The 72089-nt window shown below is 49.8% G+C and overlaps 1 protein-coding gene across 1 annotated transcript; it reads right to left on the reverse strand.

Annotated features, from left to right (window-relative positions):
* Positions 1–22335: 22335 nt before the first annotated feature.
* On the reverse strand, positions 22336–41882 carry ZSWIM4 (zinc finger SWIM-type containing 4). Its single transcript, XM_069767286.1, has 14 exons — positions 41448–41882; positions 38045–38246; positions 31653–32000; positions 29482–29630; positions 29262–29412; positions 28999–29175; positions 28372–28695; positions 28125–28262; positions 27791–28051; positions 27557–27692; positions 27312–27466; positions 26708–26871; positions 25346–25427; positions 22336–25248 (listed from the first exon to the last, which is right to left on the reverse strand). Exons 1-14 carry the CDS (start codon positions 41553–41555, stop codon positions 24371–24373), a joined length of 3273 nt encoding a protein of 1090 aa, XP_069623387.1. The 5' UTR covers positions 41556–41882; the 3' UTR covers positions 22336–24370.
* Positions 41883–72089: the final 30207 nt, after the last annotated feature.

Below are 72089 nucleotides of genomic sequence, written 5' to 3' on the forward strand. Positions count from 1 at the left end.
CAATTGAGGTGAAGCAGAACATCCTGAGGCTGAAAAAAAAGAAAAAATCCATCAGAGAGATAGCAGACATGCTTGGAGTAGCAAAATCAACAGTTGGGTACATTCTGAGAAAAAAGGAATTGACTGGTGAGCTTGGGAACTCAAAAAGGCCTGGGCGTCCACGGATGACAACAGTGGTGGATGATCGCCGCATACTTAGTTTGGTGAAGAAGAACCCGTTCACAACATCTGAAGTCCAGAACACTCTCAGTCAAGTAGGTGTATCTGTCTCTAAGTCAACAGTAAAGAGAAGACTCCATGACAGTAAATACAAAGGGTTCACATCTAGATGCAAACCATTCATCAATAACAAAAATAGACAGGCCAGAGTTAAATTTGCAGAAAAACACCTCAAGAAGCCAGCTCAGTTCTGGAAAAGTATTCTATGGACAGATGAGACAAAGATCAACCTGTACCAGAATGATGGGAAGAAAAAAGTTTGGAGAAGAAAGGGAACGGCACATGATCCAAGGCACACCACATCCTCTGTAAAACATGGTGGAGGCAACGTGATGGCATGGGCATGCATGGCTTTCAATGGCACTGGGTCACTTGTGTTTATTGATGACATAAGAGCAGACAAGAGTAGCCGGATGAATTCTGAAGTGTACCGGGATATACTTTCAGCCCAGATTCAGCCAAATGCTGCAAAGTTGATTGGACGGCGCTTCATAGTACAGATGGACAATGACCCCAAGCATACAGCCAAAGCTACCCAGGAGTTCATGAGTGCCAAAAAGTGGAACATTCTGCAATGGCCAAGTCAATCTCCAGATCTAAACCCAATTGAGCATGCATTTCACTTGCTCAAATCCAGACTTAAAGGGACTCTGTCACCTGAATTTGGCGGGACTGGTTTTGGGTCATATGGGCGGAGTTTTCGGGTGTTTGATTCACCCTTTCCTTACCCGCTGGCTGCATGCTGGCTGCAATATTGGATTGAAGTTCATTCTCTGTCCTCCATAGTACACGCCTGCGCAAAGCAATCTTGCCTTGTACAGGCGTGTACTATGGAGGACAGAGAATGAACTTCAATCCAATATTGCAGCCAGCATGCAGCCAGCGGGTAAGGAAAGGGTGAATCAAACACCCGAAAACTCCGCCCATATGACCCAAAACCAGTCCCGCCAAATTCAGGTGACAGAGTCCCTTTAAGACGGAAAGACCCACAAACAAGCAAGACCTGAAGGCTGCGGCTGTAAAGGCCTGGCAAAGCATTAAGAAGGAGGAAACCCAGCGTTTGGTGATGTCCATGGGTTCCAGACTTAAGGCAGTGATTGCCTCCAAAGGATTTGCAACAAAATATTGAAAATAAAAATATTTTGTTTGGGTTATGTTTATTTGTCCAATTACTTTTGACCTCCTAAAATGTGGAGTGTTTGTAAAGAAATGTGTACAATTCCTACATTTTCTATCACATATTTTTGTTCAACCCTTCAAATTAAACGATACAATCTGCACTTGAATTCTGTTGTAGAGGTTTCATTTCAAATCCAATGTGGTGGCATGCAGAGCCCAACTCGCGAAAATTGTGTCACTGTCCAAATATTTCTGGCCCTAACTGTATATATATATATATATATATATATATATATATATATATATATATATATATATCTCTTTTTCTATGAGGTGTCGTTTTTGGTTTTTTTTTTTTGTCTGAGGTTTACCAGACTTTTTTTTTTTTTTGTCTTTTTTTTTTTTAAATCCTTCCCATTGACTTATAATGTATTGTATAGCGCATTTTCTGAGCAGAAAACTTCTAAATAATAACCACTTGGCTTCATTGGAAATCTGAAGCAGTTAAAAAAAAAAATCCTGAATATGCGAACAGCGAGTGTGGTTTTTTTTTTTACATAGAAATGCTTATGTTCATTCTTTGGAGCGTTTTCTGGGCCCTTTTTCAGTCAGGTTTTGTTGCTGATCATTGTGAAAAGAAGAAAAAAAAATTGGATGCACAAACTTTTCGACTTTTTATTATTCGTGAAAAAAAAACTGGGATGGTTGGGGAGAAAAATAAAGTACAGACACGTAACCATCGGCCATTTCTATACCGTTACCTATCTTGTCCTGTATTTGGTGGTACCAGTGTCCCGCACTCTTAACCCTTTCCTTTCCTTGCAGGTCTCCGCCTTCACTTCCGCCCTCATGTTGACCCTTGCTGCTGACAGAGGGGGATTCCTGGACATGGGATTTTTTATATTGAAGTTATAAATCACATTGCCAGGGATTTCCAACTGGAAGCTTCACTTTCTCCAGAGCATCGCTCCTCAGATGGAGCCGCAGGACAGTTTACGGAAGAATCTTCACCAGCATCTCTATGTAACCTGCGGCAGGTATATGTGGTATTATATGTGTGTAACAAACAAGAAAATACAAAAATGCTGCAAAAAAACACCTGCAGTTAATCAGTAAAATAAAAGCACCCAGGCAATTTACACCGCAGAGAGTGAAAACCTACTGTTCTACCGATGTGAACATAACCATTAAGGTTATGTAAGACACTTAAAGGTATGAAGGCCACTGTTGGAGAAACGCGCGTCGAGGTACCAGTGTGTCCTTTACCCCTCTCTTTATGTTGTTGACACATCATGTCTTAAGGTATATATTATGAATAAGATTTTTGTCCTAGACCTTTTTCTTAAAGGAGAGCTACTTATGCCTTCTGCATCAGGAGAATTTTTGTATCCTTGGTGTATCACTATAATAGCTGAATATTCCCTGATACTTGTCATTTTCAGTTTGGTCTCTCTTATACTGTGGATTATTGTATACTTTGATCATGTAATTAATAAGTGTATTATCATTTTATAGATCACTTTGTGTCTCACCCCCCCCCCCCCCCCATTTTTCTTACATTTGGGCCAAGACTTCCATCCCATTGAATGGTTTTGTTTTTCTGCTTCAAAAAAATTCTTAGAATTTTTTCCAGTTCTATGGGAAAAACAATTTACTGGTCATAAGTTCAATTTTTTTTATTGAATTTATTATTATTAATATTTTTTAAACGCCTGGTGGAAGAAAATAAAGTGCACCTCACACTTTTTTTTTTGTCTCCTGATGGAAAGCGCTCCAAACAAGGCCCTGTCCAATCAAAAGGCTGCACAAAAAAAACATTAATAAAACTGCTCTAAGAAATGAAAAACTCCCTAAAAGTGGAGCATTCAGAAAGTCTATTTTTGGCGAGATAGGGGGCCCAGTTATAAGGGAGGATCTGGTGATCTTTCTTTTTGTACAGGTCTGGCTCCATTCTGCCCCCTTGTGGCATCTGAGGTGCAGGGCTTAGCTGGCCTGTGAACAGTCTGATCCCGCGTGTTCACAGTGGCTAAGTTCCGCGGCTCAGACGCTCGCTCCCCGCGGATCCCTGGCTGGTCGTTTCCTTTCGGCGCTGACTCCCGTGCCTACTGAGCTGATAATTGGTGCTTACGCTTTTCACCTGGCTCAGTTCAGCAGGACAGGAGTTGGGGTCAAGGTACTTCGCCGAATTATAATTTTTTTTTTCTTTTTTTTCTTTATCCTTTTGTATGTCTAAACCACATAATTTCATTTCCATTTGGGGGTGTGTTTTTTTGGGGGACTGAATAAAATTTAAATTGAAGTCTGGGGCACAGAGTATTTCAGGATTGTGTGCTGATCAAGTTAGAGGAAGTAATCTGTCCAGGCATGTGATAATAAGGCCGGCGTCACACTAGAGAGTTTTACGGACGTATCATGGACCAATGATTCTCTATGGGGCAGCTCCTTATCTGCCGTATATTTCTCGGCTGTATTTTACGGGCGTAGAAAATCACAGCATGCTGCGCTTGTCAGCGTATTGCGCAAAAAATCCCCAATGAAAGTCTATGGGGGCGAGAAAAATACGGATTACACACGGACCAACAGTGTGACTTGCGAGAAATACGCAGCGGTGTTAGAGAAAAAAGCCGGCAATTCAGTGCGGTGTACAGTAAAATCACACTGACAGGTTAGAATAGATCAAATAAATGTCTACACATAGTGTGTATATATATATATATATATATATATATATATATATATATATATATATGAGACATATATACATTTCATACAGAGCTAGATAGCAGAAAAGCCGGTAATTCAATTGTCGGCTTTTGCTATCTCCTTTTCAAACCCGACAGGATATGAGACATGGTTTACATACAGTAAACCATTTCATATCCCTTATTTTTTTTCATATTCCTCATATGACGTGTAGCGTGGGAATTTTTCTGACTATTTTCCCACGCTAGAGTTCATATGAGTTTATACCAGCAGGGGGCGCAGCACCACGAGTCTACTATGCTACGTTCCCCTGCTTCCCATTCATTCCCCAGTTTTTACTGCACAGCTGCATTAGCAGAGCTCCTGGTTGTAAAATTATTTAACCCCTTCAGATGGATTTACAGCGTGGGACGTGGCTGAGCGCCTTGTTCTTTTACAGAATGAGGATCTTCAGGTGGGTTAAGTGTATAATTTATAAGATTTTATAACCCCATGTGTGTTTTTTATTTCAATAAAATACTTTTTTCCTAGTGTGTGTGTGTTATTAACCCTTTAATATTATTGGATATGTGTCTTATCGACACCTCTCCATTATTAACCAGGCTTAATGTCACCTTTAATGGCATTAATCCTTTATTACCCCATATCCCACCGCTACACGGGAATGGGAAGAGAGAGGCTAAGTGCCAGAATAGGCGCATCTTCCAGATCTGCCTTTTCTGGGGTGGCTGGGGGCAGATGTTTTTAGCCAGGGGAGGACCAATAACCAGGGCCGGCTCCAGGTTTTTGAGGGCCCCAGGCGAAAGAGTCTCAGTGGGCCCCCCCTTTAACCCATACCACGATTCTTGATCGCATTTAAACACAGCCATGTAGTATATAACACAGCCCACATAATATATAGCACAGCCACGTAGCATATAACAGCCCACGTAGTATATAGCACAGCCACGTAGCATATAACACAGCCACTTAGTATATAGCACAGCCCATATAGTATATAGCACTGCCACATAGTATATAACACGGCCCACATAGTTTATAGACCAGCCATGTAGTATATAGAGACAATTACCCTATATAGTGCTGCACAAACATTATGGCCCCATACAGACACTTGCCCCATATAGTACTGCACAAACGTTATTGCCCCATAAGATGCTCCATACAGACACTTGCCCCATTTGCTGTTGCTGCAATAAAAAAAAACACCTCTCCGTCGCTCAGGCCCCCGACACTTTCAATATTCACCTGTTCTCTTTCCAGCCGCCGCTCCATCTTCTTCAGCGTCTTCTGCACTGACGCTCAGGCAGAGGGCGCACACTAACCACGTCACCGCGCCCTCTGCCTGAGCGTCACTGCAGAGGATGTGGAAGACGGAGCGGCAGCTGGAACGAGGAGCAGGTGACTATCACGCAGCGCTGCGCTCCCCTCCCCATTATACTCACCTGCTCCTGGCGCTGTGCAGTCCCTGCTTCCCGGCGCCGACAGCTTCCTGTATTGAGCAGTCACCGTTACCGCTCATTACAGTAATGAATATGCGGCTCCACCCCTATGGGAGGTGGAGCCGCATATTCATTACTGTAATGAGCGGTACCATGTGACCACTCAGTACAGGAAGAAGCCGGGGACCTGCAGGGACTGCGCCAGCCGCCAGGAGTAGGTGAGTATAATTAGACAGCCCCCGGCCGCTTTCCCTGCCGAGTCAGCTCCGTGATGTGCTGCTAGCTGAGGGCCGCTGGGGAAGCGGTGGTCCTAGGCACTGGCAGCTGCCTGCCCTTAACGCCTGTCTTGAATGGGCCCCCCTGTCTCGCCAGGGCCCCGGCACTTGCAGACGCCTGCCCTGCCAATAACCATGGACCCTCTCCAGGCTATTAATATCTGCCCTCAGTCACTGGCTTTCCCACTCTGGCGGAGAAAATTGCACGGGAGCCCACGCCAGTTTTTCCCGCAATTTAACCCTTTATTTTAAAAGCAAGAGACCCCAAATTTTGCACACCGACTCTACTAACATTATTAGTGAGGAATATGTAAAAAAAAAAAAAAAAAGATATGAAATGGTTTACTGTATGTAATCCATGTCTCATATCATGTCGGGTTTGATAAGGAGATAGGAAAAGCCGACAATTGAATTACCGGCTTTTCTGCTATATAGCGCTATATAGCAATATATATATAAATTGTTACGAATATTTGAGCCCATGGATTCATTATGTGTTCATTTTGCAAGGTTGCGAGAAAAAAAAACGCAGTACGGATTACATACGGATGTTTACATGCGTAAAATATGCTGCCACACCCTGCTTATGGATGACATACAGATCACTGTTTTGGGAACATTTCTGCGTATTACACCTGTAAAATACGGACTGTATTTCCCTACGCTGAGTGTGACGCCGGCCTAACAGGGCATGGTTTTGTGTGGGTTGTTATGTTTTTTTCTTTTTCTTAAGCTCTTTTCATGATGGGAGGTCATAGACAATAGGAAGAGGAGGGTGTTCAGCAGCACAGAGGATTTAAGAGTTGTTTGCATCTGTCAGAGCCATTCATTTCAATATATTGTCATTTCCATTCTAAAATGTGTAAATGTTCAAGAATAAAACTTTCCCATTTGTGGACCGCTGAAATGGTCTTTGTGTACTACATGTCGCCGCCGATCGCAGAGGGGGAGCTTTCTCTGCAGAATTTCATCCGAAAATGTTTCTGCATGTTACACTAGTAACGGTATGACTTGAGAGGTCACAAAATGTCAAGCACACATGGCGGAGAAAATACGTAGTGCAGCAATTTAGGCTTTGGTCCTGGTGGTAATACTGGGGCAGCTCTGCTACATTATGGAAGGTTTGCACACATGAACATATGGACTGGTCTGCCACCTACTGGCAATGTTATGTATTGCCTCAGCAGCAGAGGGGGAAAAAAAAATAGCAAAACAATGATTTGTCTATTGTCACAAAGCGAGTCCTCCACCGATAAGACCTCATTCCATGTTTAAACACGTATGGGAATGGTGTCATCGGTGTTAGGGCTGTGTCCGGTTTTACCATCAGTTTTTCATGGATGGATAAACACATTTCCAAGCTTCTATCCTATGTAATATTAAATAGCGACAGCACACCCTGATATCCATCCGTTGTACGTGTTTTTTCACTGACCCATAGGCTTGAATTAGCTCTTTTCATCTGCGGTACTGGGGAAAAAAAAACACCAGACATGTTTGAGTTTTGCAGGGACAAAGTCATGTGAACAGCAGCATAGATTGTAATGGGCAAAAAAAAAAAAAATACAGATGGTCAGAAAAAATGTACGGTGTGAACGAGATTTCTATAAATCCCAATTATTTGCTGGAACTATAAGATGCTGCGTTTATGATGCAGCCATTAACCCCTTAATGACAGCTGATAAAATTAAATTGTAACTTGGGGTCATTATCTCAGTAAATTAGAATACTTTATAACACCAGCTTGAAATATGATTTTAGAATCATAAATGTTGGCCTACTGAAATGTATGTTCAGTAAATGCACTCAATACTTGGTCGGGGCTCCTTTTGCATCAATTACTGCATCAATGCGGCGTGGCATGGAGGCGATCAGCCTGTGGCACTGCTGAGGGGTTATGGAAGCCCAGGTTGCTTTGATAGCAGCCTTCAGCTCGTCTGCATTGTTGGGTCTGGTGTCTCTCATCTTCCTCTTGACCATACTCCATAGATTCTCTATGGGGTTAAGGTCAGGCGAGTTTGCTGCCAATCAAGCACAGTGATACTGTTGTTTGTAAACCAGGTATTGGTACTTTTGGCAGTGTGGACAGGGGCCAAGTCCTGCTGGAGAATTACATTTCCATCTCCAAAAAGCTTGTCGGCAGAGGGAAGCATGAAGTGCTCTAAAATGTCCTGGTAGGTGGCTGCGCTGACTTTGGTCTTGATAAAACACAGTGGACCTACACCAGCAGATGACATGGCTCCCCAAACCATCACTGATTGTGGACACTTCACACTAGACCTCCAGCAGCTCGGATTGTGGCCTCTCCACTCTTCCTCCAGACTCTGGGACCTTGATTTTCAAATGAAATGCAAAATTTACTTTCATCTGAAAACAGCACCTTGGACCACTGACAACAGTCCAGTTCTCTTCCTCCTTGGCCCAGGTAAGACGCTTCTGGCGTTGTTTATTGGTCATGAGTGGCCTGACACAAGGAATGTGACACTTGTAGCCCATGTCCTGGATATGTCTGTGTGTGGTGGCTCTTGTGATGACTCCAGCAATAGTCCGCTCCTTGTGACTCTCCCCAAAAGTTTTTGAATGGCCTTTTCTTAACAATCCTTTCAAGGCTGCGGTTATCCCGGTTGCTGGTGCACCTTTTTCTACCACACTTTTTCCTTCCACACAACTTTCCATTAATATGCTTGGATACAGCACTGTGTGACCAGCCGGCTTCTTTAGCAATGACCTTCTGTGGCTTCCCCTCCTTGTGGAGTGTGTCAATGAAGCCTTCTGGACATCTGTCAGCTCAGCAGTCTTCCCCATGATTGTGGAGCTACAGGTCCTTCTCAAAAAATTAGCATATAGTGTTAAATTTCATTATTTACCATAATGTAATGATTACAATTAAACTTTCATATATTAGATTCATTATCCACCAACTGAAATTTGTCAGGTCTTTTATTGTTTTAATACTGATGATTTTGGCATACAACTCCTGATAACCCAAAAAACCTGTCTCAATAAATTAGCATATCAAGAAAAGGTTCTCTAAACGACCTATTACCCTAATCTTCTGAATCAACTAATTAACTCTAAACACATGCAAAAGATACCTGAGGCTTTTATAAACTCCCTGCCTGGTTCATTACTCAAAACTCCCATCATGGGTAAGACTAGCGACCTGACAGATGTCAAGAAGGCCATCATTGACACCCTCAAGCAAGAGAGTAAGACCCAGAAAGAAATTTCTCAACAAATAGGCTGTTCCCAGAGTGCTGTATCAAGGCACCTCAATGGTAAGTCTGTTGGAAGGAAACAATGTGGCAGAAAACGCTGTACAACGAGAAGAGGAGACCGGACCCCGAGGAAGATTGTGGAGAAGGACCGATTCCAGACCTTGGGGAACCTGAGGAAGCAGTGGACTGAGTCTGGTGTGGAAACATCCAGAGCCACCGTGCACAGGCGTGTGCAGGAAATGGGCTACAGGTGCCGCATTCCCCAGGTAAAGCCACTTTTGAACCATAAACAGCGGCAGAGGCGCCTGACCTGGGCTACAGAGAAGCAGCACTGGACTGTTGCTAAGTGGTCCCAAGTACTTTTTTCTGATGAAAGCAAATTTTGCATGTCATTCGGAAATCAAGGTGCCAGAGTCTGGAGGAAGACTGGGGAGAAGGAAATGCCAAAATGCCTGAAGTCCAGTGTCAAGTACCCACAGTCAGTGATGGTGTGGGGTGCCATGTCAGCTGCTGGTGTTGGTCCACTGTGTTTCATCAAGGGCAGGGTCAATGCAGCTAGCTATCAGGAGATTTTGGAGCACTTCATGCTTCCATCGGCTGAAATGCTTTATGGAGATGAAGATTTCATTTTTCAGCACGACCTGGCACCTGCTCACAGTGCCAAAACCACTGGTAAATGGTTTACTGACCATGGTATTACTGTGCTCAATTGGCCTGCCAACTCTCCTGACCTGAACCCCATAGAGAATCTGTGGGATATTGTGAAGAGAAAGTTGAGAGACGCAAGACCCAACACTCTGGATGAGCTTAAGGCCGCTATTGAAGCATCCTGGGCCTCCATAACATCTCAGCAGTGTCACAGGCTGATTGCCTCCATGCCACGCCGCATTGAAGCAGTCATTTCTGCCAAAGGATTCCCCACCAAGTATTGAGTGCATAACTGAACATTATTATTTGTTGGTTTTTTTGTTTGTTATTAAAAAACACTTATTTGATTGGATGGGTGAAATATGCTAATTTATTGAGACAGGTTTTTTGGGTTATCAGGAGTTGTATGCCAAAATCATCAGTATTAAAACAATAAAAGACCTGACAAATTTCAGTTGGTGGATAATGAATCTATAATATATGAAAGTTTAATTGTAATCATTACATTATGGTAAATAATGAAATTTAACACTATATGCTAATTTTTTGAGAAGGACCTGTACTGAAACAGACTAAGGGACCTTAATAAACGCTTAGGAAGCCTTTGCAGGTGTTTTTTTTTTTATTAATTATTCTAATTTACTGAGATAATGACTTTTGGGTTTTCATTGGCTGTAAGTCATAATCATCAACATTAAGGCTGTGTGCACACGATGCAGATTTGGTGCAGAATTTTCTGCATAAAATCTGCATCTCCTGGCAGAATCCGCAGGTGCGTTTTTTATGCATTTTTTTGTGCAGATTTTACCAATGAATTTCCATTATGGAGGGGTGCAGAAACGCTGCAGAACTGCACAAAAGAAGTGACATGCACTTCTTTGAAATCTGCAGCGTTTCTGCGCAGATTTTTCTGCACAGCTTTTTTTTTTCACATTGATTTACATTGTACTGTAAATCACAGTGCAGTTCTGCAGCGTTTCTGCTGCAGAAAAATCTGCTGCAGTTCTGCACTAAATCTGCATCGTGTGCACATACCCTAACAGAAATAAACACGTGAAATAGATCACTGGGTGTGTAATGACTATATAATATAGGAGTTTCACTTTTTGTATTGGAGAACTGAAATAAATCCACTTTTTGATGATAGTGTAATTTAGTGAGAAGCACCTATAGTCACATCAGCCGTAGATTAATTCATTGAGAGGTTCAGTTTCCACAATGGAGTCACTTTTGAGGTTTTTCTGCTATGCTGGCACCTTAGGGGCTCCACCAAGGTCACCTGTAAACTATTATAGCAAACTCTGTGCTCCAAAAGCCAAACAGCGCTCCTTCCTTCTCAGCCCTGACGTGTGGCCAAACAGTAATTTTTTACGACATATGAGGCATCACAGACAGGGCCGCCATCAGGGCATTACAGCCGTGACTGGCGTATGGGGCCCGGTGGGCAGAGGGGGCCCGCATCGGGCCCCGTCTTATCTGCTCACCGGGCCCCTACCGGCAGCCGCAGGCTGAACCGGGCCCTTAGCGGCGGCCGGCGCTGCAGCTGTTTAACGCTATTGGCGTGCGGGCCCGCGCGACACGGGTCGGGGGGGCAGAAAGCTGGGCACGGGGGGGCAGAAAGCTGGGCACGGGGGGGCAGAAAGCTGGGCACGGGGGGGCAGAAAGCTGGGCACGGGGGGGCAGAACGCTGGGCACGGGGGGGCAGAACGCTGGGCACGGGGGGGCAGAACGCTGGGCACGGGGGGCAGAACGCTGGGCACGGGGGGGCAGAACGCTGGACACGGGGGGGCAGATAGCTGGACACGGGGGGGCAGATAGCTGGACACGGGGGGGCAGATAGCTGGACACGGGGGGGCAGATAGCTGGACACGGGGGGGCAGATAGCTGGACACGGGGGGGCAGAATGCTGCGCACAGGGGCAGAACGCTGGACACGGGCAGAAAGCTGGACACGGGCAGAAAGCTGGACACAGGGGCAGAAAGCTGGGCAGATTGCTGGACACAGGGGCAGAATGGAGAAACGGGGCATGATTGGAGACACAGGGGGCAGGATGACAGACATGGCGGCATGACTGGAGACAGATGGGGCAGGATTGGAAACAGATGGGGCAGAATTGAGACACAGGGGGCATGATTGGAGATGGGGCAGAATGGTGATACGGGCATGATTGGAGACACTGGAGACAGGATTGGAGACAGATGGGGTAGGATTATGGGGCAGGATGGATACGATGGAGATAGATGGTGCAGGATGGGGAGATCATATGGGGCAGGATGGATACTCATTAGGGCAGGACGGAGAACATATGGCTGACCTATGGATTCAAAATATTAACTACACCCCTAGCTGAATTCCTTAGGTAGTGAAGTTTCCATTATGGGGTTCTGCCACCTCAGGGTCTCGGCTAATGGAGCCCACGGTCTATTCAAACGAAATCTGTATTCTAAAAGCCAAGTAACGTTCCTTCCCATCCGATCCCTGCCGTATGCTCAATGCCACATTCGGGAGAAATTTCACAACAAATTCTGGGGTCCAATTTTTCCCACTACACCTGTGTGTTTTCACCTTAAAGGGACTCTGTCACCTGAATTTGGCGGGCCCTGTTAACGGTCCGATGGGCGATGTTTTCTGTTGTTTCAAGCACCCCTTCCTTTCCCGCTGGCCGCAGTATTGTCTAGAACTTGATTGGGTTTCCTCCCGTTATACACGTGTGCGCAATGCAATCTCGCCTTGCGCACGCGCAGTATGCTTTGCCCAACTACGGGCAAAGCAGAAAAGCATTAGTGCGCATGCGCCGGCGCACTATGTCCCGGAAGTATTTCGCTATGTTCCGGTACATAGTGTGGCGGTGCATGCACACTAATGCTTTTCGGCTTTGCCTGCAGTTGGGCAAAGCATACTGCACGTGCGCAAGGCGAGATTGCATTGCGCACGCGTGTATTATGGAGGAAACCTAATCAAATTCAAGACAATATTGCGGCCGGCGGGAAAGGAAGGGGTGCATGAAAGGAGAGAAAACACCGCCCATCAGAACGTTAATAGAGCCCGCCAAATTCAGGTGACAGAGTCCCTTTAAGGTGAAAATTGGTTCAATCACGCAGTGTCAAAAACTCATTATGGGCCACACAGCTTAAGCCCATGTTAACAGTATTTTGCATCAGTATTTGTAAGCAAGTTCTGATGGAAAACACTGACCACGTTCTGAAAATAGGCATTAGACCTACCGGTAATTATGTTTCCAGGAGTCCATTCTGACAGCACCCTGGAGGACGTCCTCCTCCTCCTCCTTGCTGGGACAGGAAACATACGAGAGTATAAAGGTCCAGTCCCACCCACCAATCCTCAGTGTTGTAACAAGAACCATCTCATGGAATAATGCAAATAAAATCTTTGGGGGGGGGGGGGGAACTACCAGTGCTGTCAGGATGGTCTCCTGGAAACATAATAACGGTTAGGTCTAATGCCTATTTTCCTGGACGTCCCTCCTGACAGCACCCTGGAGAGTACCAAAGCACCTCTTTAGGGTGGGATTACTGCTTGGAGGACCTTCCTTCCAAAAGCAGTCTGCTGACCAGACATAACTGGTCCAAGTCGCGGCCCTACAGATCTGTTCTACTGATGCTCCTGCCCGCTCAGCCCAGGAAACAGAAACACAGCATGTAGAGTGGGCCCGTAAGCCTACTGGAGGGGAGATCCCCTCAGACTGATTAGCATCAGAGATTACTGTTGTAATCCAACGCGCAATTGAGGCCTTAGAGGCCTTTTTACCCCTGTTATTCCCCCTCCCCCCCCAAAAAAAAATAAATAAAAGGGTTTGGGTCTATACACCAAGAATTTGTGGCTTGCAAATAATCTAAAACCGCCTGTGACATCCAGCGAGTGAAGGGCTTTCTCCTTCGCGTTGGAAGGGTTGTTACAAAAAGAAGGAAGCACTATCTCATGATTCCCATTTTTGGCAGAGCCTACCTTTGGGATAAAAGCTGGGTCTAGTTTCAGAATTAAACTATCATCCCTGATCTGGAGATACGGGTCTCTGGTACATAGGGCCTGGATTTCTCCAACCCTCTTGGCCATGGCGATTGCCACTAAAAAAAGCGGTTTTCCGTGTGCGAACTGAAGTAGGCATATCTTCAACTAGAGCGTAAGAACCTTTACACAAGGCCCTGAGGACTAAGTTAAGGTCCCAGGATGGGGACAACTGCCTAATGGTGGGACACATTCTCTGGGTGGCCCGAATGAACCTTATTATCCATGGGTGAGATGCCAAAGGGTAGTCTAAAAAGGAGCTTAGTGCAGAAACCTGAACTTTGAATGTGCTGGGTTTAAGACCCTTGTTGAACCCTTTTTGCAGGAAGTCTAAGATACCGGGCACATCCAGAGAGCCTGACAACATCGGACCTGCCACCTTCTAGACAAAATCATTTCCAAGTTTTCTGGTAAATGGCTGACGTTATAGGTTTTCTACTAGCCTCGATAGTGGCTATGACCTGATCTGATAAGCCTTTAGACTTCAAAATGTCCCTTTCAGGATCCAAACTGAATGACGGAGTTTGCCTGAGTTCGGATGGTAAACTGTTCCTTGGTGAATGACATTCCCCTGGAGAGGCAGCTCGATTGGGTTGTCGATCGCTAAGGTCCCCAGTAAGGGGAACAAGCTTCTTCTTGGCCAGTATGAAACAATCAAAATAACTTTTGCTCGATCCTCCTTGATCTTCCGTAGAACGGCTGGAATCAATGCCAGGGGTGGAAATGCATATGAGAGAGGTTCCACCCACCGCTGACTCAATGCATCTACCTGGTCTGGGAGATCCGAGGGGTTCAGGGAGAAGAATCTTGAGACCTTTGAGTTTCTTCTGTTCGCAAATAGGTCTATATCGGGGGTTCCCCACAGATGACGTAACTTCAGGAAGATATTCTGATTCAGTCCCCACTCTGTTGGACACACGCAGTCTGCTCAGATAATCTGCTATCACGTTCTGAGAACCTTCCAGGTAGATTGCCGTTATGGATAGGACTGTATCTTCTCCCAGCTGAAAATAGTTTCCGCTAGATCCTGCAGTGGTCGATATCTTGGGCCTCCCTGATGATTCAAGAACGAGACTGTCGTCACGTTGTCATAAAAAATTCTGACATGACGATTTGAAAGCGTGAGCCGATTTCGCCTTAAGACTTCCCATACGGCATATAGTTCCTTGAAGTTGGAGGATATGTCTCCAATGCTTGCTGGCCACTTGCCCTGGAAGATTCTGCCTTGTAGATGGGCTCCCCAGCCCCATGCGCTGGCGTCCGTGGTGACCACTACGTAGGGGGAAGTGGACCATAGAACGCCCACCCTTAGGTTCTCTGTCTGTGTCCACTAGTGGGGAGATTTTCGTACTGGTCCTGATAGCTTCAAGGGAGCGTCTAGAGAAGTTTGACGGCGATCCCAAATAGACAGGATCTGTCTCTGCAGGGGTCTTGAGTGTGACGGTGCCCATCTGACACATGGTATGCAGGCTGTCATTAGGCCAAGTACTTTCATCGCAGGCCTTATGGAAATTCGATGTTCCAGTAAGTACTTGACTCGAGTTTGAATTGTCTCCTGCTTGACCTCTGGAAATAAGGATATTCTGCGTCTGGAGTCCAGACACACTCCCAGGAAGATCTTCCTGTGTTCTGGTAGTAGGTCGAACTTCTGCCAGTTTATTACCCAGCCTAGATGTTCCATTACTGAAATCGTCCGAGTCCTGTGATCCTCCAATATCTCTACAGATCCTTCTACGAGAAGAAAGTCATCCAGGTACGGATTATAATGCCCTAGCTTCTTAAGAAGGCCACCATCTCTGACACCAGTTTTGTGAATTTATGGGGAGCCGAAGCTAGCCCGAAGGAAAGGCCCTGAAACTGGTAGTGGCAGTTCCGGGTTGGCAGTGCTACCACGAACCTCAGTAGATTCTGAGAAGAGGGATGCACCAGGACCTGATAGTAGACACTCTTTAGGTCGAGTGTGCACATCACAGCATCCTGATCTATAAGATGAACTGCTGACCGGATAGATTCCATTTGGAACCTTTTGTATCTCACCCAGGCATTTAAAGGCTTTAGATTTATTATAGTGCGAGTGTCGCCTGATGGTTTTGTGATAGAAAAGGGCACTATTCATCCCTATTCACTATCTCCGATGGAGGAACCGTGATTATTACTGCCGCACTGAGCATGTCTTGTAAATCTATTAGTATGGCAGAGTCTGCCGTAACTATGGTCAGCGCAATGTACCTTTCTGGAGGAGGGGAGTAAAGCTCTACACTGTATCCCTCTGACACGGTTTTGCGAACCCACTGATTTCGAGTGATCTGGGCCCAATTTTTTGCAAAGTGACAAAGCCTTCCCCCAATGCAGGTGGTGTCATTATGTCTTCGTTCTGGATGTTGGACTAAAGAAAAACCTCTACCCTTATTACCCTGACCACGGGAGCCTCTGAAGGATCCTCTGCTGGACCTACTCTGTCCCCTGAAATCAAACTGCTTTCTGGAGAAGAATCCTCTCCAAAAGGGCTGGTACCGCTTCGGTTTGTCCTCAGGGAACCCCTTCTTTTTAATCGGAGGCCGACTCAAGGATAGTGTCTAACGCTGGTCCAAACACCCTCTGCCCTGAAAACGGAATGGAGCAGAGCTTGGTCTTAGAGGCATTATCTCCTGACCAGGACCTCAGCCATACAGCCCTCCTTAGCAGCATTAGATAGGGAACTGTTTTGAGCTGAGAATCTAACAGATTCTGCTGTCATATCAGATAAAAATGCCATAGCTAACTTCATAATAGGCAGGGAACTCAGAATATCTGATCTAGGGGTCTTATTGGATAGATGCTCTTCCAACTGACCCATCCATAAGTACATAGATCTGGCCACCGAAGTGGCTGCTATGTTTGTCCTAATTAGGGCCGCAGAAGCTTCCCAGGCCCGCTTTAGGAGAATGACGGCTTTTCTGTCCATAGTGTCACGTAAATTAGAAGAGTCCTCGAAAGGTATGGCAGTCTTTTTAGTGACCTCCGCTACAGGAACGTCAATTTTAGGGACCTCCTCCCATAACTTGACTTCCCTCAGGGTCGAATGGTAAACGACCTTTAAATTCACAAGATAGCACCAGCCGGCACTCAGCATCTTTCACACTTCTAGAACCATGGCCTTAATATGTTCACTTATAGGGAAAACAGTCTGGTTTCTTGACACAATTCCCTCGAACATCAAGTCCTGTCTGGACTGTGGCTTAGAGGTGTGCTCGATCTGCATAATACTCCTCGCTGCCTGGACAAGCTTGTCTGTCTCCTCTGACTGGAAGAGGTACTTCCTGGCTCGATCCTGGCTTTCTGCTGGAATCTCTCCCTCTTCTTCTGATAGAGAGTCCCTTAGATCGGAACCTTCATCAGAGGAATACTCTGGCTCCCCACGGTCGTTCTCCCGTCTGGCCCACTTATGACCAGAGATGGGACTGGTCGGGCGTGGATGTGAAAGGCTGGACATAGAGGCCTGAACCTCCTCCCGGATTAGGGATCTTATCTCTGAAAGCAGTGATGATTGCTCGTCTTTCATGACCCTAGAAGTACAGGGTGCGCAGAGAGTCTTGCCATGGGAGTCTGGTAGTTTTACGTGGCATACAGGACATCTGTTGGACTCCACCGAAACCTTTCCAGGTTTTTTAGCCGTGACCAGGGGAGCAGCGGGGTTTCCCCTTATCTTAAACGACATAAGATAGGGAGTAATAGGCTAGATGGCATGCTGCGGTCTTATCTGAGGTGAGGGTGGACTGCACAAGGCGGACTTACCCCTCCATCCTCGATCATGTCGCCTTCCATAGAACTGGACTGAAGCCGGAGCCAACAAAGAACACCCTGCATGATGCTGGATGCTATTGCGATAGTGCTGCTGTGTGTTCCCCTGATGGAGCGCCTGCTCTTCCCGCTTTCAGAACGCCACCGGAAGTGATGTTTCACCGGCCCCGACAAAACCGGAAGTAACGCGGCTCCTCTGGTTTCCTCAAGCCGCATGCTGGGTGTAGCGTCGCCAGGACAGCACGCCTTCGCTGTCTGGAAGAACACCCTGCCAGGTTCACTGCCGTGTCCTGAGCCGAGAGCCTCCCACCGGGAGGAGCGGCTCTATCCCGGAGCCTCGTCCTGCTCCAGGCCTTTGGGGTAGAGGGATTCCCCCAAGGGAAGTTTCGACCCTGAACTTCTTGACAGGGGGAAGGATATTGGAGGACCGCACGATCCCCCTGAGCTCGGTAAGCTTGCGCAGCTTTCCTTGTGTGTCCCTCCATGCAGGGACAGGAAAAACACTGACGATTGGTGGGTGGGACCGAGCCTTGTGCACACGTATTCGGGAGGACTGTGGATTTTTCCACAGCGGGTTTGGAAAAACCGCAGTGCAAAACCGCTGCGGTATTTCCTGCAGATTTCTATTGGAGCAGGTGTAAAACTGCAGCGGAATCTGCACAAAGAATTGACATGCTGCGGAATGTAAACCGCTGCGTTTCCGTGCGTTTTTTTCTGCATGTGCACTGTGGATTTCGTTTCCCATAGGTTAACATGGTACTGTAAACTCATGGGAAACCGCTGCGGATCTACAGCTGCGGAAACGCTGCAGATCCGCAGCGTGTGCATATACCCTTAGGCTGGAGTCACACTAGTGAGTTTTACGGACGCATGAGTGCAGAAAATACGTCCATAAAACACGCCTAACAAACGTCCCAATTATTCTCTATGCCCCTGCTCCTATCTGCCGTATTTTACTGATCAGTATTATACGGCTTTCTACGGCCGTAGAAAATCGCAGCATGCTGCTTTTGTCACCGTATTGCGCAAAAAAAAAACACCAATGAAAGTCTATGGAAGCCAGAAAGATACGGATCATACACGGACCAGCAGTGTGACTTGCGAGAAATACGCAGCGGTGTTAGAGAGAAAAGCCGGCAATTCAGTGCGGTGTACAGTAAAATCACACTGACAGCTTACATTAGAATAGGTAGAATAAATGTGTACACATATATATCCATATCTATATCAGTGAGACACATATGTATATATATTATTACTTCATACAGCGCTAGATAGCTTTAAAGCCGGTAATTCAATTACCGGCTTTTTCTTTCTCCTTCCTAAACCTGACATGATATGAGACATGGTTTACATACAGTAAACCATGTCATCACTTTTTTTTTGCATATTCCACACTACTGTTAGTAGTGTGTATATGCAAAATTTGGCCGTTCTAGCTATTAAAGGGTTAAATGGCGGAAAAAATTGGCGTGGGCTCCCGCGCAATTTTCTCCGCCAGAGTAGTAAAGCCAGTGACTGAGGGCAGATATTAATAGCCTGGAGAGGGTCCATGGTTATTTCCCCCCCCCAGCTAAAAACACCTGCCCCCAGCCTTCTCAGAAAAGGCACATCTGGAAGATGCGCCTATTCTGGCACTTGGCCACTCTCTTCCCATTCCCGTGTAGAGGTGGGATATGGGGTAATGAAGGGTTAATGCCACCTTGCTATTGTAAGGTGACATTAAGCCAGATTAATAATGGAGAGGCGTCAATTATGACACCTATCCATTATTAATCCAATACTAGTAAAGGGTTAAAAAATACACAAACATTATTAAAAATTATTTTAATGAAATACAACAACCTTTGTTTTTAATAATTTATTCTACGCTCAATCCAATCACTGAAGACCCTTGATCTGTAACAACAACAAAAAATAAACCAACAATATACATACCTTCCGCAGATCTGTAACGTCCAACGATGTAAATCCATCTGAAGGGGTTAAAATATTTTGCAGCCACGAACTCTGCTAATGCAGCGTTGTTCCTGGCTGCAAAACCCCGGGGAATGAAGGTAAAGTAGGTCAATGACCTATATTTACATTCATTTGCGATGAGGCGCCCTCTGCTGGTTGTTCCTAGATCGTGGGAACTTTCCTAGAAAGCTCCCAGGCTCGAGTTCATATGAGGACAACCAGCAGAGGGCGCCTCTTATGAACTCGAGCCTACGGAGGAGCTACGGACCACTATTTTGGGGACTTTTCAGCGCATTACGGCCATAATATACGGACCGTATTGTCTTACGCCGAGTGTGACTCCAGCCTTAAACTCGTGTGTTTCCGGTCCCAGCAAGGAGGAGGAGGACGTCCTCCAGGGTGCTGTCAGGAGGGACGTCCTGGAAAGTGTGAATATGCCCTAAAGGCGCTTGCTGCAGCAGAAACTAACATGTTACATAGCAAAAAGAATAAGAAAAAAAGAAAAAAAAAAAAAAAGAAAAAAAAAAAGGGGGGGGGGGGGGGGGAACAAAAATAAACATGCTGCATATGGTTGAGATTAGCTTACAATTTATCCACTTTGCTGATATGGTAAAGTGCTGCATAACATAAAAGCAACATGTGAACCTGACCTAAGGGTATGTTTGAATACAATGGATTTTCCCACCCAGATACGAGTGGAAAATCACCCTATAGAAATTGATAATTAACTTGCAGCCTGTCATCTGCAAGTGTTCAGCCAAGAATTTCGCACTAAAATCAGAGGTAAATCCACATGGCGAATTCACATCACTCTGTGCAGCATAATGCTGGTGAAGGGGGGAGACAAAGTCGAAACCAATTGGAAGATCTGATTTGCTAACCACATTACACTAGGGGGACATGCGGCAACGAGAAAAATCAGTTCCATTCATCCGAATATGGATTTCTGAAAGTTACATTCAGATAAATGAGACAGCTGCAGAAATCAGCATAAAAAAAAAAAAAAAAGGATCAGGTCACATTTTCCACATGTATGTAAATTGCACTTTTTTTTTTAAAACAGGAAATGGATCGAAAACCACTTCCATTGCTAAAATACATATAAATATTAAAAAAAAAAAAAAACGCATCAAAAAGTGTCAAAACAAGGAGCGTTCTTACAAAGTAGACAGTGATTGTATAAGAAATATTTTCGCCAGCATTATGCAATCATTCGACCAATTGCTTCAATGATTTCTTTATAGCCTCCTGTCACGATTCCCCTGACCGATGTCACCAATGGGTCAGGATTCACACCGTGACCGTCACCCTACGTCACGGATTGAGGTGACTTCAGGCCAACAGACGGCTATCACATGTGCAGGTGGGCTTATCTTAGTTATCCCTCCACTCCACGATGTGATGAAAAACCACACACAAGGCTATTGACCTCTTGCTTACAGCAGGGGCTTATTCTAGGTATCCCACTGCTTTCAATATACCACAAACTGCAGGGATTTATGTATATCCCGCTTACAGTTCCACTTAACACTTGCAGCTCTCTGGCGCCCCCTTACTTTCAGGTCAGATTAGGTACTGCACCCTGGGTAATTAGTCGCCAGGAAGGCTGCCTGCTATGTACTGGCTATTGGGCACGCTGCAGCGACGCGGTAAACTACTCCCACTCAGGCAGGAACAATAATTATCAAACCCGCAGTTGCTTCAGCATAATCCAACAGTCAGCCCACTTTCGCTGCCACCAGCTTCGATTAAACGGGTCCGAAGCTAACCCAACACAACAGTAACAGTAGCGTTTTCCCTTCAGAAGACTTAGGGTACGGTTTTTAGAGCATGGAGAAGAACTAACATATAATAGTATATCCCATTAAAAATTAGGCAGTGCGTTATCAAAAATAGTTTATAAAGAAGTTACAAATGAGACAATTGCAAATAGGTACATGGGTAATTATAACATAAAGGGAATAAATGAGAAAAGCAACACTCACATGTTTAAAGCATGACAGGCATCCAGGCTAGTGGAGTTTTTCCATATGTCCCAGCTCATTTGGACGTGCTGCTGGCCTCAGAAGACAAGCAGTCCAGAAGGAGACATCAGCAGAAGAGAGTGAGCTGGGGCTCCTGCCACAAACTTAATACCTTAAGGCTTTGACATCACAGAAGGGCTGGCTTATCCAGACCCTCCTCTCTCTACATTCTGAGTAAACTTTAAACTATTTCCTCTGATTTCTATAACTTCACTACAAAACATGTCAGAGTCCTAACATACTCATAATTCATCTCGGATTAACGTGAGCATTCTAATGAGATCAAATATGTCCTATCTGGGATACATTTTTCCAGAGAAAACCCTACTTCTTTACCAGATGGAGTTAGAAATCCGAGTTTCAAGGGATGGGTAACTACACCGAGTGGGAATACGAACATATATATTTTCGTGTTCTTACCGTAAACACGGTGCATAATATCGTACCAAAACCAAACAAAGGATCTTTCATGAATTTTGGAGCCACTTTACCAGTTCTGACTAGTGAAGGTGGGAGGGGTGAGGGACTTTCCTCTGAGCCTGGAATTTACGACCCCAGGGCAATAAAACCCCCTTCTAGCATACAGTCCGTAGCCCAGAGAGAAACAAGTAGTCAGCTAGTGAAGGGGGGGGGGTTTAGCCCACCTCATGAGCTGACGAGCAACTAAACTTATATGATATTTCATACCATATCGTGACACCTCCATTCACCTTCAGAGCAGCATTAATAATTCTGCTGGTTGCTATAATAAACTCATATGGGAATCATATGGACTCAGGAGCGCAGCTCCGGTACGTGTCATGAATGCGGCCTTTATCCCCATCATCCTAAAGTAAAACTAAACAAAAATTTATTTAAAATGTGTTTTATGTCCTTTGAATTAAGTGCGACAGATGCATCAATAAATAAACAGACAGATAAATCCATACATATATATATTTATATATCTTATGTTTTTACAGCCCGACTTCATAGCCTCAGCAAAATATAGTCACGAGTGAGCGAGCGTCTGTCATATTTTACAAGTTCAAACCTTCATTTGAGAAGCACATATAGCACTATGGTGGTGGGGGAAGGGGGACATTGCAGGGGCCACATGTCAGGTGAAAAGCTTGTAGCAACTTCCTGAGTTATAGAATTAGTGTACAATTTATTACTACTTCATTGCAGTTTATAGGGGGTGAGATGTTAAGCAATAAGACCCCCTTCCCCGGTGTTCAGAGACAAACATTAACTCAGGGAGCCATTGACTCACTTAGCAACCATTTTTCTGTAGCAACCAGTCAGAGCTCAGCTTACATTTTCGAAACTACACTGTAGAAATGAAAGCTGCATTCTGATTGGTTGTTATGGACAACAAGGCCTCAAAACCATAACAGTGTTAATATACAGTATATGTACAGTGACAACACTATATTCTGGCTGACAAAACACCTTCATAGCATTTTTTTGGTCTCCAAGGATCCATTATAAAAGCTCTTTTCAAAAAGGCTTTTTCAAAATATACAGAATGGCGACAGAAAAACAGGATACCACAAGCCTAAACAGGGCAGTGGCAGCCATTTTGGGAACAGTTTTCATCACTGAGGCAGAAAATGTCTGCTGTCCCTTATGAGCTAACTATAATGTCTAAGAGCTACCCAGACGGCATTAGAGGAGTCTTTCCATCTCCAAGATCCTATCCCAATACGGAGGTGTTATAATATTAGCATATGCCTCCAATTAGAAATGTAGTATAGTTCTTCTGATTCGCTATGTTGCTTACCCCTTGTGCAGGGCATTGCAGTAGCTTAGTTATCAATGGTTATGACTAACAGCTACCTAACTGTCACTATAGGAGTGGTCGTAACCGTGGATACATAAGTAACAGCAATGCCCTGCACATGGGGTAAGCAACATAGTGAATCAGAAGAACTATGCTACTTTTCTAATTATTTCACCTACAACATATTGGGATAGTGTCTTGGAGGTGGGAATACTCGTTTAAATAAAGATGGGCGGCAGCCATTTTATGCATCACAGTAAAAAAAAAAAAAAAAAAAAACACTCCATCAAACATAAATCGGCACCTCCAATTTCACAAAATGGCTGCTCCCCATCTCTAGGTTGTATAGTGCTTTATATATCAAAGTCATTTTACCAAGCATTTCACTACAGACAGTAAAAAAGCAGCCATAACTCGCTGCTCTAACTACACGTTCTGTTGCTGTAAAGACTGGTCCGACAAATGGTCTGCACTCGCCCTGAATGACTTATTTCCAGTTCATTGCAATTTGGTCACTAGTGCGTGTCAAAATGATCCCATAACAATATGGCGGCCATAAATTGCAGGCTCCAATAACATGGTCTCAGGCCAGAGCTTTGCTACAGTAAAGAGGGTCACTGGGTTAAAAGGTAAAGTAGGGTTGCGTCACATCCACCACCCACGTAAGGGGTTAACTCCGATATTTTTAAAGGTAAAAAAAAAAAAGTTATACAAAAAAAATTTAAAATAAATTAATATAGAAGATCCTTCAGAAATAAATATATAAGTACTGCTCTATGCAGAGAAATCCCCTTTCAGACTTCAAAATCTTTGCTTGGCAATTGCAAAACCTTGTACAGCTTGCAGGCCGCTGCATCTCGTAATCCGTAATTATACTGCAAAACTCGCCCCATGCGATGATGGGCTGCGGTGCAGTCGTTGATGGGCATTTTCACAAATTTGATATATAAATAAATATAAATTATTTAAAAGCACACAAAAAAAAAATAAAAAAATGCACATTTCCACCGGAGATCCGTTGCAATTCTTCAATGAAAAAAAAAAAAAAATCCTTCACTACCGCGCTCATCCGCCAGCAGTACGGTATATCTGATGTGGAGTGGTAAACGCTCCTGCGCTTTGCACGGCTTTACGGGTCCCTTAAAAGAGGGAGAGCAAGTCTTTTAGGGGTTGTCCCTGATCATTTTTATGTTCACCCGAACCGTTCTCGTACTAGCAGCATCAGTTTCTTCTTCCCTTTGTAAGTTTGTTTCAGGTTATCCAGAAATTGGACAAACTGGCGATGGCCGTCTGGCGCCAACAGAAAAGTGTCTCGACCTTTTGCAAGAAATTCTATAAAGTCTCCGTAATGTCGGGGGCTGATGTGGGTGAGGCGGGAATGAGTAGTGCTGACATAAGCGCTTACTGTGGCTTCCAGAAGCTGGCAGAGGGAAAACTTGTCAGCCCGTGGCACTGTTCCCCTGCCTCTCGGGTTATTAGCAGCAGTGAGGGCCTGTGCCAGGCCAGGGGGTGCAAGGCTACAGCGGCGTATGATATCGGACAGTACAGGAGCGCACTGCACACCTTTAATAACTAGGGGTACCACTGTGCCCAGCTCAACTTTGCCCAGTGAGTGTGCCAGCGAGCAAGACCACAGGACATCGCTAACTGCAGGGTGAGTGTCTTGGTTAAAACCTATGGTGAGATTCGACAGGGCTAATGTGGCCAAGGCGAAAGCTCTCAATGGAAGGCCGCGGTGTTCCATGTAGCGGGCGACCGTAAAGAGGTGGGAGTGTGTGCCAGGGCCGGAGTTGGCACTATCCAAGACTATCTGGTAAGCAGATTCGAAAGAGGTGTGGTCCTTCTCACATAGAGTCAGGGCAGAGAGCGCACAGCTTTGTGGGTCCTTCATAGCACATTGCAAGGCCAGTGCCCGCGTACAGGAGTAAAGCTCTTCTCGTTGTCTTGGTTCCTGGGCGAAACGCATGTGGGTGGCAGGAGACATGCAAGACACCGCAACAATGCTGGTCGCTTCGAGGGGGGAGAAGAGGGTGTACCAGTTCTGCATGATGCTGATGAGGGCTTGAATACCTGATAAAAGAACAGTGGCTTACAGTTAGAAGCTTGGGAGAAGAGAAAAAAAAAAAAAAGGACTAATGAATATCCCCATCACCACGATGACGCTTACCAATCTCTGTGGCACAGGATACCAGCCAGCGGACCATCTCGCGACGTCTCCATGTCAGTGTGGCCAGGGTCATTCTCATCACCTGCAGGAAGGAAGGAAGAAAAGGAAGGAAGGGTGTTTAGGTGCAAGTAAATGACATCACAACATCCCTCCATCTGCTCCACTCCCTACAGTAGAGTCACCAGCAGTCTACGAAGAGTTCAGAGACTTGGTATGAGATGTGGTCACCAGGTCATGGCATCATACCTCCTTATAAATAGGCTATTGGCTTAGATAATAGTTTTGAAGAAGTCAGCCCCATACCTTCAACATTATTTACCCCAATCTCCCAAAAGCTGGATGACAGATACATTGCATCCTTCAGTGCATAATTATACGAATAAAAGAGGCATTTAAAAGACAAAGAGGCATGGATCACAACTGTTCATCAATAAATTCCAGTCCTATTATGATATTTGGCCTCCCACCATGCTGTCAGCCTTTATTAGCATGTGACGTAATGGCTGGTGGTAATGAGCTCACCGATAACAATAGCAGGACACCAATCTCCTGTGATTGATATTACTGAGAAGTGGAGGGAGCAGCAACTCAGCCACAAACTGGAGACCCCATTACGTTACAGAGCGGAAGACAGAGTGCAGAGTAGCAGAAAAGTCACCAACGCTTTGCTGACTCCATAACTGTAGAGTCCAGACCTCCTCTGGTAAGACATCAGCACAAATACTGCACCCCCACCAGGAGCTCATGACCGAGAAGCTGCACATGACCAAGCACTATGCTGAGCATCGGATGGAGTGGTGTAAAGCTGCCACCACTGGACTCTGGAGGAGACATGTTCTGTGCAGTGACGGGTCACACTTCTCCATCTGATGGAAGAGTCGGGGTTTGGGGATTCCAGGAGAATGTTACCCCCTGACTGTACCGCTGTACAGATGGTTGAGGAGGATAATGCTCTGGGCTGTAATCAGGGGGCAGCCTCGACATCTTAGATCCAGTGAAGGAAATTTTTAATGCTTTTCAGCACAAGATATTTTAGACAATTTAGACAATTGCAGATTCCGACTTTGTGGGAACACTTTGGGGACCCTTTTCTAGTCTTCACGACTGTGCCCAGGGCACAAGGTCAATACAGGCATGATTTGGGATGGAAAAACACATCTCTTCTCATAGAGCCCAGACCTGAACAACAGCCAGGGATGAACTAGAATAGACAGTCGACCTGCCCACCTCCTCCAATATCAACATCGGGATAAATTGTCAACATGTCCCAGAGACAAAAGCTCACGGAGGTGTCAGGCTTGGAACTGCCCCAATATGTTTGTCTACGTACTGTATATGATAACTATTAAATGAGGGTCACACCTGCAGTCCGAGCTCCAAAGAAATGTTTAGCAGCGTGGTGTCAGGGGGCGAGTTGGGGGGAGTTGCAGTCTTGCAGGCATCCTGAGCGAGCTTGAATAGCAGAGCTGGGGAGTGGATATGTTGCTGAATGGAAGCCAGGACTGTATGCAGCCACTTGGGGTCTCCTGTGATGGAAGAAGAGAGAGAACCGCATTAAAAAATAATAAAAAAATAAAAATCCCTTGCAGGTCCGCCATAGTCCAAGAAAATCCAGCAAAATCCATCAAATCTTCCGTGCAAAGACCATGTAGCCGTGTGCTGAGGCTCCAAATTCTTTCCAAACAGTGCCGGGTCACACGGCCAGTGAAGAGAGGTGACATCAATAACGTCACCGCTCAGAGTCGCCGGGTCATGCTGCCCAACTAAGTAAAGCAGGAGAGCATCCAAATCTTAAAAGTGACAAAAATAATAGTTTACATCTATCCTAACCAAAAAAAAAAAAGAAGAAATCTCTCATCACCACTAGGTGCCACAAAGCCCCATCTACATCCCCAGAGGCACGATACCAAGGGTAGGAACAAAGCCTTCAATGCAATCACTGGAAATATCCCTCCATGATCAATACCTTTAGCTGTTGTCAACATGGCAGACGCCAGTTCACACTGCCTTGTTTCTAAGTGCCCTAGAATAAACCAGCGAGGGAAACGACTGGTCAGCATGGAGTCCAGAGGCATGATGTCAGATCCATGTGGAGGCAGAACAGACTCAAGAACTGGAAGCCTGGAAATAAAGGAAACAGTAGGTTTAGATGAGAGTCACCAGCTGATATAATGTATAGGATGGATGGTATTAATATCTCACCGCACTTACCGCATGGCTCTCAGGGCAACTCTGTACGCTAGGTCCGAATCATGTGAGAGCAAAGACGTGAAGAGGAAGCGTGCAAACATATGCATAGGAACGCTCTCCCGGAAGACTACTTCTCCGAATCCACTGAATGGACCACCTAAGAGAAATAAGTAGTCCATCAGTAATCAGCCACAAGAAACACTGCCATAAATCTGCCATGTTACAGGTTTAACTCCACCATACTGCTCCACTAACCTTCCAAGAGTAACATGGCCTGCTTTCTCAGCACTTGAACCAACCGCTCCCCCATGTTCAATGTTCCCAGAAGGCCAATAAGTTGCTCTTCACATCTGACCAGCTTGTCTTGGGCATAGAGACCTTCAGGCATAGCTCGTTGCTGTCCTAAGCCCATAAGAGCCACTTCCAGTGCCAGACACAGAAGAGACTCTCCTGATGGGGAACCTCCGGGTACAGGGACGTGCTGGTACATTACTTTCCTCTGCTCTCCACAAAGCTCTGAGAAGAAAGAAACAAAAAAATCAGAAGGCTCTAAGACAGAGTCATTATTACCCACTTTATACAGATTTACCTGGGGAAGGAGCTGGTCCTTCATCATCTGGTAGACTGGCCTCCAAGAACGTCCTGCAAAGACACCCAATTGGATCAAGCGGGTGCCCGATCCACCCTTCCAGGTTAGTGAGAGTTGTACTTCCTTTCACCTGAAGTTCTATTAAGAAAAAAAAAAATGTGTGTTGACTTGACCCCCACTGAAGGCACCCCCCATCCTACCAGGTCTAACACTCCTTGTCCACCATTTGACCATCACCTTCCCTCACCTTTTCTCTGCTGCTTCAACCCCTCCATCTGGTGCTGGCGTTGCAGCCTCATGGTGTTGACTACAGAAACCGCCAACCTCAAAGCTTGGATCGGGTACCCGTGTGATCTCAGGGCATCAACGCGGGCACAGGCTACTGGAAAATGGTCTCCTAGCCACAGTGGGCGGCCTTGAGGGTCAAAGGAAAGCTTGTCAGAGCTGCACTTTACACTCGTTCCCGGGGTACAGGTATCTCCGTTTAAGATCCGTTGTAAGTGGGGGTCACTCCAGCGCAGTTCCCCTGCCTTGAGGGCCCTTACGAATACTGTTTGACGTGAAGAGATGACTGGAAATGAAAGGCAAAATCTAGATTAAAACTACTATGTTAATTTGGAGGAAGGAACACAACAAGGGGAGCGTTGATTAAAACTGCCATCTTCAATATGGATGCATGCTCAAGATGGGTGTATGGTCTGCTGATCCATAACCAGCAGATGCTACTGGAACGGCTTAGGGCTGAAAATGTCCATTACATCTGTATAATGATTAGGGGACATTGGCACGTGATTTTGTAAACATGTCATTGGAACACAGATATCTATGCCCAGAAGGCATAAATACATGACCTAGGCCAACCTCACGATCGTACCATGGCTTCCAGCAGATGTCTGAGGCATAGTCTGTGCCCCTGGACCATCCAAAGAATAGTTTCCTTCCTCTAATGGACAGATGTCCATGGTGTTCCACCTCTGGAGAAGCTCCAGCCATGACTCCCTTTCTTCTGTACGGCAATGTGGACTGAGCACCACACATACCCAAAGTGCACCTATCGGAAAAAAAACGAGAGGATCACACTGAGAAGCCATCATTTAGGAACAGATCGCCCACCAACTACTGAAGAACAGTTCTTACCCAACTCGTCCCAAAGCTGCCGACATTTATCAGTCATTCCGGCTCCCTGCTGCCGCCATAGAGCCAGCCGGGGGTCCTCCAAAAACTGCTCAGTCATGAGGATAAGCATCCTGGCACCATTGGAGTCTCGCATCCTCAGCATCTCCCGCACCTAGAGACGGGATGCGGACAGTTAGGAGACTAAAGTGATGAAGCAGCGGGGAGGAGAAGAGGTAACCACCTTGCTGAACATGGACTGCAGCTGCTTGCTGGCTCCATAGTATCCACCATTCGACAAGAGCTGCTTCACTTGCTCCTGGATCTGCTCCTCATCCAAATGCCAACAGTTGTCGTCCTCCCGCCCTGCACCGGCTGTGGGGTCTGGGGCTCCTAAAAGCAACCATTGTGTAAATCAGCTGTTGCTGTCAGGGTATGCTGGGAGCTGTAGTCTTAATAGTCCTAGCAGACCGACCATGCAATATGTCTACTCTTAGGGTAACCAAAAGCAAATGACGTAACAGCTGACTTAAAAATACAATCTCTATTCCCAAACAGGTAATTCTTATATAAAAACAAATTGCATATGAAAAAATATAACAACAACAATTAAAATGAAGGACGACATACAAGTACCACGTACATGCCGAAGGAAGGACCAATAGAATTAGTACATAAACCAGCAAGTACTGACTATAAGAAATATTGTCTGGTATACACACAGCTATGAACCAAATCAAAGAAACACACACACACCAAGAATACCAAAAGTAATCACACACACAAAAAAAAAAAATATATATATATCAGATGTGTGAAATACACCACTATGGTCAGTGGGATAGATTAGATAGATAGATATCGATCTATATCTATCTCTCTATATAAGATTCACTGAATAAACCACAGGATAAACAGGTTATATCAAAATATATATAGGCCAAAGTAAAGAAAAAGTAGTAAAATGCAATAAAATGCTAAAGGGCCAGGTGCATAGTACAATCTATAGCGCAATACTGATATGTGGAAAAATACTTCTGACAAGTGACATAAAAAGTTGTTGCTATTAGTTAGGCTGACATGTAGAAAAGCACTAGTCAAACAGCATATATACATTCATTGTGTAGTACATATAGTTATATATAAGTGAATCCCATCCTGGATGAAATAAAGTGTATACAGATTACAAAAAGTAAACCATAGTAGCAGGTTAAGAGTTAAGAGGACCAACCTTAGGCAGACGTGGGCAAGAGGGACCCCAACGCACCTTTCACTCTACGCTTCTTCGGGGGACGTATGCCCAAGGTTGGTATTGAGCTATGGATTGTACTAGGCACCTGGCACTTTAGCATTTTATTACTTTTAGCTTTACTTTGGCCCATATATATTTTGATATAACCTGTTTATCCTGTGGTGTATTCAGTGAATCTTATATAGAAGATCGATATAGATCTATCTATCCATCTATCCCACTGACCATAGTGGTGTATTTCGCACATCTGATTTTTTTTTTTTTTTGTGATTACTTTTGGTATTCTTGATGTGTTTCTTTGATTGGTTCATAGCTGTGTGTATACCAGACAATATTATAGACAGTACTTGATGGCTTATGTACTAATTCTATTGGTCCTTCCTTCGGCATGTACGTGGTACTTGTGTGTCGTCCTTCATTTTAATAGTTGACATTATATTTATTCATATGCAATTTGTTGTTTTTATATAAGAATTACCTGTTTGGGAATAAAGATTGTATTTTTAAGTCAGCTGTTATGTCATTTTCTTTTGGTTACCTTATACTCCTTATGACGGAGCTTATACATATGCCCTTCTTTTTGGTTTTATTATTCTACTCTTAGGGGCAGAAGACTGGAATTTTTGTTTTCTGAGAACCCAAGCTTTTGATTTTTTTTTTTTTTTGGTACAACAAACACTACTTTCTCACCCTCCCCAGGTCCTGTGATGAATCTCCATTGCTGCTTGCGGTGCCCTTTATTGTCTGCAGCGCTGATGACAGGGAGCTCAGCGGCTTGTGCTGACAACTTGGGTGGAGCCGTTGAGCCCAGTTATGGCTATACATGGGATGTCAGCGCTGCAGACAATCACAAACACCAGGAGCAGCAACAGAGAGCCAGTGATAGACCTGGGGAGGAGGGAAGGCACAGTTTGTTTAAAAAAAATAAAAATAAAAAAAATGCAGACAGGTTATCCAAAACCGGAAGGCTCATTTAACCGACCATTTAGGATTAAAAAAATATTGATTAAAGAATATTCAGCCCAAACTAATACTGGGCCTAAAGGGAAAGAGTGTGACCAAAGCTCAGCACAAAAGGTATCCGTTTTTTTTGTAGAATCCTCCATCTTGAGCAACGTGTTTTACATTTTGGGGTCTGATAGTGCAGTTACGTTTATGCTCACCATGTACTTGGTTGATCTCGGATTCCAGCTGCAGGATCTCGTCCGCCAGTCGCTGAGCGGTTGGCAGCACTTCCGTGTGATGCTCGCTGATCAGGTACTGTACAAACTTCTGCAGCTGGTCCCTGTTCATTTGGGAAAGTGTCTCCGAGATGGGAAGCCGCAGCTCCACCGTCCATGCCCGCCTGATCCGATGCAGGGACAGCGCCACCACGTGGGCACAGTAGAAAATGTCTCTATTTTCGCAGGCACAGCTGACGGATGTGATCTTGCATCGGTCAAAGCTGATGGACACCTGGTAGGTTCTTTCTGGTTCTCCTGATTCTGTGACAGATCCACTGAGGTGAAAGCCTGCAAAATAATAGACAGATGTTTAAATGCCCAAATGATACAGTAGGGGTTCTACCATAACCAAGAACACATTCATCCAGCTTTCCTAATGTAGAAATTGTCATGTGCAGCCACCCAGCTTTCCCAGGCTCCTGAGTGCAATATCCACTATACCATGCAGGGGTACAGGAGTGAGGGATGTAAAGTTGCAATCAAAATTATTCATTCCCCCATTGAAAATTAGGCTGCACATGCGACAAAGCCAAAAACCAGCTCCTGGCAGCGTTCGAGACATTTTATGACATTTTATGACATTTTACGTTCCTCATAGGAAATAGCCTCCAGGTCACTAACATTCTCGGGTTGTCAAAAAGGTGGTTCAAAAAGCTAAGAGAAGAGATTACGGCCTTGTAGAAACAAGGAAACTGAGGCAAAAGATAATGAATGTTCCTACAGATACGGCTCAAAAGGAGAGTTCACTATATCAATGTGATAGGCCACTGGCCACACTACCTGGACATGGCAGAGAGAGGAGCCGTCACCGGCTGCCACAAAACCCCTCGAGTGGCTGCAGATGTCCTGCAGCGCCGAGGTCTGAGGTTCTACTAAACTCTGAGGGTCTTCCTGTCAGAACTCCAAGACGTCACCTCTAATGACCCAAAAGCGCAAGAGAAGTCGGCACCAATATGCACAAAATCCTATAACTAAGCCACAGAAGTTTGGGAATTCAGTCCTGTGGAGCGATGAGACAAAACTGAAATTTTCAGGCCCATGGATCAGCAGGATGTATGGAGGAAGAAAGGAGCATGCGCAGAAAAGAACACCCTGATGACAGAGGCTAGGAAATGTCTCTAGGGATGCGTGGCAGGGGCTCAGCGATGATGACCACAGTCGATGGCGCGGCGGGGGCGCGGCCATAATGACCACAGTCGAGCAAGTGGCAGGGGTTCGGCGATAATGACCACAGTCGAGCATGTGGAGGGGGCTCGACCCATGATGACCACAGTCGAGCAAGTGGCAGGGGCTTGGCGAGGATGACCACAGTCGATGGCGCGGCGGGGGCTCGGCGATGATGACCACAGTCGAGCATGTGGAGGGCGCTTGGCGAGGATGACCACAGTCGATGGCGTGGCGGGGGCTCGGCCATAATGACCACAGTCGAGCATGTGGAGGGCGCTTGGCGAGGATGACCACAGTCGACGGTGCGGCGGGGGCTCGGCGATGATGACCACAGTCGAGCATGTGGAGGGCGCTTGGCGAGGATGACCACAGTCGACGGTGCGGCGGGGGCTCGGCGATGATGACCACAGTCGATGGCGCGGCGATGATGACCACAGTCGAGCATGTGGAGGGCGCTTGGCGAGGATGACCACAGTCGACGACGCGGCGGGGGCTCGGTGATGATGACCACAATCTACGGAGCGGTGGGGGCTCGGCGAGGATGACAATAGTCAATGGCGTGGCGGGAGCTCCGCGAGGATGACCACAGTCGATAGCGTGGCGAGGGCTTGGCGAGGATGACCACAGTCGACGGCACAGCGAGGGCGCGGTGATGCCTACAGTATTGCAAACAGAAACTTTGTCAAATTTTGTTAGTAAACTGAATCTACTATGGGGAGGGAGATGAATAATTTTGCTACGGGTTAATCAGTTGCCTCATCACTATCGAAGCTACCGCCTCACCAACACCGGAGCTACCGCCTCACCAACACCGGAGCTCCTGCAACCCTCAACCTACTGTCTCCTTCCCCATAATCCTGTAGAATGTAAACCCGCAAGGGCAGGGTCCTCGCCCCTCTGTATCAGTCTGTCATTGTTAGTTTGTTTACTGTATGTGATATTTGTAACTTGTATGTAACCCCTTCTCATGTACAACACCATGGAATCAATGGTGCTATATAAATAAATAATAATAATCAGTTCACTATTCATTCAGGAAGGACAGTTCTGTATAATGTAGGCTTTATGTAGAATTCCTCTTAAAACTTTTAGAGCCGGAGGGCACCATGTGGGTGCAATGAACTTTAAAAGTTTCCCATCCCTAATATAAGCTTGCCCCTTATTACTGATGGCAGAGTTAATAGCCGCGTAGCCGGCCCCTGAGCCACACACTGACTACATAAGAATGGTTATGTCTATATAGGAGCGGTGGGGGTAGGACTACGCTTCCCATCTGTTCAGTCTCCCCCTTTCCGTCCCCTTAACCCAATTCTACAAAAAGGAGCAGCCCGACACCAAGGACTTGTACAGATGTAACTCCGGCATGCATGGCTTATTCTCAATGGGATCATACATGAATTATTACACAGCACCGCCAACGATTAGGACGCCGTTAATAGCAAGGAGAATTTGTGTAGATGCATCAGAGCAAGAAATATTTGGGGGGATTTTATAAGATGTATTTTAGAGGAATTCCATTTAATAAAACTTATTTTTGATATTGCGCCCCAGTGTTGTAGAAGATGGTAACACAAGCCCTGAATAAGCCCCATTCACGGCGCCGGCTCAGGACATGTGTGGGATCTGTGACGCATGACGGCGGCCCAGTATCAGCCTCACATTGTCCTCGTCACACGCCTCAGGCCCCTCTGTCAATGACACTTTTATCTGCTGTATACAAAATACAATCACCCAGAGAGAAGAGGGGGCGTCCCTGGGGGGCTTCACAGGAAAGACAAAAAACACACAAAATAATAAAGGGATTAGCCTTTCAGATTTGATATCCTAATAATGGACGGGAGGAAAATAAATACCAGGGGCATCGGGGGAGGTGGCTGCGGAAAGGAGTTTAAAATTGCATAAGAAAAAACATGGAGGCTAAAGCGGGTGTGGGGGCATTATCACACAAAGGGCTCATTTCCACTTGTGAGGAAAACGGACGAATGCAATCCGATTAAAAAAAAAAAAAAAATAGCAGCATGCTGCGTATTGCTGCGATTTTCGGATGAGACTCGCCAATGTAAGTCAATGGGTGCAAGGAAAAAAAAAAACATGCATGACACTCGCATGATCTACCTCCGTTTTTTTCGGTCCGTAAATCGGACCGTTTTTTTTTTTTAAATCTCAAGTGGAAATGAGCCCATAATGTGAGGCCAGGACGAACGTCTCTGCAGAAGGACCCGAATTCAATAGGCTGAAAGCAGCAGTAATTCAGGTGGAGACGCAGTCCTGGCACATGTACGGGCGTGCTAGGAAGTGCCCGCTCTCAACCGCAAGGGCAGCAAGTCCGGACAAGCTGCGGCTACTGACTCACAAAAACGGATCATAAATAAAAACCCGTTCCGGTGACGTGAGGAGTGTCACCAACTGTCACCCATACGACATGTCGCCGCCTGCAGCCGCCTCAGGTGTCCTCCGCCAGTATCACATCACCTCTAACGCAGAGGCTCCGGGGCAGCACAATGCAGCCCATTCAGCAAGCTGCAGAATACTCCGCGCTGGGCACCTGCTTCACAACCAAACCTGTCTGTAGCCACAATAATTCAGTTAAACCTGATTTGCAAGCACAAGGGTTCTGCCCCCCCCGAGGGTACCGCACAATACAGCACTCATACCAGAGCCTCCGAGGGTACCGCACAATACAGCACTCATATACCAGAGCCTCCGAGGGTACCGCACAATACAGCACTCATATACCAGAGCCTCCGAGGGTGCCGCACAATACAGCACTCATATACCAGAGCCTCCGAGGGTGCCGCACAATACAGCACTCATATACCAGAGCCTCCGAGGGTACCACACAATACAGCACTCATACCAGAGCCTCCGAGGGTGCCGCACAATACAGCACTCATATACCAGAGCCTCCGAGGGTACCACACAATACAGCACTCATACCAGAGCCTCCGAGGGTGCCGCACAATACAGCACTCATACACCAGAGCCTCCGAGGGTACCACACAATACAGCACTCATACCAGAGCCTCCGAGGGTGCCGCACAATACAGCGCTCATATACCAGAGCCTCCGAGGGTGCCGCACAATACAGCGCTCATATACCAGAGCCTCCGAGGGTGCCGCACAATACAGCGCTCATATACCAGAGCCTCCGAGGGTGCCGCACAATACAGCACTCATACACCAGAGCCTCCGAGGGTACCTCACAATACAGCACTCATATACCAGAGCCTCCGAGGGTGCCGCACAATACAGCACTCATACACCAGAGCCTCCGAGGGTGCCGCACAATACAGCGCTCATACACCAGAGCCTCCGAGGGTGCCGCACAATACAGCACTCATACACCAGAGCCTCCGAGGGTGCCGCACAATACAGCGCTCATATACCAGAGCCTCCGAGGGTGCCGCACAATACAGCACTCATACACCAGAGCCTCCGAGGGTGCCGCACAATACAGCGCTCATATACCAGAGCCTCCGAGGGTGCCGCACAATACAGCGCTCATATACCAGAGCCTCCGAGGGTGCCGCACAATACAGCGCTCATACACCAGAGCCTCCGAGGGTGCCGCACAATACAGCGCTCATATACCAGAGCCTCCGAGGGAGGCTCACAATACAGCACTCATACACCAGAGCCTCCGAGGGTACCTCACAATACAGCACTCATACACCAGAGCCTCCGAGGGTACCTCACAATACAGCACTCATATACCAGAGCCTCCGAGGGTGCCACACAATACAGCACTCATATACCAGAGCCTCCGAGGGTGCCGCACAATACAGCACTAATAATAATAATAATAATCTTTATTTATATAGCGCCAACATATTCCGCAGCGCTTTACAGTTTAACAGTTTCAAACACAACAGTCATAGGTAACAATGTTAACAATACAGTAATAAAGCAAAGTAAGATGACCCTGCTCGTGAGAGCTTACAATCTACAATGAGGCGGGGGAGATACAAAGTACAGGTGTGTATTTACAATGATGTATTTACAATGATGGTCCAGGCATCTTCAGGGGGTGGGGGGGTAGATGGAGATAGTGAATGGGCTACACACACACAAACATAAAATGACTGATTAGGGAACGTGATAGGCCGCTCTGAACAAATGAGTTTTGAGCGAGCGCCTAAAACTATGCAAGTTGTGGATGGTCCTAATATCTTGGGGTAGAGCATTCCAGAGGATTGGCGCAGCACGGGAGAAGTCTTGGAGTCGGGAGTGGGAGGTACGGATTAGTGCAGAGGTTAGTCGAAAGTCGTTTGCAGAGCGCAGCGGTTGGCTAGGCCGATAGACAGAAATGAGGGAGGAGATGTAAGGGGGTGCCGCACTGTGGAGAGCTTTGTGGGTGAGAACAAGTACTTTGAATTGTATCCTGTAATGAATGGGCAGCCAGTGTAACGACTGGCGAAGAGCGGACGCGTCCGAGTAATGATTAGCCAGATGGACAACCCTGGCTGCAGCATTAAGGATAGACTGGAGAGGGGAAAATCGCGTGAGGGGGAGGCCAATTAATAGAGAGTTGCAGTAGTCCAGGCGGGAGTGGATTAGGTCGACAGTGAGAGTTTTTGTTGTCTCCATGGTGAAAAAAAAGGGCGGATTCTAGAGATGTTCTTTAGGTGTAAGCGGCACGAGCGGGCAAGAGATTGTATGTGGGAGGTGAAGGAGAGATCAGAGTTAAACATAATACCCAGACAGCGTGCCTGCTGCCTAGGCGTTATTATGGTGCCACCCACGGAGAGGGAAATGTCAGATTTAGGGAGGCTAGTAGATGGCGGGAGCAGAAGAAGTTCAGTTTTGGAGATATATACACTCCTATACCAGAGCCTCCGAGGGTGCCTCACAATACAGCGCTCATATACCAGAGCCTCCGAGGGTGCCTCACAATACAGCACTCATATACCAGAGCCTCCGAGGGTGCCTCACAATACAGCACTCCTTGTACACCTGAGCCTCCGAGGGTGCCGCACAATACAGCGCTCATATACCAGAGCCTCCGAGGGTGCCGCACAATACAGCACTCATATACCAGAGCCTCCGAGGGTGCCCCACAATACAGCACTTATATACCACAGCCCCCGTGGGTGCCTCACAATACAGCACTCATTGTACACGGCAGAAACAGGTGCCCCACAATGCCCGGACCACCACGGACTCACCAACTTGTAGCACTCTCTGTACCGCCCCAGACTGCAGCAGCTGAAGACCCCTATTAAAGGGGACCCTGGTATCTCGTTCGCCCTCTGGGGGGTGATAGCCCAGGGATGAATACATGCAGATCTCCTTCTCACTACGAGGGAACGACCAGAATATTATCCGCTTCTGCACCGGTTCTGGGACCCTGGAGAATCGTTCTTCTACCTGCAAAACGTACAGCGGTTACCAGTCATGTCAATTATACAGGGAGATTATTCTTCACGACAATGTCACCCCTAGAGGGCGCTGTTACACGTGTATAGGGGATATAGGGTAGTAGGGTCAACAACAAGCAAAGGAAAGCAAAAAACAATCCCCCCCATACAAGGCATCGAGCCCACGTTATAACGGAGGAGCAGGAAGTCAGTATTAGAAGACGGTGAGCGGGGATTTATTAACGGGGTGGATTATTATCCCACAGCCACATTCATAGTGATGTTCTCCTCCTCCCCAGGAAGAGCGGCCCCTGTATACAGCATAAGCCGCACAGGTTTATGAGACGGCGTGTCAACGGGTGATAGGTGACACTCCCCACTGTGATGGCATCTCGTGTGGTATTTAGGGAAAGGGTGGAAGTACTACGAGGAAGTGGTGAGGTCACGCTGATACTATGATGCACAGGAACCAAACATCCACATACCTGCCCTGTGCAGCGTCAGCGGGGATATGTGTATACACACAGGCCGTACGCAGGAGCCACCTGCGGTATACACACAGGCCACACGCAGGACCCACCTGCGGTATACACACAGGCCGTACACAGGAGCCACCTGCGGTATACACACACACACGACCCACCTGCGGTATACACACACACACACGCATGACCCACCTGCGGTATACACACACACGCAGGACCCACCTGCGGTATAAACACAGGCCGTACACAGGAGCCACCTGCGGTATACACACGGCATACACAAGATCGAGATGTGGTACATACACGCCGCACAGAAGATCCAGAGGCTACGTGTAAACATGCTGTATAAAGGATCCACATGTGGTATATACACGCTGTATATAGGATCTATATGTAGTATACACAAGCCGTATACACACAATATGTACAGCCCAATAGAGTGCGCACACATGCAGCCTCCATACACCACATACTGTGTACACGCAGCCTCCATACACCACATACTGTGTACACGCAGCCTCCATACACCATATACGGTGTACACGCAGCCTCCATACACTGTGTACACGCAGCCTCCATACACCATATACGGTGTACACGCAGCCTCCATACACCATATACGGTGTACACGCAGCCTCCATACACCATATACGGTGTACACGCAGCCTCCATACACCATATACGGTGTACACGCAGCCTCCATACACTGTGTACACGCAGCCTCCATACACGGTGTACACGCAGCCTCCATACACGGTGTACACGCAGCCTCCATACACGGTGTACACGCAGCCTCCATACACGGTGTACACGCAGCCTCCATACACGGTGTACACGCAGCCTCCATACACTGTGTACACGCAGCCTCCATACACTGTGTACACGCAGCCTCCATACACTGTGTACACGCAGCCTCCATACACTGTGTACACGCAGCCTCCATACACTGTGTACACGCAGCCTCCATACACTGTGTACACGCAGCCTCCATACACTGTGTACACGCAGCCTCCATACACTGTGTACACGCAGCCTCCATACACTGTGTACACGCAGCCTCCATACACTGTGTACACGCAGCCTCCATACACTGTGTACACGCAGCCTCCATACACTGTGTACACGCAGCCTCCATACACTGTGTACACGCAGCCTCCATACACTGTGTACACGCAGCCTCCATACACTGTGTACACGCAGCCTCCATACACTGTGTACACGCAGCCTCCATACACTGTGTACACGCAGCCTCCATACACTGTGTACACGCAGCCTCCATACACTGTGTACACGCAGCCTCCATACACTGTGTACACGCAGCCTCCATACACTGTGTACACGCAGCCTCCATACACTGTGTACACGCAGCCTCCATACACTGTGTACACGCAGCCTCCATACACTGTGTACACGCAGCCTCCATACACTGTGTACACGCAGCCTCCATACACTGTGTACACGCAGCCTCCATACACTGTGTACACGCAGCCTCCATACACTGTGTACACGCAGCCTCCATACACTGTGTACACGCAGCCTCCATACACTGTGTACACGCAGCCTCCATACACTGTGTACACGCAGCCTCCATACACTGTGTACACGCAGCCTCCATACACTGTGTACACGCAGCCTCCATACACTGTGTACACGCAGCCTCCATACACTGTGTACACGCAGCCTCCATACACTGTGTACACGCAGCCTCCATACACTGTGTACACGCAGCCTCCATACACTGTGTACACGCAGCCTCCATACACTGTGTACACGCAGCCTCCATACACTGTGTACACGCAGCCTCCATACACTGTGTACACGCAGCCTCCATACACTGTGTACACGCAGCCTCCATACACTGTGTACACGCAGCCTCCATACACTGTGTACACGCAGCCTCCATACACTGTGTACACGCAGCCTCCATACACTGTGTACACGCAGCCTCCATACACTGTGTACACGCAGCCTCCATACACTGTGTACACGCAGCCTCCATACACTGTGTACACGCAGCCTCCATACACTGTGTACACGCAGCCTCCATACACTGTGTACACGCAGCCTCCATACACTGTGTACACGCAGCCTCCATACACTGTGTACACGCAGCCTCCATACACTGTGTACACGCAGCCTCCATACACTGTGTACACGCAGCCTCCATACACTGTGTACACGCAGCCTCCATACACTGTGTACACGCAGCCTCCATACACTGTGTACACGCAGCCTCCATACACTGTGTACACGCAGCCTCCATACACTGTGTACACGCAGCCTCCATACACTGTGTACACGCAGCCTCCATACACTGTGTACACGCAGCCTCCATACACCATATACGGTGTACACGCAGCCTCCATACACTGTGTACACGCAGCCTCCATACACCATATACGGTGTACACGCAGCCTCCATACACCATATACTGTGTACACGCAGCCTCCATACATTACATGTACCCGTTGGTGCCTTTCTCGCTGTGTACATATCTGTGTATACAGCTCATGTGCAGTCTGTGTCCTACATTGAGTACATTGTATAGATCATTAACTCTTGACGCCCTGGGTGTCCTGTATATCACAGTATATACGGTACAGAGCGGTGTATAGCTGCTGTCCCTGTATACAGCAGCCATGCTGCACTATGTATACACCATATACCACCAGTGTATGTCATTAACCCGTGAGTCCCCGTCTGCCCGGCACATCACTGCCCATTACCTGCTCGAAGGCCCACGTCTCTGCCACTTTCTTGGCACTGACATCCAGCAGAGAGTCCGGCTGGTGCCTGGTTGTGAGGCCATGACACCTCCTCTTGGGGGGCTCCATCGTCCCCTGGCTTCGTCCCCCCGGGGATCTCTGCTTCCTACTGTCACCTCCACAGTTTTATCTCCTATGGCCGATATATTCCAGGCCTATCCTCTGTATGATTCCCGGACTTTCCCACGGGGCGCGGCCGGCTTGTAGATCCCTCGGCCCGGCCTCTCGCTTACGACTGCCCCGATCCGCGGCCCCTTTAAATCGCCTTAACAATGGGGATCTTGATCTTTATCCTCTGAGCTGTGGACACGCCCCGTTCTTGGGCTCAGGGGCAGTTATTGGACGGCGCCAGCAGCTCGTTTACATAAGTCTCCGCTCCCTGTACGCCATGAGTACGAGACAGGGAAGCGGTGACCTGTCAGTCAGCGGGAGCGCCGGCCAATGGAAAAGCGAGCTGAGGCTCTTTAACTGAACGGATGTTCTATATAAGGGCAAAGTGGGCGGGGAAATGGCCTGGGAATCAATTCATTCATGCGTTTGCCTGAGGTCAAACAGTCACATGTGTGAGACTGCAGAAAGTGTGTGTATGTATATACTGTATGTGTGTATATACTGTATGTGTGTATATACTGTGTGTGTGTATACTGTATGTGTGTATATACTGTGTGTGTATATACTGTATGTGTGTATATACTGTATGTGTGTGTATACTGTATGTGTGTGTATACTGTATGTGTGTATATACTGTGTGTGTATATACTGTATGTGTGTATATACTGTGTGTGTGTATATACTGTATGTGTGTATATACTGTGTGTGTATATACTGTATGTGTGTATATACTGTGTGTGTGTATATACTGTATGTGTGTATATACTGTGTGTGTATATACTGTATGTGTGTATATACTGTGTGTGTATATACTGTATGTGTGTATATACTGTGTGTGTGTATATACTGTATGTGTGTATATACTGTGTGTGTATATACTGTATGTGTGTATATACTGTGTGTGTATATACTGTATTTGTGTATATACTGTATGTGTGTATATACTGTGTGTGTATATACTGTATGTGTGTATATACTGTGTGTGTATATACTGTATGTGTGTATATACTGTATGTGTGTATATACTGTATGTGTGTATATACTGTATGTGTGTGTATACTGTATGTGTGTATATACTGTGTGTGTGTATGTATATACTGTGTGTGTGTATATACTGTATGTGTGTATGTATATACTATGTGTGTGTATATACTGTATGTGTGTATATACTGTGTGTGTATATACTGTATGTGTGTATATACTGTGTGTGTGTATATACTGTATGTGTGTATATACTGTGTGTGTGTATATACTGTATGTGTGTATATACTGTGTGTGTATATACTGTATGTGTGTATATACTGTATGTGTGTATATACTGTGTGTGTGTGTATACTGTATGTGTGTATATACTGTGTGTGTATATACTGTATGTGTGTATATACTGTGTGTGTGTATATACTGTATGTGTGTATGTATATACTGTGTGTGTGTATATACTGTATGTGTGTATGTATATACTGTATGTGTGTATATACTGTATGTGTGTATATACTGTGTGTGTGTGTATACTGTATGTGTGTATATACTGTGTGTGTATATACTGTGTGTGTGTATATACTGTATGTGTGTATGTATATACTGTGTGTGTGTATATACTGTATGTGTGTATGTATATACTATGTGTGTGTATATACTGTATGTGTGTATATACTGTGTGTGTGTGTATACTGTATGTGTGTATACTGTATGTGTGTGTGTGTATATACTGTATGTGTATATACTATATGTGTATGTATATACTGTGTGTGTATATACTGTATGTGTGTGTATATATGTGTGTGTGAGACTGCAGAAAGTGTGTATATATACTGTATGTGTGTTTGTATATACTGTGTGTGTGTGTATATATATATATATGTGTATATATATACTAGCTATTGAACCCGTTCTACGCCCGGATGGTGAGCATTTATATTGGTATATGGTCTCCATCATGTGCTGCTGCCATCCTGCGCCCGTTCTGTCATGTGCTGCTGCCATCCTGCGCCCGTTCTGTCATGTGCTGCTCCCATCCTGCGCCCGTTCTGTCATGTGCTGCTCCCATCCTGCGCCCCCGTTCTGTCATGCGCTGCTGCCATCATGCGCCCGTTCTGTCATGTGCTGCTCCCATCCTGCGCCCCCGTTCTGTCATGCGCTGCTGCCATCCTGCGCCCGTTCTGTCATGTGCTGCTCCCATCCTGCTGCCATCCTGCGCCCGTTCTGTCATGTGCTGCTCCCATCCTGCGCCCGTTATGTCATGCGCTGCTGCCATCCTGCGCCCGTTCTGTCATGTGCTGCTGCCATCCTGCGCCCGTTCTGTCATGTGCTGCTGCCATCCTGCGCCCGTTCTGTCATGTGCTGCTGCCATCCTGCGCCCGTTCTGTCATGTGCTGCTGCCATCCTGCGCCCGTTCTGTCATGCGCTGCTGCCATCCTGTGCCCGTTCTGTCATGTGTTGCTCCCATCCTGCGCCCGTTCTGTCATGTGCTGCTGCCATCCTGCGCCCGTTCTGTCATGTGCTGCTCCCATCCTGCGCCCGTTCTGTCATGTGCTGCTGCCATCCTGCGCCCGTTCTGTCATGTGCTGCTGCCATCCTGCGCCCGTTCTGTCATGCGCTGCTGCCATCCTGTGCCCGTTCTGTCATGTGCTGCTCCCATCCTGCGCCCGTTCTGTCATGTGCTGCTGCCATCCTGCGCCCGTTCTGTCATGCGCTGCTGCCATCCTGTGCCCGTTCTGTCATGTGCTGCTGCCATCCTGCGCCCGTTCTGTCATGTGCTGCTGCCATCCTGCGCCCCTGTTCTGTCATGTGCTGCTGCCATCCTGCGCCCCTGTTCTGTCATGTGCTGCTCCCATCCTGCGCCCGTTCTATCATGCGCTGCTGCCATCCTGCGCCCGTTCTGTCATGTGCTGCTTCCATCCTGCGCCCGTTCTGTCATGTGCTGCTGCCATCCTGCGCCCGTTCTGTCATGCGCTGCTGCCATCCTGTGCCCGTTCTGTCATGCGCTGCTGCCATCCTGTGCCCGTTCTGTCATGTGCTGCTCCCATCCTGCGCCCGTTCTGTCATGTGCTGCTGCCATCCTGCGCCCGTTCTGTCATGCGCTGCTGCCATCCTGTGCCCGTTCTGTCATGTGCTGCTCCCATCCTGCGCCCGTTCTGTCATGTGCTGCTGCCATCCTGTGCCCCCGTTCTGTCATGTGCTGCTCCCATCCTGCGCCCGTTCTGTCATGCGCTGCTGCCATCCTGCGCCCGTTCTGTCATGTGCTGCTGCCATCCTGCGCCCGTTCTGTCATGCGCTGCTGCCATCCTGTGCCCGTTCTGTCATGTGTTGCTCCCATCCTGCGCCCGTTCTGTCATGTGCTGCTGCCATCCTGCGCCCGTTCTGTCATGCGCTGCTGCCATCCTGTGCCCGTTCTGTCATGTGCTGCTCCCATCCTGCGCCCGTTCTGTCATGTGCTGCTGCCATCCTGCGCCCGTTCTGTCATGTGCTGCTGCCATCCTGCGCCCGTTCTGTCATGCGCTGCTGCCATCTTGTGCCTGTTCTGTCATGTGCTGCTCCCATCCTGCGCCCGTTCTGTCATGTGCTGCTGCCATCCTGCGCCCGTTCTGTCATGCGCTGCTGCCATCCTGTGCCCGTTCTGTCATGTGCTGCTCCCATCCTGCGCCCGTTCTGTCATGCGCTGCTGCCATCCTGTGCCCCCGTTCTGTCATGCGCTGCTGCCATCCTGTGCCCGTTCTGTCATGTGCTGCTGCCATCCTGCGCCCGTTCTGTCATGTGCTGCTGCCATCCTGCGCCCCTGTTCTGTCATGTGCTGCTGCCATCCTGCGCCCCTGTTCTGTCATGTGCTGCTCCCATCCTGCGCCCGTTCTATCATGCGCTGCTGCCATCCTGCGCCCGTTCTGTCATGTGCTGCTCCCATCCTGCGCCCGTTCTGTCAGGTGCTGCTGCCATCCTGCGCCCGTTCTGTCATGCGCTGCTGCCATCCTGTGCCCGTTCTGTCATGCGCTGCTGCCATCCTGTGCCCGTTCTGTCATGTGCTGCTCCCATCCTGCGCCCGTTCTGTCATGTGCTGCTGCCATCCTGCGCCCGTTCTGTCATGCGCTGCTGCCATCCTGTGCCCGTTCTGTCATGTGCTGCTCCCATCCTGCGCCCGTTCTGTCATGTGCTGCTGCCATCCTGTGCCCCCGTTCTGTCATGTGCTGCTCCCATCCTGCGCCCGTTCTGTCATGTGCTGCTCCCATCCTGCGCCCGTTCTGTCATGCGCTGCTGCCATCCTGCGCCCGTTCTGTCATGTGCTGCTGCCATCCTGTGCCCGTTCTGTCATGTGCTGCTCCCATCCTGCGCCCGTTCTGTCATGCGCTGCTGCCATCCTGCGCCCGTTCTGTCATGCGCTGCTGCCATCCTGTGCCCGTTCTGTCATGTGCTGCTGCCATCCTGCGCCCGTTCTGTCATGTGCTGCTGCCATCCTGCGCCCGTTCTGTCATGCACTGCTGCCATCTTGTGCCCGTTCTGTCATGTGCTGCTGCCATCCTGGGCCCGTTCTGTCATGTGCTGCTCCCATCCTGCGCCCGTTCTGTCATGCGCTGCTGCCATCCTGCGCCCGTTCTGTCATGTGCTGCTGCCATCCTGTGCCCGTTCTGTCATGTGCTGCTCCCATCCTGCGCCCGTTCTGTCATGTGCTGCTACCATCCTGCGCCCGTTCTGTCATGTGCTGCTGCCATCCTGCGCCCGTTCTGTCATGCGCTGCTGCCATCCTGGGTCCGTTCTGTCATGTGCTGCTACCATCCTGCGCCCGTTCTGTCATGTGCTGCTGCCATCCTGCGCCCGTTCTGTCATGCGCTGCTGCCATCCTGTGCCCGTTCTGTCATGTGCTGCTCCCATCCTGCGCCCGTTCTGTCATGTGCTGCTGCCATCCTGCACCCGTTCTGTCATGCGCTGCTGCCATCCTGTGCCCGTTCTGTCATGTGCTGCTGCCATCCTGCGCCCGTTCTGTCATGCGCTGCTGCCATCCTGTGCCCGTTCTGTCATGTGCTGCTCCCATCCTGCGCCCGTTCTGTCATGTGCTGCTGCCATCCTGCGCCCGTTCTGTCATGCGCTGCTGCCATCCTGTGCCCGTTCTGTCATGTGCTGCTGCCATCCTGCGCCCGTTCTGTCATGTGCTGCTGCCATCCTGCGCCCGTTCTGTCATGCGCTGCTGCCATCCTGTGCCCGTTCTGTCATGTGCTGCTGCCATCCTGCGCCCGTTCTGTCATATGCTGCTGCCATCCTGTGCTCCCGTTCTGTCATGTGCTGCTCCCATCCTGCTGCCATCCTGCGCCCGTTCTGTCATGTGCTGCTCCCATCCTGCGCCCGTTATGTCATGCGCTGCTGCCATCCCGCGCCCGTTCTGTCATGTGCTGCTGCCATCCTGCGCCCGTTCTGTCATGTGCTGCTGCCATCCTGCGCCCGTTCTGTCATGTGCTGCTGCCATCCTGCGCCCGTTCTGTCATGTGCTGCTGCCATCCTGCGCCCGTTCTGTCATGCGCTGCTGCCATCCTGTGCCCGTTCTGTCATGTGTTGCTCCCATCCTGCGCCCGTTCTGTCATGTGCTGCTGCCATCCTGCGCCCGTTCTGTCATGCGCTGCTGCCATCCTGTGCCCGTTCTGTCATGTGCTGCTCCCATCCTGCGCCCGTTCTGTCATGTGCTGCTGCCATCCTGCGCCCGTTCTGTCATGCGCTGCTGCCATCCTGTGCCCGTTCTGTCATGTGCTGCTCCCATCCTGCGCCCGTTCTGTCATGTGCTGCTGCCATCCTGTGCCCGTTCTGTCATGCGCTGCTGCCATCCTGTGCCCGTTCTGTCATGTGCTGCTGCCATCCTGCGCCCGTTCTGTCATGTGCTGCTGCCATCCTGCGCCCCTGTTCTGTCATGTGCTGCTGCCATCCTGCGCCCCTGTTCTGTCATGTGCTGCTCCCATCCTGCGCCCGTTCTGTCATGCGCTGCTGCCATCCTGCGCCCGTTCTGTCATGTGCTGCTCCCATCCTGCGCCCGTTCTGTCATGTGCTGCTGCCATCCTGCGCCCGTTCTGTCATGCGCTGCTGCCATCCTGTGCCCGTTCTGTCATGTGCTGCTCCCATCCTGCACCCGTTCTGTCATGCGCTGCTGCCATCCTGCACCCGTTCTGTCATGTGCTGCTGCCATCCTGCGCCCGTTCTGTCATGTGCTGCTGCCATCCTGCGCCCGTTCTGTCATGTGCTGCTGCCATCCTGCGCCCGTTCTGTCATGTGCTGCTGCCATCCTGCGCCCGTTCTGTCATGTGCTGCTGCCATCCTGCGCCCGTTCTGTCATGCGCTGCTGCCATCCTGTGCCCGTTCTGTCATGTGCTGCTCCCATCCTGCGCCCGTTCTGTCATGCGCTGCTGCCATCCTGTGCCCCCGTTCTGTCATGCGCTGCTGCCATCCTGTGCCCGTTCTGTCATGTGCTGCTGCCATCCTGCGCCCGTTCTGTCATGTGCTGCTGCCATCCTGCGCCCCTGTTCTGTCATGTGCTGCTGCCATCCTGCGCCCCTGTTCTGTCATGTGCTGCTCCCATCCTGCGCCCGTTCTATCATGCGCTGCTGCCATCCTGCGCCCGTTCTGTCATGTGCTGCTCCCATCCTGCGCCCGTTCTGTCATGTGCTGCTGCCATCCTGCGCCCGTTCTGTCATGCGCTGCTGCCATCCTGTGCCCGTTCTGTCATGCGCTGCTGCCATCCTGTGCCCGTTCTGTCATGTGCTGCTCCCATCCTGCGCCCGTTCTGTCATGTGCTGCTGCCATCCTGCGCCCGTTCTGTCATGCGCTGCTGCCATCCTGTGCCCGTTCTGTCATGTGCTGCTCCCATCCTGCGCCCGTTCTGTCATGTGCTGCTGCCATCCTGTGCCCCCGTTCTGTCATGTGCTGCTCCCATCCTGCGCCCATTCTATCATGCGCTGCTGCCATCCTGCGCCCGTTCTGTCATGTGCTGCTGCCATCCTGCGCCCGTTCTGTCATGCGCTGCTGCCATCCTGTGCCCGTTCTGTCATGTGTTGCTCCCATCCTGCGCCCGTTCTGTCATGTGTTGCTGCCATCCTGCGCCCGTTCTGTCATGCGCTGCTGCCATCCTGTGCCCGTTCTGTCATGTGCTGCTCCCATCCTGCGCCCGTTCTGTCATGTGCTGCTGCCATCCTGCGCCCGTTCTGTCATGTGCTGCTGCCATCCTGCGCCCGTTCTGTCATGCGCTGCTGCCATCCTGTGCCCGTTCTGTCATGTGCTGCTCCCATCCTGCGCCCGTTCTGTCATGTGCTGCTGCCATCCTGTGCCCGTTCTGTCATGTGCTGCTGCCATCCTGCGCCCGTTCTGTCATGCGCTGCTGCCATCCTGTGCCCGTTCTGTCATGGGTTGCTCCCATCCTGCGCCCGTTCTGTCATGTGCTGCTGCCATCCTGCGCCCGTTCTGTCATGCGCTGCTGCCATCCTGTGCCCGTTCTGTCATGTGCTGCTCCCATCCTGCGCCCGTTCTGTCATGTGCTGCTGCCATCCTGCGCCCGTTCTGTCATGTGCTGCTGCCATCCTGCGCCCGTTCTGTCATGCGCTGCTGCCATCCTGTGCCCGTTCTGTCATGTGCTGCTCCCATCCTGCGCCCGTTCTGTCATGTGCTGCTGCCATCCTGCGCCCGTTCTGTCATGCGCTGCTGCCATCCTGTGCCCGTTCTGTCATGTGCTGCTGCCATCCTGCGCCCGTTCTGTCATGTGCTGCTGCCATCCTGCGCCCCTGTTCTGTCATGTGCTGCTGCCATCCTGCGCCCCTGTTCTGTCATGTGCTGCTCCCATCCTGCGCCCGTTCTGTCATGCGCTGCTGCCATCCTGCGCCCGTTCTGTCATGTGCTGCTCCCATCCTGCGCCCGTTCTGTCATGTGCTGCTGCCATCCTGCGCCCGTTCTGTCATGCGCTGCTGCCATCCTGTGCCCGTTCTGTCATGTGCTGGTCCCATCCTGCGCCCGTTCTGTCATGCGCTGCTGCCATCCTGCACCCGTTCTGTCATGTGCTGCTGCCATCCTGCGCCCGTTCTGTCATGTGCTGCTGCCATCCTGCGCCCGTTCTGTCATGCGCTGCTGCCATCCTGCGCCCATTCTGTCATGTGCTGCTGCCATCCTGCGTCCGTTCTGTCATGTGCTGCTGCCATCCTGCGCCCGTTCTGTCATGTGCTGCTGCCATCCTGCGCCCGTTCTGTCATGCGCTGCTGCCATCCTGTGCCCATTCTGTCATGTGCTGCTCCCATCCTGCGCCCGTTCTGTCATGCGCTGCTGCCATCCTGTGCCCCCGTTCTGTCATGCGCTGCTGCCATCCTGTGCCCGTTCTGTCATGTGCTGCTGCCATCCTGCGCCCATTCTGTCATGTGCTGCTGCCATCCTGCGCCCCTGTTCTGTCATGTGCTGCTGCCATCCTGCGCCCCTGTTCTGTCATGTGCTGCTCCCATCCTGCGCCCGTTCTATCATGCGCTGCTGCCATCCTGCGCCCGTTCTGTCATGTGCTGCTCCCATCCTGCGCCCGTTCTGTCATGTGCTGCTGCCATCCTGCGCCCGTTCTGTCATGCGCTGCTGCCATCCTGTGCCCGTTCTGTCATGCGCTGCTGCCATCCTGTGCCCGTTCTGTCATGTGCTGCTCCCATCCTGCGCCCGTTCTGTCATGTGCTGCTGCCATCCTGCGCCCGTTCTGTCATGCGCTGCTGCCATCCTGTGCCCGTTCTGTCATGTGCTGCTCCCATCCTGCGCCCGTTCTGTCATGTGCTGCTGCCATCCTGTGCCCCTGTTCTGTCATGTGCTGCTGCCATCCTGCGCCCGTTCTGTCATGCGCTGCTGCCATCCTGTGCCCGTTCTGTCATGCGCTGCTGCCATCCTGCGCCCGTTCTGTCATGTGCTGCTGCCATCCTGTGCCCGTTCTGTCATGTGCTGCTCCCATCCTGCGCCCGTTCTGTCATGCGCTGCTGCCATCCTGCGCCCGTTCTGTCATGCGCTGCTGCCATCCTGTGCCCGTTCTGTCATGTGCTGCTGCCATCCTGCGCCCGTTCTGTCATGTGCTGCTGCCATCCTGCGCCCGTTCTGTCATGCACTGCTGCCATCCTGTGCCCGTTCTGTCATGTGCTGCTGCCATCCTGGGCCCGTTCTGTCATGTGCTGCTGCCATCCTTGGCCCGTTCTGTCATGTGCTGCTCCCATCCTGCGCCCGTTCTGTCATGCGCTGCTGCCATCCTGCGCCCGTTCTGTCATGTGCTGCTGCCATCCTGTGCCCGTTCTGTCATGTGCTGCTCCCATCCTGCGCCCGTTCTGTCATGTGCTGCTACCATCCTGCGCCCGTTCTGTCATGTGCTGCTGCCATCCTGCGCCCGTTCTGTCATGCGCTGCTGCCATCCTGGGTCCGTTCTGTCATGTGCTGCTACCATCCTGCGCCCGTTCTGTCATGTGCTGCTGCCATCCTGCGCCCGTTCTGTCATGCGCTGCTGCCATCCTGTGCCCGTTCTGTCATGTGCTGCTCCCATCCTGCGCCCGTTCTGTCATGTGCTGCTGCCATCCTGCACCCGTTCTGTCATGCGCTGCTGCCATCATGTGCCCGTTCTGTCATGTGCTGCTGCTATCCTGCGCCCGTTCTGTCATGTGCTGCTGCCATCCTGCGCCCGTTCTGTCATGCGCTGCTGCCATCCTGTGCCCGTTCTGTCATGTGCTGCTCCCATCCTGCGCCCGTTCTGTCATGTGCTGCTGCCATCCTGCGCCCGTTCTGTCATGCGCTGCTGCCATCCTGTGCCCGTTCTGTCATGTGCTGCTGCCATCCTGCGCCCGTTCTGTCATGTGCTGCTGCCATCCTGCGCCCGTTCTGTCATGCGCTGCTGCCATCCTGTGCCCGTTCTGTCATGTTCTGCTGCCATCCTGCGCCCGTTCTGTCATGTGCTGCTGCCATCCTGTGCCCCCGTTCTGTCATGTGCTGCTCCCATCCTGCTGCCATCCTGCGCCCGTTCTGTCATGTGCTGCTCCCATCCTGCGCCCGTTATGTCATGCGCTGCTGCCATCCTGCGCCCGTTCTGTCATGTGCTGCTGCCATCCTGCGCCCGTTCTGTCATGTGCTGCTGCCATCCTGCGCCCGTTCTGTCATGTGCTGCTGCCATCCTGCGCCCGTTCTGTCATGTGCTGCTGCCATCCTGCGCCCGTTCTGTCATGCGCTGCTGCCATCCTGTGCCCGTTCTGTCATGTGTTGCTCCCATCCTGCGCCCGTTCTGTCATGTGCTGCTGCCATCCTGCGCCCGTTCTGTCATGCGCTGCTGCCATCCTGTGCCCGTTCTGTCATGTGCTGCTCCCATCCTGCGCCCGTTCTGTCATGTGCTGCTGCCATCCTGCGCCCGTTCTGTCATGTGCTGCTGCCATCCTGCGCCCGTTCTGTCATGCGCTGCTGCCATCCTGTGCCCGTTCTGTCATGTGCTGCTCCCATCCTGCGCCCGTTCTGTCATGTGCTGCTGCCATCCTGCGCCCGTTCTGTCATGCGCTGCTGCCATCCTGTGCCCGTTCTGTCATGTGCTGCTGCCATCCTGCGCCCGTTCTGTCATGTGCTGCTGCCATCCTGCGCCCCTGTTCTGTCATGTGCTGCTGCCATCCTGCGCCCCTGTTCTGTCATGTGCTGCTCCCATCCTGCGCCCGTTCTGTCATGCGCTGCTGCCATCCTGCGCCCATTCTGTCATGTGCTGCTGCCATCCTGCGCCCGTTCTGTCATGTGCTGCTGCCATCCTGCGCCCGTTCTGTCATGTGCTGCTGCCATCCTGCGCCCGTTCTGTCATGCGCTGCTGCCATCCTGTGCCCGTTCTGTCATGTGCTGCTCCCATCCTGCGCCCGTTCTGTCATGCGCTGCTGCCATCCTGTGCCCCCGTTCTGTCATGCGCTGCTGCCATCCTGTGCCCGTTCTGTCATGTGCTGCTGCCATCCTGCGCCCGTTCTGTCATGTGCTGCTGCCATCCTGCGCCCCTGTTCTGTCATGTGCTGCTGCCATCCTGCGCCCCTGTTCTGTCATGTGCTGCTCCCATCCTGCGCCCGTTCTATCATGCGCTGCTGCCATCCTGCGCCCGTTCTGTCATGTGCTGCTCCCATCCTGCGCCCGTTCTGTCATGTGCTGCTGCCATCCTGCGCCCGTTCTGTCATGCGCTGCTGCCATCCTGTGCCCGTTCTGTCATGCGCTGCTGCCATCCTGTGCCCGTTCTGTCATGTGCTGCTCCCATCCTGCGCCCGTTCTGTCATGTGCTGCTGCCATCCTGCGCCCGTTCTGTCATGCACTGCTGCCATCCTGTGCCCGTTCTGTCATGTGCTGCTCCCATCCTGCGCCCGTTCTGTCATGTGCTGCTGCCATCCTGTGCCCCCGTTCTGTCATGTGCTGCTCCCATCCTGCGCCCGTTCTATCATGCGCTGCTGCCATCCTGCGCCCATTCTGTCATGTGCTGCTGCCATCCTGCGCCCGTTCTGTCATGCGCTGCTGCCATCCTGTGCCCGTTCTGTCATGTGTTGCTCCCATCCTGCGCCCGTTCTGTCATGTGCTGCTGCCATCCTGCGCCCGTTCTGTCATGCGCTGCTGCCATCCTGTGCCCGTTCTGTCATGTGCTGCTCCCATCCTGCGCCCGTTCTGTCATGTGCTGCTGCCATCCTGCGCCCGTTCTGTCATGTGCTGCTGCCATCCTGCGCCCGTTCTGTCATGCGCTGCTGCCATCCTGTGCCCGTTCTGTCATGTGCTGCTCCCATCCTGCGCCCGTTCTGTCATGTGCTGCTGCCATCCTGCACCCGTTCTGTCATGCGCTGCTGCCATCCTGTGCCCGTTCTGTCATGTGCTGCTGCCATCCTGCGCTCGTTCTGTCATGTGCTGCTGCCATCCTGCGCCCCTGTTCTGTCATGTGCTGCTGCCATCCTGCGCCCCTGTTCTGTCATGTGCTGCTCCCATCCTGCGCCCGTTCTGTCATGCGCTGCTGCCATCCTGCGCCCGTTCTGTCATGTGCTGCTCCCATCCTGCGCCCGTTCTGTCATGTGCTGCTGCCATCCTGCGCCCGTTCTGTCATGCGCTGCTGCCATCCTGTGCCCGTTCTGTCATGTGCTGCTCCCATCCTGCGCCCGTTCTGTCATGCGCTGCTGCCATCCTGCACCCGTTCTGTCATGTGCTGCTGCCATCCTGCGCCCGTTCTGTCATGTGCTGCTGCCATCCTGCGCCCGTTCTGTCATGCGCTGCTGCCATCCTGCGCCCATTCTGTCATGTGCTGCTGCCATCCTGCGCCCGTTCTGTCATGTGCTGCTGCCATCCTGCGCCCGTTCTGTCATGTGCTGCTGCCATCCTGCGCCCGTTCTGTCATGCGCTGCTGCCATCCTGTGCCCGTTCTGTCATGTGTTGCTCCCATCCTGCGCCCGTTCTGCCATGCGCTGCTGCCATCCTGTGCCCCCGTTCTGTCATGCGCTGCTGCCATCCTGTGCCCGTTCTGTCATGTGCTGCTGCCATCCTGCGCCCGTTCTGTCATGTGCTGCTGCCATCCTGCGCCCCTGTTCTGTCATGTGCTGCTCCCATCCTGCGCCCGTTCTATCATGCGCTGCTGCCATCCTGCGCCCGTTCTGTCATGTGCTGCTCCCATCCTGCGCCCGTTCTGTCATGTGCTGCTGCCATCCTGCGCCCGTTCTGTCATGCGCTGCTGCCATCCTGTGCCCGTTCTGTCATGCGCTGCTGCCATCCTGTGCCCGTTCTGTCATGTGCTGCTCCCATCCTGCGCCCGTTCTGTCATGTGCTGCTGCCATCCTGCGCCCGTTCTGTCATGCGCTGCTGCCATCCTGTGCCCGTTCTGTCATGTGCTGCTCCCATCCTGCGCCCGTTCTGTCATGTGCTGCTGCCATCCTGTGCCCCCGTTCTGTCATGTGCTGCTCCCATCCTGCGCCCGTTCTGTCATGTGCTGCTCCCATCCTGCGCCCGTTCTGTCATGCGCTGCTGCCATCCTGCGCCCGTTCTGTCATGTGCTGCTCCCATCCTGCGCCCGTTCTGTCATGTGCTGCTGCCATCCTGTGCCCCCGTTCTGTCATGTGCTGCTCCCATCCTGCGCCCGTTCTATCATGCGCTGCTGCCATCCTGCGCCCGTTCTGTCATGTGCTGCTGCCATCCTGCGCCCGTTCTGTCATGCGCTGCTGCCATCCTGTGCCCGTTCTGTCATGTGTTGCTCCCATCCTGCGCCCGTTCTGTCATGTGCTGCTGCCATCCTGCGCCCGTTCTGTCATGTGCTGCTGCCATCCTGTGCCCCCGTTCTGTCATGTGCTTCTCCCATCCTGCGCCCGTTCTATCATGCGCTGCTGCCATCCTGCGCCCGTTCTGTCATGTGCTGCTGCCATCCTGCGCCCGTTCTGTCATGCGCTGCTGCCATCCTGTGCCCGTTCTGTCATGTGTTGCTCCCATCCTGCGCCCGTTCTGTCATGTGCTGCTGCCATCCTGCGCCCGTTCTGTCATGCGCTGCTGCCATCCTGTGCCCGTTCTGTCATGTGCTGCTCCCATCCTGCGCCCGTTCTGTCATGTGCTGCTGCCATCCTGCGCCCGTTCTGTCATGTGCTGCTGCCATCCTGCGCCCGTTCTGTCATGCGCTGCTGCCATCCTGTGCCCGTTCTGTCATGTGCTGCTCCCATCCTGCGCCCGTTCTGTCATGTGCTGCTGCCATCCTGCACCCGTTCTGTCATGCGCTGCTGCCATCCTGTGCCCGTTCTGTCATGTGCTGCTGCCATCCTGCGCTCGTTCTGTCATGTGCTGCTGCCATCCTGCGCCCCTGTTCTGTCATGTGCTGCTCCCATCCTGCGCCCGTTCTGTCATGCGCTGCTGCCATCCTGCGCCCGTTCTGTCATGTGCTGCTCCCATCCTGCGCCCGTTCTGTCATGTGCTGCTGCCATCCTGCGCCCGTTCTGTCATGCGCTGCTGCCATCCTGTGCCCGTTCTGTCATGTGCTGCTCCCATCCTGCGCCCGTTCTGTCATGCGCTGCTGCCATCCTGCACCCGTTCTGTCATGTGCTGCTGCCATCCTGCGCCCGTTCTGTCATGTGCTGCTGCCATCCTGCGCCCGTTCTGTCATGCGCTGCTGCCATCCTGCGCCCATTCTGTCATGTGCTGCTGCCATCCTGCGCCCGTTCTGTCATGTGCTGCTGCCATCCTGCGCCCGTTCTGTCATGTGCTGCTGCCATCCTGCGCCCGTTCTGTCATGCGCTGCTGCCATCCTGTGCCCGTTCTGTCATGTGTTGCTCCCATCCTGCGCCCGTTCTGCCATGCGCTGCTGCCATCCTGTGCCCCCGTTCTGTCATGCGCTGCTGCCATCCTGTGCCCGTTCTGTCATGTGCTGCTGCCATCCTGCGCCCGTTCTGTCATGTGCTGCTGCCATCCTGCGCCCCTGTTCTGTCATGTGCTGCTGCCATCCTGCGCCCCTGTTCTGTCATGTGCTGCTCCCATCCTGCGCCCGTTGTATCATGCGCTGCTGCCATCCTGCGCCCGTTCTGTCATGTGCTGCTCCCATCCTGCGCCCGTTCTGTCATGTGCTGCTGCCATCCTGCGCCCGTTCTGTCATGCGCTGCTGCCATCCTGTGCCCGTTCTGTCATGCGCTGCTGCCATCCTGTGCCCGTTCTGTCATGTGCTGCTCCCATCCTGCGCCCGTTCTGTCATGTGCTGCTGCCATCCTGCGCCCGTTCTGTCATGCGCTGCTGCCATCCTGTGCCCGTTCTGTCATGTGCTGCTCCCATCCTGCGCCCGTTCTGTCATGTGCTGCTGCCATCCTGTGCCCCCGTTCTGTCATGTGCTGCTCCCATCCTGCGCCCGTTCTGTCATGTGCTGCTCCCATCCTGCGCCCGTTCTGTCATGCGCTGCTGCCATCCTGCGCCCGTTCTGTCATGTGCTGCTGCCATCCTGTGCCCGTTCTGTCATGTGCTGCTCCCATCCTGCGCCCGTTCTGTCATGCGCTGCTGCCATCCTGCGCCCGTTCTGTCATGCTCTGCTGCCATCCTGCGCCCGTTCTGTCATGCGCTGCTGCCATCCTGGGTCCGTTCTGTCATGTGCTGCTACCATCCTGCGCCCGTTCTGTCATGTGCTGCTGCCATCCTGCGCCCGTTCTGTCATGCGCTGCTGCCATCCTGTGCCCGTTCTGTCATGTGCTGCTGCCATCCTTGGCCCGTTCTGTCATGTGCTGCTCCCATCCTGCGCCCGTTCTGTCATGCGCTGCTGCCATCCTGCGCCCGTTCTGTCATGTGCTGCTGCCATCCTGTGCCTGTTCTGTCATGTGCTGCTCCCATCCTGCGCCCGTTCTGTCATGTGCTGCTACCATCCTGCGCCCGTTCTGTCATGTGCTGCTGCCATCCTGCGCCCGTTCTGTCATGCGCTGCTGCCATCCTGGGTCCGTTCTGTCATGTGCTGCTACCATCCTGCGCCCGTTCTGTCATGTGCTGCTGCCATCCTGCGCCCGTTCTGTCATGCGCTGCTGCCATCCTGCGCCCGTTCTGTCATGTGCTGCTCCCATCCTGCGCCCGTTCTGTCATGTGCTGCTGCCATCCTGCCCCCGTTCTGTCATGCGCTGCTGCCATCCTGTGCCCGTTCTGTCATGTGCTGCTGCCATTCTGCGCCCGTTCTGTCATGTGCTGCTGCCATCCTGCGCCCGTTCTGTCATGCGCTGCTGCCATCCTGTGCCCGTTCTGTCATGTGCTGCTCCCATCCTGCGCCCGTTCTGTCATGTGCTGCTGCCATCCTGCGCCCGTTCTGTCATGCGCTGCTGCCATCCTGTGCCCGTTCTGTCATGTGCTGCTCCCATCCTGCGCCCGTTCTGTCATGTGCTGCTGCCATCCTGTGCCCCCGTTCTGTCATGTGCTGCTCCCATCCTGCGCCCGTTCTGTCATGTGCTGCTCCCATCCTGCGCCCGTTCTGTCATGCGCTGCTGCCATCCTGCGCCCGTTCTGTCATGTGCTGCTGCCATCCTGTGCCCGTTCTGTCATGTGCTGCTCCCATCCTGCGCCCGTTCTGTCATGCGCTGCTGCCATCCTGCGCCCGTTCTGTCATGCTCTGCTGCCATCCTGCGCCCGTTCTGTCATGCGCTGCTGCCATCCTGGGTCCGTTCTGTCATGTGCTGCTACCATCCTGCGCCCGTTCTGTCATGTGCTGCTGCCATCCTGCGCCCGTTCTGTCATGCGCTGCTGCCATCCTGTGCCCGTTCTGTCATGTGCTGCTGCCATCCTTGGCCCGTTCTGTCATGTGCTGCTCCCATCCTGCTCCCGTTCTGTCATGCGCTGCTGCCATCCTGCGCCCGTTCTGTCATGTGCTGCTGCCATCCTGTGCCTGTTCTGTCATGTGCTGCTCCCATCCTGCGCCCGTTCTGTCATGTGCTGCTACCATCCTGCGCCCGTTCTGTCATGTGCTGCTGCCATCCTGCGCCCGTTCTGTCATGCGCTGCTGCCATCCTGGGTCCGTTCTGTCATGTGCTGCTACCATCCTGCGCCCGTTCTGTCATGTGCTGCTGCCATCCTGCGCCCGTTCTGTCATGCGCTGCTGCCATCCTGCGCCCGTTCTGTCATGTGCTGCTCCCATCCTGCGCCCGTTCTGTCATGTGCTGCTGCCATCCTGCCCCCGTTCTGTCATGCGCTGCTGCCATCCTGTGCCCGTTCTGTCATGTGCTGCTGCCATCCTGCGCCCGTTCTGTCATGCGCTGCTGCCATCCTGTGCCCGTTCTGTCATGTGTTGCTCCCATCCTGCGCCCGTTCTGCCATGCGCTGCTGCCATCCTGTGCCCCCGTTCTGTCATGCGCTGCTGCCATCCTGTGCCCGTTCTGTCATGTGCTGCTGCCATCCTGCGCCCGTTCTGTCATGTGCTGCTGCCATCCTGCGCCCCTGTTCTGTCATGTGCTGCTGCCATCCTGCGCCCCTGTTCTGTCATGTGCTGCTCCCATCCTGCGCCCGTTGTATCATGCGCTGCTGCCATCCTGCGCCCGTTCTGTCATGTGCTGCTCCCATCCTGCGCCCGTTCTGTCATGTGCTGCTGCCATCCTGCGCCCGTTCTGTCATGCGCTGCTGCCATCCTGTGCCCGTTCTGTCATGCGCTGCTGCCATCCTGTGCCCGTTCTGTCATGTGCTGCTCCCATCCTGCGCCCGTTCTGTCATGTGCTGCTGCCATCCTGCGCCCGTTCTGTCATGCGCTGCTGCCATCCTGTGCCCGTTCTGTCATGTGCTGCTCCCATCCTGCGCCCGTTCTGTCATGTGCTGCTGCCATCCTGTGCCCCCGTTCTGTCATGTGCTGCTCCCATCCTGCGCCCGTTCTGTCATGTGCTGCTCCCATCCTGCGCCCGTTCTGTCATGCGCTGCTGCCATCCTGCGCCCGTTCTGTCATGTGCTGCTGCCATCCTGTGCCCGTTCTGTCATGTGCTGCTCCCATCCTGCGCCCGTTCTGTCATGCGCTGCTGCCATCCTGCGCCCGTTCTGTCATGCTCTGCTGCCATCCTGCGCCCGTTCTGTCATGCGCTGCTGCCATCCTGGGTCCGTTCTGTCATGTGCTGCTACCATCCTGCGCCCGTTCTGTCATGTGCTGCTGCCATCCTGCGCCCGTTCTGTCATGCGCTGCTGCCATCCTGTGCCCGTTCTGTCATGTGCTGCTGCCATCCTTGGCCCGTTCTGTCATGTGCTGCTCCCATCCTGCGCCCGTTCTGTCATGCGCTGCTGCCATCCTGCGCCCGTTCTGTCATGTGCTGCTGCCATCCTGTGCCTGTTCTGTCATGTGCTGCTCCCATCCTGCGCCCGTTCTGTCATGTGCTGCTACCATCCTGCGCCCGTTCTGTCATGTGCTGCTGCCATCCTGCGCCCGTTCTGTCATGCGCTGCTGCCATCCTGGGTCCGTTCTGTCATGTGCTGCTACCATCCTGCGCCCGTTCTGTCATGTGCTGCTGCCATCCTGCGCCCGTTCTGTCATGCGCTGCTGCCATCCTGCGCCCGTTCTGTCATGTGCTGCTCCCATCCTGCGCCCGTTCTGTCATGTGCTGCTGCCATCCTGCCCCCGTTCTGTCATGCGCTGCTGCCATCCTGTGCCCGTTCTGTCATGTGCTGCTGCCATTCTGCGCCCGTTCTGTCATGTGCTGCTGCCATCCTGCGCCCGTTCTGTCATGCGCTGCTGCCATCCTGTGCCCGTTCTGTCATGTGCTGCTCCCATCCTGCGCCCGTTCTGTCATGTGCTGCTGCCATCCTGCGCCCGTTCTGTCATGCGCTGCTGCCATCCTGTGCCCGTTCTGTCATGTGCTGCTGCCATCCTGCGCCCGTTCTGTCATGTGCTGCTGCCATCCTGCGCCCGTTCTGTCATGCGCTGCTGCCATCCTGTGCCCGTTCTGTCATGTGCTGCTGCCATCCTGCGCCCGTTCTGTCATGTGCTGCTGCCATCCTGTGCCCCTGTTCTGTCATGTGCTGCTCCCATCCTGCGCCCGTTCTATCATGCGCTGCTGCCATCCTGCGCCCGTTCTGTCATGTGCTGCTCCCATCCTGCGCCCGTTCTGTCATGTGCTGCTGCCATCCTGCGCCCGTTCTGTCATGCGCTGCTGCCATCCTGTGCCCGTTCTGTCATGCGCTGCTGCCATCCTGTGCCCGTTCTGTCATGTGCTGCTCCCATCCTGCGCCCGTTCTGTCATGTGCTGCTGCCATCCTGCGCCCGTTCTGTCATGCGCTGCTGCCATCCTGTGCCCGTTCTGTCATGTGCTGCTCCCATCCTGCGCCCGTTCTGTCATGTGCTGCTGCCATCCTGTGCCCCCGTTCTGTCATGTGCTGCTCCCATCCTGCGCCCGTTCTGTCATGTGCTGCTCCCATCCTGCGCCCGTTCTGTCATGCGCTGCTGCCATCCTGCGCCCGTTCTGTCATGTGCTGCTGCCATCCTGTGCCCGTTCTGTCATGTGCTGCTCCCATCCTGCGCCCGTTCTGTCATGCGTTGTTGCAATCCTGCGCCCGTTCTGTCATGCGCTGCTGCCATCCTGTGCCCGTTCTGTCATGTGCTGCTGCCATCCTGCGCCCGTTCTGTCACGTGCTGCTGCCATCCTGCGCCCGTTCTGTCATGCACTGCTGCCATCCTGTGCCCGTTCTGTCATGTGCTGCTGCCATCCTGGGCCCGTTCTGTCATGTGCTGCTGCCATCCTTGGCCCGTTCTGTCATGTGCTGCTCCCATCCTGCGCCCGTTCTGTCATGCGCTGCTGCCATCCTGCGCCCGTTCTGTCATGTGCTGCTGCCATCCTGTGCCCGTTCTATCATGTGCTGCTCCCATCCTGCGCCCGTTCTGTCATGTGCTGCTGCCATCCTGTGCCCGTTCTGTCATGCGCTGCTGCCATCCTGTGCCCGTTCTGTCATGTGCTGCTGCCATCCTGCGCCCGTTCTGTCATGTGCTGCTGCCATCCTGCGCCCGTTCTGTCATGCGCTGCTGCCATCCTGTGCCCGTTCTGTCATGTGCTGCTGCCATCTTGGGCCTGTTCTGTCATGTGCTGCTGCCATCCTGTGCCCGGTCTGTCATGTGCTGCTACCATCCTGCGCCCGTTTTGTCATGTGCTGCTGCCATCCTGCGCCCGTTCTGTCATGCGCTGCTGCCATCCTGTGCCCGTTCTGTCATGTGCTGCTCCCATCCTGCGCCCGTTCTGTCATGCGCTGCTGCCATCCTGCACCCGTTCTGTCATGCGCTGCTGCCATCCTGTGCCCGTTCTGTCATGTGCTGCTGCCATCCTGCGCCCGTTCTGTCATGCGCTGCTGCCATCCTGCGCCCGTTCTGTCATGCGCTGCTGCCATCCAGTGCCCGTTCTGTCATGTGCTGCTCCCATCCTGCGCCCGTTCTGTCATGTGCTGCTGCCATCCTGTGCCCATTCTGTCATGCGCTGCTGCCATCCTGTGCCCGTTCTGTCATGCGCTGCTGCCATCCTGCGCCCGTTCTGTCATGTGCTGCTGCCATCCTGCGCCCGTTCTGTCATGCGCTGCTGCCATCCTGTGCCCGTTCTGTCATGTGCTGCTGCCATCCTGCGCCCGTTCTGTCATGTGCTGCTGCCATCCTGCGCCCGTTCTGTCATGCGCTGCTGCCATCCTGCGCCCGTTCTGTCATGTGCTGCTCCCATCCTGCGCCACTATTGTATTATATGCCCCCCATAAGACGCTCCAGTGTGTATGCCCCCGTATGCTGCTGCCATATAAAAAAAAAAAAATACCATACTCACCTATCGTCCGGCTCCACTGCAGGTGTGTCTTCAAGAAAATGGTGCCGGAAAGCGCGGACTGCGCAGGCGCAGATTCCGGCAGCAGGAATCGGCGCCTGCGCAGTTCGCGCTCTCCGGTGCCATTTTCTTGAAGACACACCTGCAGTGGAGCCGGAGTGTGTCTTCAAGAAAATGGCGCCGGAAAGCGCGGACTGCGCAGGCGCCGATTCCGGCAGCAGGAATCGGCGCCTGCGCAGTCCGCACTTTCCGGCGCCATTTTCTTGAACACACACTCCGGCTCCTCTGCCTGTGACTGGACTCTGTCACAGCAGAGGACCCGGGAGACGGAGCCGCACGCAGCGCTGGAACGGAGGACAGGTGAATATACTTACCCTCCCTCCTGGCGCGTCCACGGTCCCTGACTCTCCGGTGGAGATCGCGGTATGCGTTCAGTGCTTACGCATACCGCGATCTCCTGGGAGCGTCACTCTGTGGGGGCCAGACTGCGCCGGCGCTTGCGCCTGCGCAGTCTATAAAGGCTTCGGACAGAGTGACGCTCCCAGCGTTATATTATAGATGTGTGTGTGTGTGTATATATGTATTTGTGAGACTGCAGAATGTGTGTGTATATACTGTATGTGTGTGTGTATATACTGTATGTGTGTGTATATATGTGTGTGTATATACTGTGTCTGTGTATGTGTAAATTGTGTGTGTATCTACTCTTCTCGACCTTTCTGCAGCTTTTGACACTGTTGACCACCCTCTCCTTCTCTCTAGGCTCCAGTCACTTGGCATTAAGGACACTGCTCTCTCCTGGTTCTCCTACCTTTCTGACCGCTCCTTCAGTGTTCTGTTCTCTGGCTCCACTTCATCTCCTCTTCCTCTCACTATCGGGGTACCTCAGGGCCCAGTCCTTGGCCCCCTTCTCTTCTCCCTCTACACGGCCCCGATAGGACATACCATCAGCAGATTTGGCTTTCAGTACCATCTTTATGCCGACGACACACAACTATATACATTTCAAAAACCTGACCTGCACATCCAAACATAGACTGAGTGTGAACAGGTGCTGAACCCAGAGTCGCCAACTCGTATATAGTTAAGTAAAAAGGGCAGCACACTGCAGCGCCAAAACATGCAAACTTGGAAACACGAAATTTGAACTGCATTACTGCACTAGAAACATGAAAAATGAGAGCTTTTAGCACATATAAATGGCCATATTTATGTGTACCTCGTAGCCACTTTACGGCATCTCTCTTATACGAGGTCCTACGCTTGACCTACCTCACCGAGAATAAACGTCTCCATCTGAATGGGTACATGTGAAACCTCTTCTTGGACTCAAATTCTCTCTTTCTGTGGAGGGGTATTGGACCTACTATAATTAAAACACCTGTGGCTAGGAGGCGGGGAGTGCACGATCAGAAGGCTAAAGAATACATTTAAAAAACCTGACCTGCACATCCAAACATAGACTGAGTGTGAACAGGTGCTGAACCCAGAGTCGCCAACTCGTATATAGTTAAGTAAAACTATATACGTCATCCCCTGACCTTACCCCCGCTGTACTACAGAACGCCACTGACTGTCTGTCCACAGTCTCCAACATCATGTCCGCTCTCTATCTGAAACTCAACCTCTCCAAAACTGAACTTCTTCTGCTCCCACCATCTACTAACCTCCCTAAATCTGACATTTCCCTCTCTGTGGGTGGCACCATAATAACACCCCGGCAGCAGGCACGCTGTCTGGGTGTTATGTTTGACTCCGATCTCTCCTTCACCTCCCATATACAATCTCTTGCCCGCTCGTGCCGCTTACACCTAAAGAACATCTCTAGAATCCGCCCTTTTCTCACCATGGAGACAGCTAAAACCCTCACTGTCGCCCTGATCCACTCCCGCCTGGACTACTGTAACGCTCTATTAATTGGCCTCCCCCTCACGCGACTTTCCCCTCTCCAGTCCATCCTTAATGCAGCAGCCAGGGTCGTCCATCTGGCTAATCGTTACTCGGACACGTCCGCTCTTCGCCAGTCGTTACACTGGCTACCCATTCATTACAGGATACAATTCAAAGTACTTGTTCTCACCCACAAAGCTCTCCACAGTGCGGCACCCCCTTACATCTCCTCCCTCATTTCTGTCTATCAGCCTAACAGACCACTGCGCTCTGCAAATGACTTTCGATTAACCTCTGCACTAATCCGTACCTCCCACTCCCGACTCCAAGACTTCTCCCGTGCTGCGCCAATCCTCTGGAATGCTCTACCCCAAGATATTAGGACCATCCATAATTTGCATAGTTTTAGGCGCTCGCTCAAAACACATTTGTTCAGAGCGGCCTATCACGTTCACTAATCAAAGTTATGTTATGTTTGTGTGTGTGTAGCCCATTCACTATCCCCATCTATTCCCCACCCCCTGAAGATGGCTGGACCATCATTGTAAATACACACCTGTACTTTGCATCTCCCCCACCTCATTGTAGATTGTAAGCTCTCACGAGCAGGGTCGTCTTATTTTGCTTTAATTATTGTATTGTTAACGTTGTTACTTATGACTTTTGTGTTTGAAACTGTTAAACTGTAAAGCGCTGCGGAATATGTTGGCGCTATATAAATAAAGATTATTATTATTATTACAGTACATACCAAAAGTTTGGACACACCTTCTCATTTAAAGATTTTTCTGTATTTTCATGACTATGAAAATTGTACATTCACACTGAAGGCATCAAAACTATGAATTAGCACATGTGGAATTATATACTTAACAAAAAAGTGTGAACTAACTGAAAATATGTCTTATATTCTAGGTTCTTCAAAGTAGCCACCTTTTGCTTTGATGACTGCTTTGCACACTCTTGGCATTCTCTTGATGAGCTTCAAGAGGTAGTCACCGGGAATGGTCTTCCATCAATCTTGAAGGAGTTCCCAGAGATGCTTAGCACTTGTTGGCCCTTTTGCCTTCACTCTGTGGTCCAGCTCACCCCAAACCATCTCGATTGGGTTCAGGTCTGGTGACTGTGGAGGCCAGGTCATCTGGCATAGCACCCCATCACTCTCCTTCTTGGTCAAATAGCCCTTACACAGCCTGGAGGTGTGTTTGGGGTCATTGTCCTGTTGAAAAAATAAATGATGGTCCAACTAAACGCAATGGAATAGCATGTCGCTGCAAGATGCTGGGATAGCCATGCTGGTTCAGTATGCCTTCAATTTTGAATAAATCCCCAACAGTGTCACCAGTAAAGCTCTCCCACACCATCACACCTCCTCCTTCCTTCACGGTGGGAACCAGGCATGTAGAGTCAGGTATGGACTGGGGCTGAAATTCAGCCCTGGCATTTGAAAATAGCACAGGCCCATGCGGTCCCCATCCCCAAGCACCAGATGTGGATATATTGCTAATATTACCCTGGATGTAGGAAAGGAAGATTTACTACAAGACCAATATTTCTAATGATACCTATGACCTGCTGGGGTAAATGATGGAGTCAGCGACTTTGTGTTTCATCACAACTCTTAACAGTATGGGTGTCTTGAGAATACTGATTCTGCTAACAACGTAGCACACAAGGTAGCCTATGACCAGACAGGCCCTTCTGGCATATGCCAGAATTGCCAAATGGCCAGTCCGGCCCTGTGTAGAGTCCATCCGTTCACCTTTTCTGCGGCGCACAAAGACACGGTGGTTGGAACCAAAGATCTCAAATTTGGACTCATCAGACCAAAGCACAGATTTCAACTGGTCTAATGTCCATTCCTTGTGTTCTTTAGCCCAAACAAGTCTTTTCTGCTTGTTGCCTGTCCTTAACAGTGGTTTCCTAGCAGCTATTTTACCATGAAGGCCTGCTGCACAAAGTCTCCTCTTAACAGTTGTTGTAGAGATGTGTCTGCTGCTAGACCTCTGTGTGGCATTGACCTGGTTTCTAATCTGAGCTGCTGTTAGCCTGTGATTTCTGAGGCTGGTGACTCGGATAAACTTATCTTCAGAAGCAGAGGTAACTCTTGGTCTTCCTTTCCTGGTGCGGTCCTCATGTGAGCCAGTTTCTTTGTAGCGCTTGATGGTTTTTGCAACTGCACTTGGGGACACTTTCAAAGTTTTCCCAATTTTTCGGACTGACTGACCTTCATTTCTTAAAGTAATGATGGCCACTCGTTTTTCTTTACTTAGCTGCTTTTTTCTTGCCATAATACAAATTCTAACAGTCTATTCAGTAGGACTATCAGCTGTGTATCCACCAGACTTCTGCTCAACACAAATGATGGTCCCAACACCATTTATAAGACAAGAAATCCCACTTATTAAACCTGACAGGGCACACCTGTGAAGTGAAAACCATTCCTGGTGACTACATCTTGAAGCTCATCAAGAGAATGCCAAGAGTGTGCAAAGCAGTCATCAAAGTAAAAGGTGGCTACTTTGAAGAATCTAGAATATAAGACATCATTTCAGTTGCTTCACACTTTTTTGTTAAGTATGTAATTCCACATGTGTTAATTCATAGTTTTGATGCCTTCAGTGTGAATGTGCAATTTTCATATTCATGAAAATACAGAAAAATCTTTAAATGAGAAGGTGTGTCCAATCTTTTGGACTGTACTGTATGTGTATTTATACGTGTGTGTGTATATATATATATATATATATATATATATATATATATATATACAGTTAGGGCCAGAAATATTTGGACAGTGACACAAGTTTTGTTATTTTAGCTGTTTACAAAAACATGTTCAGAAATACAATTATATATATAATATGGGCTGAAAGTGCACACTCCCAGCTGCAATATGATAGTTTCCACATCCAAATCGGAGAAAGGGTTTAGGAATCATAGCTCTGTAATGCATAGCGTCCTCTTTTTCAAGGGACCAAAAGTAATTGGACAATGGACTCTTAGGGCTGCAATTAACTCTGAAGGCGTCTCCCTCGTTAACCTGTAATCAATGAAGTAGTTAAAAGGTCAGGGGTGGATTCCAGGTGTGTGGTTTTGCATTTGGAAGCTGTTGCTGTGAGCAGACAACATGCGGTCAAAGGAACTCTCAATTGAGGTGAAGCAGAACATCCTGAGGCTGAAAAAAAAGAAAAAATCCATCAGAGAGATAGCAGACATGCTTGGAGTAGCAAAATCAACAGTTGGGTACATTCTGAGAAAAAAAAGAATTGACTGGTGAGCTTGGGAACTCAAAAAGGCCTGGGCGTCCACGGATGACAACAGTGGTGGATGATCGCCGCATACTTAATTTGGTGAAGAAGAACCCGTTCACAACATCAACTGAAGTCCAGAACACTCTCAGTGAAGTAGGTGTATCTGTCTCTAAGTCAACAGTAAAGAGAAGACTCCATGACAGTAAATACAAAGGGTTCACATCTAGATGCAAACCATTCATCAATACCAAAAATAGACAGGTCAGAGTTAAATTTGCAGAAAAACACCTCAAGAAGCCAGCTCAGTTCTGGAAAAGTATTCTATGGACAGATGAGACAAAGATCAACCTGTACCAGAATGATGGGAAGAAAAAAGTTTGGAGAAGAAAGGGAACGGCACATGATCCAAGGCACACCACATCCTCTGTAAAACATGGTGGAGGCAACGTGATGGCATGGGCATGCATGGCTTTCAATGGCACTGGGTCACTTGTGTTTATTGATGACATAAGAGCAGACAAGAGTAGCCGGATGAATTCTGAGGTGTACCGGGATATACTTTCAGCCCAGATTCAGCCAAATGCTGCAAAGTTGATTGGACGGCGCTTCATAGTACAGATGGACAATGACCCCAAGCATACAGCCAAAGCTACCCAGGAGTTCATGAGTGCCAAAAAGTGGAACATTCTGCAATGGCCAAGTCAATCTCCAGATCTAAACCCAATTGAGCATGCATTTCACTTGCTGAAATCCAGACTTAAGACGGAAAGACCCACAAACAAGCAAGACCTGAAGGCTGCGGCTGTAAAGGCCTGGCAAAGCATTAAGAAGGAGGAAACCCAGCGTTTGGTGATGTCCATGGGTTCCAGACTTAAGGCAGTGATTGCCTCCAAAGGATTTGCAACAAAATATTGAAAATAAAAATATTTTGTTTGGGTTATGTTTATTTGTCCAATTACTTTTGACCTCCTAAAATGTGGAGTGTTTATAAAGAAATGTGTACAATTCCTACATTTTCTATCACATATTTTTGTTCAACCCTTCAAATTAAACGTTACAATCTGCACTTGAATTCTGTTGTAGAGGTTTCATTTCAAATCCAATGTGGTGGCATGCAGAGCCCAACTCCCGAAAATTGTGTCACTGTCCAAATATTTCTGTTCTGGCCCTAACTGTATATATATATATATATATATATATATATATATATATACAGTCATGGCCAAAAGTATTAACACCCTTGCAATTCTGTCAGATAATACTCAGTTTCTTCCTGAAAATTATTGCAATCACAAATTCTTTGGTATTATTATCTTCATTTAATTTGTCTTAAATGAAAAAAACACAAAAAGAATTGCCGTAAAGCCAAATTGGATATAATTCCACACCAAACATAAAAAAGGGGTGGACAAAACTATTGGCACCGTTCGAAAAATCATGTGATGCTTCTCTAAATTGTGTAATTAACAGCACCTATAACTTACCTGTGGCCCCTAACAGGTGTTGGCAATAACTAAATCACACTTGCAGCCAGTTGACATGGATTAAAGTTGACTCAACCTCTGTCCTGTGTCCTTGTGTGTACCACATTGAGCATGGAGAAAAGAAAGAAGACCAAAGAACTGTCTGAGGACTTGAGAAACCAAATTGTGAGGAAGCATGAGCAATCTCAAGGCTACAAGTCCATCTCCAAAGACCTGAATGTTCCTGTGTCTACCGTGCGCGGTGTCATCAAGAAGTGTAAAGCCCATGGCACTGTGGCTAACCTCCCTACATGTGGATGGAAAATAAAAATTGACAAGAGATTTCAACGCAAGATTGTGCGGTTGTTGGATAAAGAACCTAGACTAACATCCAAAAAAGTTCAAGCTGCCCTGCAGTCCGAGGGTACAACAGTGTCAACCCGTACTATCCGTCGGCGTCTGAATGAAAAGGGACTGTATGGTAGGAGACCCTGGAAGACCCCACTTCTTACCCCAAGACATAAAAAAGCCTGGATGGAGTTTGCCAAAACTTACCTGAAAAAGCCTAAAACGTTTTGGAAGAATGTTCTCTGGTCAGATGAGACAAAAGTAGAGCTTTTTGGGCAAAGGCATCAACATAGAGTTTACAGGAGAAAAAAGAGGCATTCAAAGAAAAAAACACGGTCCCTACAGTCAAACATGGCGGAGGTTCCCTGATGTTTTGGGGATGCTTTGCTACATCTGGCACTGGACTGCTTGACCGTGTGCATGGCTTTATGAAGTCTGAAGACTACCAACAAATTTTGCAGTATAATGTAGGGCCCAGTGTGAGAAAGCTGGGTCTCCCTCAGAGGTCATGGGTCTTCCAGCAGGACAATGACTCAAAACACACTTCAAAAAGCACTAGAAAATGGTTTTAGAGAAAGCACTGGAGACTTCTAAGGTGGCCAGCAATGAGTCCAGACCTGAATCCCATAGAACACCTGTGCAGAGATCTAAAAATGGCAGTTTGGAGAAGGCAGCCTTCAAATATCAGGGACCTGGAGCAGTTTGCCAAAGAAGAATGGTCTAAAATTCCAGCAGAGCATTGTAAGAAACTCATTGATGGTTACCGGAAGCGGTTGGTCGCAGTTATTTTGGCTAAAGGTTGTGCAACCAAGTAATAGGCTGAGGGTGCCAATACTTTTGTCTGGCCCATTTTTGGAGTTTTGTGTGAAATGATCAATGTTTTGCTTTTTGCTTCATTCTCTTTTGTGTTTTTTCATTTAAGACAAATTAAATGAAGATAATAATAACAAAGAATTTGTGCTTGCAATCATTTTCAGGAAGAAACGGAGTATTATCTGACAGAATTGCAGGGGTGTCAATACTTTTGGCCATGACATATATATATATATATATATATATATATATATATATATATATATATGTGTTTGTATCAAAGACTATTGTGCTCAACCTCATGCCAGGAAAATACTGCACAGACCGTTACAGCTTTACTATGACAATACGTCCAGAGGAACAGGCAGAATTCAGGAATGCTATCTGCATTACATTGGTGTGTTATGTACTGTAGTGATATTTATATGTACAACTTTTCTACTATTTAATAATTTAATAAAATTGATGTGCTGATTTTTATCATATGTCATTGTCCTGCTCCTTTTTCTCCTATTGTTCCTAGAATTCAGGAAAGGCAGAGGAAGAAGATCTGTGACTGCTAACATAAGATGGATAATGATAAAGGCTGAAGAATAAAGATCTATTATTGCTTCATGGACTACAGCAGAGCCCCCGACTGTGTTGATCACCAGAAACTATGGAGCACCATGGAGGATATGGTGTGCCGATCCATCTGATAAGCCTCATTAGGAACCTTAAAAGGAAGCCTGTCACCAGTTTTTTAGTGTGTGAACCAATGCCACCATCTTTCTGGGCTCCTGTACTGCATTACACAAGTGTCCATCATCCCCTAACTCCCCTTGTATACCACCAAAAATACCTTTTTATTTTCCCCGTGCTGTATGTAAATGCTTTTGGTCTGGTCCGGTGGATGTCATTTCATCCACATCTCTGCCAATTTTTTGCCCTCAAAAGCCATCCTCTGGCTTTGATTGATGTGGATGACGCCCCCCAGGGTTCTGTACATAGCTGGAGGAGACCTCACGTGTGCGCATTGCATCGTTAGCTCACACAGGTGCACTTTGCCCTGCCCTACTGCTGGGAGACTACAAAACATAACTGCGCATGCGCCAAGGAAACATCATTCCGGAAAATAGGTTCCTGCAAAATGGAGCCAAAATTACATTTCCCGCATCAATCAAAGAAAGAGAATGGCTTTTGGGGGCAAGGAAGCATCACAGGTGCCAAAAAAATGACGCTTATCAGACATTTGTGCAATGCAGAACAGGCGCTAAGAAAGGTGGTGGCATTGGTTCACACACTAAAAAACTGGTGACAGGTTCCCTTTAAGACTGTGTGCACATTTTGCTTTTTTGATGCATTTTTTTTTTCTGTGCTAATTTGTCACAACACCTGAAGGGTTTCCTGATGCCAGCAAAGTGAATGATAGACCTGAAGTCTCATGCACACATTGTGTATTTGTGGCCTGCAGATTTAAATCTGCAGTATATAAATTCTTTCAGCATTTTTGCTGCTGATTTCCCCCGTACTAATGAGTGGGGAATAATTTACACCAAAAATGAGTGTAAAAAAAATGCATCAAAAACGTGCATATTTCCTGCTAAGAGATGCAGAAATTGTCTCTTCAGGTGTCTATAAACTTGTAGTCATTCAATCACCTATTTAAAGGGTGAAAAGTAGTCATTATGCTGTTTAGTATCATGGTGTGTCCAATGAACATGGAGCAAAGAAAGCTAAGGAGAGAGTTGTCTCAGGAGATTAGAAAGAAAATCAGACTAGCATGTTAGAGGTGAAGGCTATAAAATCATCTCCATACAGCTTTGTTTTACTGTTACTACAGTTGCACATATTACTCAGAAGTTTGAGGTCTATGGGACTGTGTCCGATCTCCCTGGATGTGGCCACAAGAGGAAGATTGATGACAAATTGAAGAGTCGGATAATACAAATGAAACCAAAGAGCCCAGAACAACCAGAGAGATTAGAAGTGAACTCTAATGTCAAGGTCCATCAGTATCAGATCACACCATCCGTCCCTGTCTTGGACAAAGTGGACATCATCAAAGACAACTGACGAGGAAACACTGTTTAATCAAATCATAAGAAATGAGACTGGAATATGACAAAATGCATATTGACCAGCCACAAAGCTTCTGGGTGAACACCAATTGAATAGATGAGAACAAAAGTGGTGTTTTTCTGGTGTCACATGAGCTCTATGTTCACAGACGCAAATGTAAAGACAACAAAGAAAAGAACATTGCACCTACTGTGAAACATGGAGGAGTCTCAGGTATGTTTTGCTGCATCTAACACAGGGGGTCTGCATTGAATCTGTGTATGTTACAATTAAATCTCAAGATTATCAATGCATTCTAGAGCCAAATGTACTGCTGAGTGTCAGGAAGCTTGGCCCGAGTCACAGGTCATGGGTCCTCCAACAGGATAATGACCCAAAACATAGCTAAAAATATCCAAGAATGGTTGAGAGAAAAGCATTGTGGCTTCTATGAGCCCTGATCTAAAGCCTAGTGAGCATCTGTGGACGGAG

Source organism: Ranitomeya imitator, chromosome 4 (genome assembly GCF_032444005.1).
Source record: "Ranitomeya imitator isolate aRanImi1 chromosome 4, aRanImi1.pri, whole genome shotgun sequence".
NCBI lineage: Eukaryota > Metazoa > Chordata > Amphibia > Anura > Dendrobatidae > Ranitomeya > Ranitomeya imitator.

Coding starts and splice junctions, on each gene's coding strand:
- ZSWIM4 (XM_069767286.1), bottom strand. CDS start 41,555: ATGGAGCCCCCCAAGAGGAGGTGTCATGGCCTCACAACCAGGCACCAG. Junction 27,693..27,790: donor GGCCATGTTACTCTTGGAAG/GTTAGTGGAGCA, acceptor TATTTCTCTTAG/GTGGTCCATTCAGTGGATTC. Junction 27,467..27,556: donor GTTGCCCTGAGAGCCATGCG/GTAAGTGCGGTG, acceptor CTTTATTTCCAG/GCTTCCAGTTCTTGAGTCTG.